We start from the raw sequence: 63,973 nt of genomic DNA, 5'->3' as shown, positions 1-63,973 counted from the left end.
ATTAGCAATTTACATTTGTCTCAGGTAGGCCTTCGCACAACCATATGAGACTCCTGTACCACCTACTGTAGACCACTAAAGAATCAGATTATGAAGCCTTGGCCCTATATTTTGGAAATGGAGAACACATTTGACAAGATAGAGTAGGACTATATGTTTCTAGCACTAAACAGAGCTGGAATGAAGCTAGACATTGTCAACAAAGTAAAATGGCTTTTCTAATCACCCACAGCATGGGGAATGGTCCTTTCAAACTTCTTCTGCTGTCAACATCAGGACAGTGCGCGCTCTACGGGTGACTAAAATGCAAAAACCCAGTCTTTATGCAAAAGCAGAATTCATGCATTGTGTTTATGTGTAGTTTGTTAACCTTTTGCATTACAGAGTTTTACCTTGAAATCACTATTAATATTGTTTGCAAATAATGTTCATTTGCAAGGTGTTGCTGCAGGCTTACAGAGTGTGTCAGGGTGTGGTCCCTTTCTAGGACCTTCTAAAAGCTTTCCCTGCAGCATGACTGGGTGTGGTTTGTGGGCTGGGCCAGACTCTATACAAGGGAGCCAGCCCAGCTCCACGTGCTCACTATTCAGAGGTCCCAGTGCAGAGCAGCAGCAACTTCCTGAGTTCCTGTTCCGGAGACGTACCTTGATGTTCCAGTCCTGCCCCGCATTATATTGGTGATCCTTGAGCAGGGCGGTAAGGCGGAGGTCAGGCTGGGCCCCTTACCCGGTTCTCAAAGACTCTCGAGTTTTGGGCCTACTGGTGAAACTTTCAGAGTGCGCGATTCATTGCTCTCATGTAAACCTTGGCATTCAGATCGGCAACAGCTTGCGCAATCGTTTCATGGCATTTGCATATTCTTGTTTGAATCAGCAGCGTGCGCGATTCATTTCCTGCATGTAAAACTTGATGTTCAGATCAGCAACAGCTTGCGCAATCATCTGATGGCATTTGCAAATTCTTGTTTGAATCGGCAGTGTGCGCAGTTCATTTGCCGCATTTAAACTTGATGTTCAGATCTGCAACATCTTGTGCGATCATTTCATGGCATTTGCATATTCTTGTTTGAATCGGCAGTGTGCGCGATTCATTTCCCACGTTTAAAACTTGATGTTCAGATCGCCAACAGTGTGCGCAATCATTTCATTTCATTTGCTTAATCTTGTTTGAATCGGCAGAGTGCGCGATTCATTTCCAGCATGTAAAACTTGACTTTTAGATCTGCAACTGTGAGCACATTCATTTCATGGCAATTAAAACGTTGGTGTGTTGTGTTTGTTGAGGTGCACACATTTATCCTGAGCTTTTGGATTTCCTGTGAAGAGGCTTAATTCAAAATGTGACATCCTTTGTGCATATTAAGTTCCTAGTACAATTCCTATTGTTTTCCTGGAATGTTTCAGATAACCTTTTGTCCTCATGTAAAAATGCAGTGTTTGTTCTGAAACATTATTCTAGAAGGTTCTTGTATTTCTAGACAGTATGTGATATTTCATGAAAAGCTCATATGAAACATTGTATTGACCCATCCTTGATTTTTCCAGGTACCTAGATTTTTTTAGGCCTAGTTGGAGTCTAGTACTAGGCCATTCATGTTTCTTCAGTACTGAGTGTTATTTCATATTCAGAGTATCATTGAACCCTATGTTGAACAGAGTGTTATTTCATGTTTCGAGTATCATTGAACCCTAGATTCAACAGAGTGTTATTGTTCCGAGTATCATTGAACCCTAGATTCAACAGAGTGTTATTTCATGTTCCAAGTATCATTGAACCCTAGATTCAACAGAGTGTTATTTCATGTTCTGAGTATCATTGGACCCTAGATTCAACAGAGAGTTTTTATGAAAATTAATGTGATTATATCTTGATATTGTGTTGTTTAACCTGTTGCTTCCTACAGTTCTCCTTCCCAACTGTTCCCTTCCTAATCCCCTTTTCCCCCACTTGGACTCTCTCAGGCTCTGTGATATTTCTATCGGAGCCTTGGAGCTGTCTGGTGGTGGACATGTTGGGAACGTGTGCAGGACCTGAGGATCTGGTCTCCCTGACATCTGCATCCAAAGTGGTACATGTCAAGGTTGTCCCTTATCTCCTCTATTATTCCTGTTAGCACAAGAACCATTGGCACAATCCATCCATCAGTAACTCAATAGCAAAAACTGACATGATTTGGAACATAAAGTTATTGCTTTATTCATATGACATTCTGCTTACAAACTCGAAACTAGATATATTGCTACTATCTCCTTTGTCTATAGTAGCGGGTTTCTCCGATATATCAGAGTAGAAAATAAACTTGGTCAAAAGCAAAGCACTACCAATGTCCACCAACCCAACTCTGGCTTCTATTTGAGCTATAACGTTTGATGGAAATTTAAATACCTTAGGATAATAGTGAATAGAGAGCTGGAAAATCTGGTTGAGGTACACCTTGCCCTGATCACTGCCAAAATGAATGATGACTCATCCAGGTGCAACCACCTGAACTTATTGGTTTGGGGCAGATACAAGCTGTTAAAGTGGTGGTGGCCCCGATTTTCATTACGAGATTAGCATGTTGCCTCTGCTGATACCTTTCAAAATGCTGCAAGCTGATGACAGTGGTTTAAGAAAGATCTTTTAGGAAATATCCCTACCTTGGTTGAATTGCCTGTAGAGTCTCTACAGGTCTGGGCTTCCCTAGATTAGAATGGGATTACTTAGCCTTACATTTATCCAATGTAATTCACAAGATCCCTGTTTGCTCCATGTAACGGTCCCATTGTCTTTGCCTTCCTTCTGGAGCTGGCAATGAGTGGCGGAACCTGCCATGTCCTAGTGGGTGGCAGATCATGCACTTTGGGGCCTCTTTGCAAACTTTGATGTGATGCATGATGAAATCCTTATCAAAAGAGTGGGCGATATTTCTTTATACTATACACTACGTCATCAAAGTTATTCCCCTTCAGCCACAGATGCACAGAAATCACAGAAATGCACCAAAATCTCTGAAATCCACAGAAATACATACCGATTTCAGACACTTCCTGCCACTTGTGTGCATACGATTAATGTTTGCAGACCTCACCATGTGCAGTAGACTACTACATTTGATTAGCTGCACACATGCAGGAGGAACTTTCTGGCACTGGAGTTTTCATTCGTTACTAATATGTTTGCAGTGCAGCAGCCGCGTTCTACGGTTTGCTTAATTCTGCTGTGCTCAAGTTCTACTTTGGATTGTGTTCTGGTGATGTATTCCAGGCCAATTTTTATCTTGCACCTCAGCTTCTTGAGTCCTGGTGTTTATATTCTGTTTTCATCCCATTCCCTCTTCCTGTGTGCTGCATTGCCTGGTTTGATAAATCTCTCCCTATTTTCCTTATCTTTTGGTCAAGTGTTGAAATGGACCCTTAGCTCTCTTCTTTGCCTGAATTGTGCTGCATCCAAAATAACTCCTGATCTACAGCCATGGTTTATGGACTTTTCTGAAAGAGATGTGGAAGTACCCCTGTGGCCTGACTTTGTTCCCTTCTGGAAGAGATGTGGACGTACCCCTGTGTCCTGACTTTGTTCAGCCAATTAAAGATAAAAAAAAGTTACTGTTGATTCTGCTGTACTTGTCCAACCCACACTAGCCAACCAGTCAGAACTCAAATTACCAAGGGCGGATCACCGCCTCACCTGATACAGAAGCAACACAGACCGGGCACAAGGGTTATTTATGATAATAGCCTGTTGAAGGTCATATAAAGTCTATTGGAGGCCATATACAGGTTATTCGAGACCATCTACATGCTATTGGGTGCTATCTGTAGGCCATTTGAGGTAACTGGATGTAGCATATAAGCCAAACAGTAATTTATGGTAACTTGAGGCTACGAGTCATCATGGTCTTCGCGTTTCTCAGTAATTATTAATAATTATTGTCTGGGAAAATATTCAAATTAAACTAGAGTACATGCGAGGTGTTTACTTATCATTTTATTAATCTGGTTACATAAGCATTTCCTGCTAACCCTTTCTCACTGTTCCCCACTCAAGCTCTCATTTTCTTCCTCCATTCAGTGCCTTTAGAATAAGAGTGGGTGTTTGCGAGATTCAGATGTCTCCCGTGAAATACAATCCATCTGCAGTCTGAACAATGGCGGCTTCACTTCCAGCAGCCATCGCCTCCCGCCGATTCATTGGTCCCTCAGTCGTTTACATTTCCAGATTAAAGATGGACTGGCGATGGCTTCTTTGGGCCCTCACTGTGGGCCAGCGTGGTTCAGGTTTTCCTTCTGCTGCTGGAGGTAGGTTTCCAGGCGGCACACGTGGAGTGGGAGTGGCCTGGGAAGGAAGAAATTAACACTTGAAAACAAAGCGATCCCCCAATGTGGAACTGTATTTTATAGGTAATGATTGTAGCAATACCCAGGCAAGGTAACACCTGGGAGAAGCGCCTGTAATGAATATATTAAAAAAACAGAAAACAAGCAAAACTGTAACAAATTATGAAATCCATTGAAAACATCCCAGATTAAATAAAACGGTTTCAGGGAAACAAATGAAAAAAACGCAGTTCTGTCCTATTTGTTCCTCTCTCCTACCACAACTTCTCCACCACCGTAGTAGGGAATGGGGGCAGCCGACAGCCCTTTGTTCCTGCGCTGACACTAGTGTGTATAAATATAGATAGATAGATAGATAGATAGATAGATAGATAGATAGATAGATAGATAGATAGATAGATAGATAAGATAGATAGATATCCCCACTTAATCGAAGCTGCCGATGCCTGCGTGCTCCTGAACGTCGGTGGTTCACTGCAGGAACAGACGCGCGTCCCTGCTTTTAATAAATAAAACCGGCACTCCAGTTGCTGAAATCCAAATTTAGTCCAGCTGAAAAAAATGGGTTTGCTCGACAGGCTTGGTTACGATATGGACGCTACTGTGTTTTGTATATTATATACTCTGTATCTCGATCTTACTATTACGTAAACACAAATGAAGGACAACTACGACATTAGGAGTCTGTTAATTCCATTTTAGTTGTCAGCCTTCCTAAAAGGGAGGTAGAGAGCACAGCCGAAATGCGTTGTGATATTATTTCTTCAGCCGAAATACATTTGGAATGCAGCGACTAGAGAGCTAGATTTACCTTTACAGAGAATGAGTATATATATATATATATATATATATATATATATATATGTTTTCTTAATTTGCAGAAACTCATCTTGCTATGATAAAATATTTTATTCTCAATCTGGAGATTTTAGGGTTAAGAAATTCTTCATCTTGCTCCATCCTCCTAAATTACCCAGTCTCGGAGTTGTGTCACTTACGGAATGCCTAATAATGACCTCTGGCGTTCAGGGGCTAACAAGATTGCCTGAACATTAAAATGGTACATTCATTTCACATACAACTGATATGAGGGATTTCGTTTAACTGTAGAGGGAACATCTGCAAATATAACAAACTGAAATAATGGTGCCCTAAAAATTGGCAACAAAGAGCTATACATCGAACAAGTTTTTAACGTATTCTACTACACTGTATTGTTTCTGACTTCAATTATTAGTTAGGAAGCTGTGGTTGGTGACATCATAGACAGACGGATCAAGATTTTGTGTGATGGTCAAGGCCTATAAGAAATATATGTCAGATATTGCATTTATAGGAATGACTCTCCAGAGGTTTTGAATACTCTTGATTTAACCGTAATTCCGTGGCACTGAGCATGATACAATGTGACAGGTTTATGGAGATTTAGTTCTGGCACTTAGAGGTAACCTTGCAGTAGAGGAGATTTACTGAAGACTGCTAGTTAATACTAATTAACCCCAGGGGTGTGGCCTTGGGGTCATGGACCCTAGTACAAGCAACGAAACTAGGCCCCTCAGCCTGCATTAAAATACTGCTATAAATGAAGTGCAGTGCACTGATCACTACCCTGGACCCCAGTGTCACTAGTCTTGGTACACTAATATAATTTATGGGTATCCAAGTTCCTCAGTCTACTCGCCTTTCCTTGTTGCTTCCCTATCTCTATCCCGTTTTTCTCTCATCTCTTTTATCCGTTTAATGCACTCTTTTCAATCCCCTTCTCCAGTATCAGTCTTCCACCTCTTCTGTTTCTCACTCATCCTCATCTCCTTTCTCCTTCTCTCCCTATTTGTGGGTTTTTCTCTTTCTTTCCTCTTGCCCACTTTGCTCATCCTTATCTGCATTCTCTTTCTCGCTCCACCACATTTCCTTCTTTCACTTTGTCACCTTTTCTGGCCTTCCTTCCCCTGTTTCCACCCTCTCCTTTTTTCATACCTTTCCTTTATTGTTTCCCTTCCTATATCTTCTTTATTGTTCCCATATCCTCTACTCCCTCTGTACCCCTGTTCACGAAAAGTAAACTCAGCCAAGTCCCTCACATGCAGTGTCTAAACAAAAAAGAATCAGAACAGGCAACATCTTAAAAAACATCTGCTGGTTCAAGGAAGACTGGGCTCCCTTCGTCCACTATGCACGGGCGCATTGCACTGGTTGCATCAATGATAGCTACGCCCCTAGTTAACACACTCTGTACCTGTATGTCTCCCTGTGGACAGTGGAGAAGTCCTGGTCCCCGAGTAGCTCAATAGAACCATGCTCAGGCTTGCAGTTCCTCACCCGCTCCCCCTTCTTGGGTTGATAGGTGCTCTTCGTGGTGGTTTCATGCTCAAGCTTGGGCTGTAAGAGGTGATTACAAAGTATTAATAGCAACAGGACTGATCTGCACAGTGCCAAAAAGTAGCAGAAAAGCCATGCATTGGCAAGATCTACTTGGTTCACTCTACGATGAGCAGAAACCAAGAGAAATCTTCAGTGCAATGCTAATTTTGCACTGAGATGCATAGGCTTGAAATACATGCAGATGATTGCTGAAGTGGAACCATTCTAAATCATGCACTACCTCCTTGTACACCACGAGGCAATACTTATGGGGAGATTACAGACAAATCATCAAGAGATGCCTAAAGAGTTGCTTCAACCAGAGAAGTCACATTTTGAACAGGTGAAGCGTAAAGTAACTCATCCACTGTACTATAAGGATAAACCAGGGAGGAGTTCGAAATCTCAGTCAGAGCACATACACAATAGACGGGGGAAGGGTGAGATACCTGAACCAGATCACTGAAAGTAAGAGTGTAAAGAGAGGTGAAGAAATGCAACCTGAGTGTCCACTTCATGAGCAAGGGAAGCCTGTAACAACTTAACCCACATCACGCACACAGTGAACAAGAGAAGTGTAAAACAAGCCAATCAGAGCAACAACCAGTGGGTTTCATAATATCACAACAGTGAGTCCTATGACTTTACAGAATCGAGTAGTCTGTCCTCAAAGCTAAAATATCACATTGCTGAGGTGGGTATCTTTATGTCATACAGCAACTGTATCAACTCTCAATGTCAAGATGAGAAACCACATCATTGTAAATTGATCGACATACCCAGAGAGATTTATATTGAAGCTAAAAAGTAAAATCTGTAAATCAGAAATCAGTTTTAATGACACATATGTGCACTTAGGCAACAACAACCCCACATGAGCACTAGTGCCCACAGATAGGTATGTTGGCTTCAGTCTTCTTATCCTTTGCTTTGGGCCCAGCCAGCTGCCATTGCAAGTATCCTCACCAGCGGGCGGAGAGAGATTCCATCTTGGCTATCCCCATATCGGATCCGGGGCTGAGCCCCCCAGTCTTGGAAAAAGAACTTGCTGGCGGTGGCATCATCAAACCTAACGTTGAGGGTCTTGAGGGTCGTTGGTGGGCGCTTGATAGGCTCTAAGAAAACCTTGTTTGGAGGTGGAGGGGGATAGGAAAGCTGAAGAAGAAGAGGCAGGCATGAAACATCAATGCAGTGAAAGGTACAGGATTTTAATTTACTTCAAGATCAAAACAAACAGTGCCACTCATTGTCTCTTTGCCTGATCCCAACCCATAACACAATGTGCATATCTATGTGTTTGGCTGTGTGTTGCTAGTTGTTTCTGTATCTCATGTGTGCGGTGTTTGTGTGTATAAATGTGATGTGCATATTTGCGTGTGTATGTATATCTATGTGTGAGATAGCAAGAAAGACAGTCTGCATGTGTTTGCCCGCTCTATATGTCTGTACATGTGTGTGTATTCATCTGGGGTTATGTGTGTTTTGCATATTTATATTTATTAATATTAATTTCATTGATGTGAAGGGGAATGGTGTTAAGCTATTAGTGAGTCTGAGTTAGCGTTATTGATAAGGATTGTCACGTTTGGGTGGTAGTGCTCTTGATTGAGCTTGTAGTTATTGTGAAGTAGCACAAGACTAAACTTGGTCATGGTTTTTTTTTGGTGTGGATTAGATTTATTGATAACTATTGTGGGGTTAGTGTTTGGAAGTATAGTGCTACTTATGAGGTTGTGCTGGTTTGAAGTCTGTCTTATTGGTGGCAGCAGCATGGTTGAAATCGTGTGATTGCTTAGCTTAGTTATATGTTGTAGGTGTTTTTTTTTATTTATTGTCCCTGTGGTGACAGTTATTGCTATTAATATGGAAAGTGTTACTGGTGAGCAGCGTAACATTTAGGGGGCAACATTATTGGTGGAGATCGTAGTGTTTGAGGATTAGTGTTTAATAAAGTTACTAGGAGATAGTTCTTTTTTTAAGTTACGGTGGTGATGTTTGGTATGGCAGAATCAGAGGCGGTGATCATGGTGACTGACACACACAGAATGGTACTCCCTTACCTTGGTGACTGTGTCCCCTTCAAACTTAACTCCCTTTTCCTTGTTCATGGTTGTCAGCTCCTCCTTCATGCGTATGAGATCAGGACGATGGTACTTGCTAGTGTCCCATCCATGGTACGTCTCATTCTGCACTGTCTGGTAATCAGTGCTGGACAAAACAAAGAAACAGAGTACATTCACTCCTCTAACCTAGTGTGAGGCTGAGAACATTCCGTCGGCACATATGAGCACAACTAGCACAGGGAACGCCCTTCCAAGTGCCCCATACTGTAGAGGCCTATATCCTTACCATTGTTAGGGGGCTTCATTGACTACTGGTCAAGAGAACTATACACAATACAGTAGCCTTTTTGTAGTAGGTACAACAATATATGCTTAGTTGTACCTACTGATCTATTTGTGTGTCTATTAAAATGAGATGCCTATCTCTCCGTACTTGTGGAAAACCTACTCAAACTGTTCCTATTTCCCTGCCACCCTGTGCTGGAAACTGGCCCCCGTCTTGCTTTCACATAAACAAAATAAATTCCAGGGTTTCTGAATGTTCTGTTTATGGCCACCTGGTGTCTCACTTCACCTCACATTTCTTTGATAAGTGTAGACTTTTGTTCCTGTAATTAACCTTTAGCCCAGAAATCCTCCAGTGAGCGATCTTCCTGCGAGGCAGCTGCCCCAAATCATGGCCTTTTTTTCGCTCGGAAGATGGTGCTCTGGTCTGAAAAACTGAAACTACAATCACTGCAGGTTGCCTGACCACTGCCGAGCCAGTTTTTGGGCCCACCATAGCTCAGGCAGAGATACACAACTTTTCCAAAAGTAATCTTAACGGTAATTATACTAGAAATCTGAATTTGCCAACTAATTGCAATTTTTATAACTAACAAAACTAAATGAAGGTGAATTATGAATTATTTTGTGTATTCCTTATCCAAGTAAAGAAAATGCAGATTTTATATATAAAACCCACTTTTTGCAATTAGAAACCTGATTTGGACTATGCAATAAAGACCACTTTTAAATTATGTTACTGCAGAGATATGCAAACTACATGTTGACATGTCTCACATTTATGCATTATGTACCTTGAAGTTGTGGGCTCCAAGTTATGCTTTCTAGGTGACCTAATTATTGTTCAAGTAGGCTTTTGAACATGTCCAACAAGTTTGTTTTGAAATGTGCTTACTACTGATTGTTCTTCAGCTGTAGTGGAAGTCGTGACGTCAGGTAATAAAGTATAGCATAGTATGGTATTGTAGTATATAGTAATATACATATATATATATATAGAGAGAGAGAGAGAGAGAAAGAGAGAGAGAGAGAGAGAGAGAGTGTATAGTAATATAGTATATAGTATATTTCTCTTTTATGTCAGTTTTACAACTATTTCTCGTTTTCTTTGTGGTTTTGCCTAAAAGTGAAATAAGTCACATGGAGTTACCCAATTACTTGCCATGTTTTGGTGGTCAGACTAGATGGTTTGGATGCTCATGAGTTGTATCCCAGTGTCTGCGGTCCAAATAAGTCAGCCAATCAATTAAAATTGAACAGTTCTAGAAGACCACATGAAAAAGTGAAGTTGATTGGAAAATTTATGCCACTCAACTTAAACACTTCTCCACCTTCTTAGTCAACCTTGAACTAAAAGGCCTAATCAAAAGGAAACTTGCATTCTCAAGTTTAAAAGAGATAAATGATATACAGAAATGCATATTCCAAACCACAGGAAAAAGTTCCTCCGAACTATGACCTCCGAAACAGAGCAGTCCTTAGGCCTCCAAGAATAATCTTACTTGTTTTGTGCCCTAGCATATGGCTACTGGAAAAATATTGTTTGAAGTGTTCTACAGTTCTTTGCTGAGAAAGCCTAAATGCATTTCCATAACATGGTAGGAAATCAGTCTTTTGCGTAGGGTTTTGCAAATCTTTGTAAAAATATATGCTCAATTTCATAAAACTGGAATCTTACATGAAAATTGAATACAAGAGCATACATCAAGGTCAATATCTTTGTGTGATACTGCCACGGAGACCCCCTCAAGGGGAAAAACACTTGTAAGGCATTTTCTACTCAAATCACTACTGGAACAAAAATGTGCAAAGTTTCACACCCACAAAATATAGGACCAACTACCTAACAATTAGGAGGATAATGAACGCCAAAAAAACCAAAGAGTTCATCATGCAGGCTATGTGACTGGAAAGTTTCAGCACTTTTGAGTTATTGTTAGGCGGCTTCCTTCCCCTTTCTGATGTCCATTAAAAAATGTTTGGGTAAATTGGTCTAATTATAGCAACGATACTATAATGATTTAAATAGAGGACTCTCCTCTACCTGTGGGTGTAGGATTTAGCGTGCTTGTTTTGCATCACATTGAGCTACACTGATAATGATGCATCATGGACTGACTTAACAAGGGAGTCCAGGGGCGATCCCTTGATATTGCATCGAATCCCACAAATCACTTTTGGTAAATGCACTCTATTTTGGAGGTCCCTGACCAGAGCATCTTTTAATTATTTGTTAAACTTTCAGAAATGGGGAACACAAAAAGATGAAAGCTCAAACTCCCCATTCTCCGCCAGCCAAATATTACCAAAAGAAAGCCTGAGAAAACGTTGACAAAGGTATTTTTTATTGTGCTCGGATCTAAATTTTCTGCATTGCAACAACAATATCTAATTTTAGAATTCAGTGTCTAACACAGCTGTACCTTTTACTGTAGGAAAGATACAGTAAGAGTAACTTGAAGGTTTTTGGTGAAGCAGCATATAATATTAAATTCAAACATTTGCACATATCACTTGCAATTGTACAGTGGTTTTCAATATTAAATTGGTTGAAATCTAATACATTTATTTGTAACTTTCTTTGCCACTCCTGCTTCGCTACTGTACTGTTCTTTCTATGTATATAACTCTCTGGCTAGTGGGTCAGAGGCAGGAGATAGGTTAAGAGTGTTAGACTTTTCATCCTTGGCGTGGTGTCCCTTAACTTTTTGCCTCTGTTCCCCAGGTTGTTGATGTGTGCTCGACTCTGATTTTACTGTTTTTGTTACTCTGGGCACTTTACCACTGCTAACCAGTGCTAAAGTGCAAGTGCTCCTGTTTAACATATGTACGTAATTGGTTCTCCATGATTGGCATCTTTGTTTTACTGTTAAGTCCCTAGTAAAGTGCACTAGAGGTGCCCAGGGCCTGTAAATCAAATGTTACTAGTGGGCCTGCAGCACTGGTTGTGCCACCCACACAAGTAACCCTGTAATCATGTCTCAGACCTGCCACTGCAGTGTCTGTGTGTGTATTTTTACACTGTAAATTCGTACCCACTTGCCAGGCCTAAACCTTCCCTTTTCTTACATGTAAGGCACCCCTAAGGTAGGCCCTAGGTAGCCCCAAGGGCAGGGTGCAGTGTATGGATAAGGTAGGACATATAGTAATGTGGTTTATATGTCCTGACAGTGAAATACTGCCAACTTCGTTTTTCACTGTTGCAAGGCCTGTCTCTCTCATAGTATAACATGGGGGCTACCTTTAAATATGATTAAAGTGTAGATTCCCCTAGAGAGTAGATGGACATGTGGAGTTTGGGGTCCCTGAACTCACAATTTAAAAATACATCTTTTAGTAAAGTTGATTTTAAGATTGTGCATTTGAAAATGCCACTTTTAGAAAGTGAGCATTTTCTTTCTTAAACCATTCTGTGACTCTGCCTTGTTTGTGGATTCCCTGTCTGGGTCAGTTTGACAGTTGGGTTGTTTTTCACCTCGCACTAGACAGTGACACAAAGGGAGCTGGGGTGTAACCTGCATTTCCTGATTAGCCATCTCTGCTAGGAGGGAGGGGTGGAGTGGTCACTCTCATCTGAAATGACTGTGCCTACCTCTGACAATGCAGGCTCCAACCCCCTGGTGTGTGTCTGAGGCCTTGCCTGGGCAAGGCAGGATTTCACAAGTAGGTGTGAGTCCCCTTTGAAGAAAGGTGACTTCAAAGACTAAAATGGGTATAAGAAGGGCACCCAAATCTACAGACTTTAGAAACGCTGCAGCCCCGCTGAAGTCCCAGCTCCGTTGAAGTCGCTGCACCCCGTCGTGACCGACGCCGCTCGAAGCGCGTGGATTCAACGTTTCGCACAGACGCCGCGATCCCCGACTTCACGCCTCGGCTTGTTTTCACTCTTCACCAAAGGTACTGTACTTGGGGGTCTACACGACTCCGTGTCCGGCGCCGCTGGTGTCGGCTTGTTGGGAACGACTCTGTCACGATGCCGTGTTAACATCTCATCGAAGCATTTTTGTTTCTAAGCGCTATTTTTGCGTTTAATCTTTAAAAATTCATAACTTGACTTGAGTATGTTGGATGTTTGTCGTTTTGGTCTTGCTTTGTTTAGATAAATATTTCCTATTTTGTAGTGTTTTCATTAAGTTACTGTGTGTGTTGGTACAAATACTTTACACCTAGCGCTGTGAAGTTAAGCCTACTGTTCTGCCAAGCTACCAAGGGGGTAAGCAGGGGTTAGTTGAGGGTGATTCTCTTTTACTCCAACTGATTAGGCATAAAGAAGAGGAGTATGGTTAATAGAGATAGAGAAGAGGTAGATAGGTGAGGCAGGGGGAGACATAAGGTAAAGAGAGAGGGCTGAGCCACCCAGAGTGATTGACCCATGTCTAACCTGTTGTGATTTCCTGCTCACACACCCTTCGGGAGCAGTCTGTTTTCATGGCAGAAGAAGAGAACAGAATCGTTAAGACCAGTGGCGGCTGGTGACATTTGAAAGTGGTGGGGCGTAATAGTCTGGGTACGACTTTTATGTAGCGAGCAAGCTCAGTGGACAAACGTGGGGTCCAGGGTGGGTCCTCCACCCAAGAGAAAATAGAAAAAAGATTGACAAGTGGTCCATTTGATAGGAAATAAATTTAGTGAGAAAGCAAGGTTTATAAAGCAGTGGGAATGTATAGTCTTGAAATATTAAACACATATCTTACTGCATTAATACGTTCACCCTTTACTTTAATGTGCAAATTGTACACTGCAACAACTTTAGGCCCTTTAAAGTGTGTGTTTACCCACTGTCTTGCACTCCATGCGGCATCAACTTTGGAAGAATATGTTCTAACCAGGCATCAGGAAGCATACACAACTGCTGGCTGCAACCAGTCATACAGAAATATGTGCAGAAAGGTCTTTAAGTGGGATGAAAAAAGTGGGGGCTCTCTAAAAGGGAAAATGCAAAATGAGATGTTATTGCATCCAGAAATATAACACAACAATTGACATCACGTAAAGCCTGTCAGTACAGTTGACTTTGTCAATGGTTGTTAGCTGTGCAAGATAAATGAGTAACAACAATGATTAGTTATAAATAATTAACATTGAAAATGTTTCAATTCTGAAATTGTGAGACTATGAATTAAATATTGTTGAGGCCTGCGGAAGGAGTAGGGCCTTCAGTTATTTGTTCTTTAATGTTAGATATGTTTGCCCTATTTCTCTTCACATCTCATCCATCTGCACATTTTCAACCTCCTCTCTCCTCTTCAGCACCCTCTTTTCACTCTCCCCTGAATGCACTCCCTGCATCTCCCTCATTTTACCACCCCAAACATACATTGCACTCATTCTCATATAAGCACTTTATTTCCTTTTGCTTTTGCCTTCTAAATATTATGACCTCTGTGCATCCTCTTCACACACATTTACACTAAGGGCCAGATGTATCAAGGTTTTTTGTATTCGCAAACCGTGCAAATGCCCGTTTGCGAATGCAAAAAGCCAGTTCAGAATGTAAGAAAGACATTCTGAACGCAATTTTAAGGAATCACTAAAATAGCGATTCCTTAAAATTGCGACCCTGTTTAGAGAGTCGCAAATTGCGACTCTCTAAATAAGAAATCACAAATGAGGATTCCTTATTTGCGATTTCTTAGCACATGTATGAAGCCATTCCTAAATGCGATTTGGGCATTTAGGAATTGCTATTTACCACCAGGTTGAACCTGGTGGTAACCATGTGCAAAATTTAAAAATGCATTTTAAATGCATTTTTAAAATGTACATGTAAAGCACACATGCCCTTTTGGCATGTGTGCACCTTGCATGTCCCCAAAAATAATTTTGGGGTGCAGGAGAGGGGCCTAAGGCCCCCAGCACCCTGGGGTTTTGCATTTCCAAAATTGCGATTTCTGGTTAAGAAATCACAATTTTGGAAATGCAAAAAATTCGCAGATATGGGCCCACAGGCCCATAGGTGCGAATGGGGCCGGTATCGCAATTTGCGATTCGGTGATAGCATTTGCGATTTTTAAGAAATCGCTATTACCGATTCGCAAATGTGACACATGCCATTTTGCGAGTCGGAAATAGCGATTTCTAATAAATCGCTATTTCTGAATCGCAAAAGGCCTTCGTGATACATCAGGCCCTAAATGTCAAATGTAACTGGAAAATGTGACCATTGTTCTGTGTGCTTTGTGAAGACGCCAACACACTGACAGGCACTTTGCTTTACCTTCAGCCTCAGCACCAGCACTCTCAATGAAAGCCTCTCATAAACACCTGGCACGAATCAAAGTGTGCACTAGGCAAGATAGAAACAGATCATGATGAAACATCTAACTCTCTTGGTGAAAGCAACATTAATTAAAACATGTGAAATAAGAGTAACTAAATCCCTTTTTAATATTCATTGTTTGCCTATCACTTCATGTTTTTGGCATTAATGCTAAGGACATGATGGTAGGGACAGTTTTAAGGCCATACAGCAGATAAATGCCTTTACTTTAAGCACATATTTCTCCCTTTGTGCTTGAATCCAATATTTGGATCAATTTTGCAAGGGAACAAGAACCATGCTCGTCTTTTGGATCAATTTCATGAGGGAACAAATGCAGCACCTCCACTTCTAAAGGAGCCAGCAATTTGTAGCCAGGGCCTGGGGCATCACAGTGGGGGAGGTTAGTGTGGCAAGGGGTCTTAGTACCATAAAGATAACATAAGATTATCGTTATAACACTTACCATTACCCAAGCCAAGACACCAAGTTACTCATGCTTGCATCCACTTCTACTGCGTGAGGAATGGGGGAAAGAGTGGGCTCTATGTCAGTGAATGTTAGACGGCTGGGATGAAGAAGTTTGTGATAAAAGGTATACGTTTATTTGAGCTGCGGATTACATGTTTAATATGACATATCACATCATTAGTCTGCAGAAGAAATAAAACGAGCATAACTAGCCATAATAAATTACTGGAACCATTACTGCCTTCGAGAGACGAAATCACCTACAGAGGCAGTGAAAGGAGAGGAGAGCTGAGAGAACAGATTTTTTTATTGTCTGTAAAAAAGATAGAGCTCCAACTTACTTGTGTGCAGGGTTGTCTTTGGCATATTTATGACTTGAGGTCTTCAGGTCACACTCCTGTCTCCCAGAGAGCCCTGGATGGAGTTATTCATTGTATTTATTCAATTTCTTTTGCCACAGACTGCTTTTAATGCAGGAAAAGGGGATTTTCTTTGCGCAATGCCACATTCTTTTAATATAATGTGACCTCTGGTACGTAGACCCTTCTGATCACACCCCACCATTTGAGTAAATAGGAAAGGGTGGATAATAATATCAGAGTGACATGAAGTTTTCAGAAACCCGGGCTGAACAAAAAACGCTCCAGGCTGTTTACTATCAGGGCTTCTGGTGGAGGAGGAGATAAGCCAGGGACGTCACGGCGTTCTGAGAAAACGTAAGGGCTTTGCTTGAGCAAGCCCTGTCAGCCCTACTGTGCAGCTTTCAGCCACATACTGACGCAGGCGCAGTGGGGCTTTTCAAAGTGCACAAGTTTCACTTGGAAAATGTTGTGCAGAAAATGTTTTACTTTCATCATGTAATTAAATATATGCTTCACTAGAGAGGCCAGAAAAGGCTAGGGGCGCAGGCCCTTAGCCCTTGAACACCAGCTGCCCCTGGTTAAGACATTCTCGATGTGTAATGGTTCTGCTTGCCTCTTCTGAGTGCCTTGTTCCTATAAGAATCGGGGCTTTCTTTTCACCATCTGAAGTCGAAGATGAATTCAATGCATAGTAGTAGTGGAGCTAGAAAGCAGCTTCTTCTTTGAGATGGCCTTCTGAGAGGATGATGCCGTGCATGTTTGCTGTGGCAACTTTGTGTTCAGAAACCGAGGAGAACGTGATGCAAGGAGCAAGCCCATTGTTGAAACTTGTGAAGTTGAGGAGGAAAAAGTACTGAGACTTGAGTTAGATAGACATCTGTGTCCAAGTGTGAGGAAGTGGGTTATTGGTTGAGGGAAGTGTAAAACCTTCTCAAGCAACAACCAAAATACTTGTCTAAGTGAACCATAAAATACACCAAATCAACCTGTGCTTAACCATCTGCTTTCTTGACCTAAAAGCAGTCTGCCTTAACTTAGGGGCAATGTGTGAAGTATTTATGCAGCGCACCAACAGTAACCAAGTGAAAACACAACAAAAGAAAAGTCCCAAACCAATTAGTAAAATAGCTTATGATTTAATTAACAATTTGAGACCCAAATGACAAAAAAACAATCAGTAGATCGGGAGATACTGAATTGTAAAGATTTAGATGAAAGTAGCATCACAAGGCCCAACTGAGGGTATATGGCTATGTTACGCTGGGACAAAGTTATAAGTTCAGGCTGACTATGATGCAGCACATGCCAGGCACAGGACCATGTTTGGCCCTCTAAGAATGAATCTTATATTCTTAGTGTGCTGTCTGTGTGGTGTTGCTTTATAAGGCTTTGCGTCGTGTAGTATAGGTTGTGATAAAGCTGGGTGGATCAGAAGCTCACTCCTGCAGAGGCCAACAGGCTCAGGCATGTCCAGTTGCAGGCCCAGACAGGTATACTGCAGTAAGGCAGTTGCAAGGAGGCATCTGGAGCTTGTTGTGTCCCTGTAGCTCAGAACAGGAGGTCAACCACCTGTCTCTCTTGGAGACACTCTGCCTGGGATGAAGGGGGCATTTCCAGTCTTCCAGTCTTCCTTTTCAAAGGGAAGGGCAGGTCTCAAGCAGCAGCTCAGTCCTCTGGCTGCAGGGCAATCCTTCTTCTGTAGTATCCACGGGTCTAAGAGTGTACCGAGGACTGAATCTGACCGCCCTATGTTTATACCTGGTGCTAGCTTTGAAGTGGAAGAAGCTTCTGGAGCCCACTCACAGATAGTTCCAGAATTTTGTTCCTCCCTGCCCTGGTCACAGGATGTCTGGTTTTGCCAAAAAGCTAATTTGAAGTTCTTTGTGAGTGTAAGAGGTAGCCCCTACTGAAGTGCAAGTGTGGTAAGTGACGGCTCTGCCCTCATTCATCTTGTCAGGATGGCTCATCCTTCCAACATCCAATCCCCTGTGTGACAATGTCTGGAAAGAATACACAAAGGAATACATAACAGCACTTAGTCATGTGACCAAGGATACAGGCACCAAATGATTAGGAAAAGAAAATGGCAACTTTCTAATAGTGGCATTTTTCAGAATTGTGACGTAAAATCCTACTTTACCATTAAAGAGGGTTATAAATTACAATTAATTTGAGAGTAAACATGTCATTCCAATCTGCTCTCAATCAATATCTATCACATCAAATGGAATAAAGTAAGCACATGTTATCTAGTGGGAGAGATAGGCCTTACAGTAATGAAAAATGAATTTTAAAGGACATGTAAAACTAAAAAATATATGACCTGCATTTTAAATACAGCTCATGGGCTGTTTAGGGCCTACCTTAGGGGTGACATATGTATTAAAAAGGAAGGTTTTGCCTGGCAAAAGGTTTATTTTCCTAAGTCGAAATAGCAGTTTAAAACTGCACTACAGGCTGCAGAGGCTGGCCTAAGACATGTTTAAAAGGCTACTTTAGTTAATGGCACAATGAGTGCTGAAGGCATTTAAATTACAGGATTTGAATACATGTAGTACCAATTTACTAAAGACTTATACATAAATTAAATAAATGTACCAATTGGGTGGAATTCAATTTTACCAAGCTTAGAGGAGAGAGCACAATCACTTTAGCACTATTTAGCAGTGGTAAAATGCACAGAGTCCAGAAAGCCAACACAAATAGGATCAGAAAACACGAAGGGCGAAGGCAAACTCTGCAGAGAGGGTAGAGTCCAATACCAAGTAATTAAGCTACACCGTGCTAGGCCTCTTCACAGGTATTGGTGATTTAGTGGCATTGGCTATAATGCACTTGTAATACTGTGGATGGGCTATCTGTCACCTTTGTGACTGAGTTAAGTGCCTGCTAAACTCTAAATCAGTCCCTAAAGCCTTGTTAATAGAAATGTTTGGTTAATTTCTTTCCTTGTCCTGTGACAGAGATCCATACTACATCAGTGCATGAACAACAGACATTTTGCCTGCATTAGAGGGCAATAACACTTACGTAATTACCTCATTTTTAGGTCACGCACGCAAGCGCTTTGACCTGTTGTAAGTATTGTGGCCTTGTAACCATGCCCATCTCACGCCCATCACTTTCATTTGCCCCCGGGCTTGCCTTTAAAAAATCACTTGATGTTATTGATAAATGCCGCCTTGAGGCTGTTTTTGTCACGCCTTGCAGACTGTCCCTGTTACATGGATTATTGCACGACTGCCGATATACTTCAGCGTGAGCGAACTGTTTTTATTTTTGCCTCTCCCCTTCATGCTGCATGGTGGCCATGGCGATCATAGCGCCAACAGGCACAACAGCGCGAACTCGATCGCCAGTGTTGAAGTGCTGGTCACATTGTTCACAGTTACCTAATCAGAGTTATTTCCTGTGGCTCTTCCCTTAAAACACTTAAAATTGGTAAATGCTTTATGTAAAACAGAAATCCCCAAAGTGAAAGTGGCTCTCCCAGCACAGCAGGAGAGCAGATACTACAATATTCATTGCACGCTGGAAAATCGCCCCATAATGCTTGGCAGGGCATTACTTTTACAAAAATGTTTTGCTCATAACTCAGCCTGTGGTGGTCCTAGGTTAGTGGGCCCACAACCCAAACACTCAGCACAACACATTCTTTCTGTCTAGGTAATTTTGGTTCCCCATACTAGGTTAATGTGGACCCCAAAATATTAACCCCCTCCCACCATTCAGTGTCTTTTTAAACATTCTCATGGTTAGAACTTTTGTTTTACAGCTGGGAATAGCATGTGTTTTAAGGGTCTTGTTTGTAATATCATTGCTATAGGCCTGCTACTCCTGAAAATGTGTAATGGACAGTGTTCTCTAGGACCTAAATATATGGTTACACTGCATTATTTATTGGTATTGTTGTGTGGGTTTATGCCCCCTAGGAGCTAACTATATAGTTACATGTCCATGGTTCTTACAAATGCTATTTCCATTGTGGTGACCTCTAGGGGTTGTTCTAAGCATTACAGTCATATCAACATAATAAAATATTTGTGGCATAGAAACTTGCCCCATAATGCTTTGAGGGCATTACTTTTACAAAAATTTTGCTCATAACTCAGCCTGTGATGGTCCTAGCGCAATTCACCACGGTGTGTTCTTTATGATGATATAGGCCCTCATTACGACCCTGGCGGTATAGAACCGCCAGGGCCGCGGGACGCGGTGGCACCGCCGACAGGCCGGCGGTGCCCCGCGGGGCATTCTGACCGCGGCGGCTTAGCCGCGGTCAGTAAAGGGAAACCGGCGGTCTCCCGCCGGTTTCCCGCTGCCCCCAGGAATCCTCCAAGCCGGCGCAGCTTGCTGCGCCGGCTTGGGGATTCCGACTCCCCCTCCCGCCATCCAGTTCCTGGCGGTTCTCCCGCCGGGAACCGGATGGCGGGAGGGGGAGTCTCGGGGCCCCTGGGGGCCCCTGCAGTGCCCATGCCAATGGCATGGGCACTGCAGGGGCCCCCGTAAGAGGGCCCCTACAAGTATTTCACTGTCTGCTTGGCAGACAGTGAAATACGCGACGGGTGCAAATGCACCCGTCGCACCTTCCCACTCCGCCGGCTCGATTACGAGCCGGCATCCTCGTGGGAAGGTCGTTTTCCCCTGGGCTGGCGGGCGGCCTTTTGGCGGCCGCCCGCCAGCCCAGGGGAAAACTTGAAATACCCGCCGCGGTCTTTTGACCGCGGCGCGGTATTTTGGAGGGCGGAATTCTGGCGGGCGGCCTCCGCCGCCCGCCAGAATCAGAATGAGGGCCATAATCTCTTGGTCCCCTCACTATGTTAGTGGGGTCTCCAAAACAATAACCCCTACCACCATTCATTATCTTTTTAAGTTCTCTTATGGTTGGAACTTCTGTTTTTCATCTGGGAGAAGTTGTTTTATGGGCCTTATTTGTCATATCATTGCAAGAGGCCCATGCTACATATATGATTACAGTGCATTATTTTCTCCCATATTTTTCATGTGGTGCTGCTCTCTAAGGGGTGACTGTACGATTACATCGCCATGTTTCTTCCATGTGCTATTTTTATTATGGTGTCTTCTAGGGGTAGTGCTGAGCACATTGCAGTCAACAAACTATAACATTAGCGGCACAATAACTCGCCCCATAATGTTTTGCAGGGCATTTTTTTGACAAAACATTTTTGCTCATAACTCAGCCTATGGTGGTCCTAGGACCAAGGGACAACCTTCGAAACATCTCAACTGTCTACATCATCTCTGGGTCCTCACACTAGTTTAGTGGGGACCCCAGAATAATAACCCCTCCCACCATTCAGTGTATTTTAAGCTTTTTCATGGCTTGAACTTTTGTTTTATAGCTGGGAGAAGTTTTGTTTTAAAGGCCTTGTTTGTATTATCATTGCACTAAGCCAGCTAGCCCTTAAAGCATCCTTGTTGGACTTGGCCCTTTTTTCAGGGTCATCCCCTAACTTTTTGCGTCCTTTGTCCTATTTTTTTGGACCTGTTTTTGTTGGCTTTAGGACACTGGGTACTTAACCCCTGCTAACCAGTGCTAAAGTGCATATGCTCTCTGTCTAAATTGTATTGGTGATTGGCTTATACATGATTGGCATATTTGATTTACTAGTAAACCCCTAGTAAAGTGCACTGGATTTGCCCAGGCCTGTAAACCAAATGCTACTAGTGGGCCTGGAGCAGTGATTGTGCGACCCACATTAGTAGCCCTGTAAACATGTCTCAGACCTGCCACTGCAGAGTCAGTGTGTGCAGTTTTGCAAACACTGACACTGCAGTGTACCCACTTTCCAGGCCCAACCCTTCCATTTTACTACATGTAAGTCACCCCTAAGGTATGCCATAGGTAGCTTCTTGGGCAGGGTGCACTGTTTTTTCAAGAGGTAGACATGTACTGGTGTGTTCTACCTGTCCTGATAGTGAAATACTGCCAAATTCGGTTTTCACTTTTGTTATCTCTCCCATAGGTTAACATGGGGACTGCATTTAAATGTCTTTTAAATGCAGTTTCCCATTAGGAGCAGGTAGAGTTATAGAGTTTGGGGTCTCTGGCTACACAATGTAAAAATACCTCTTTTGATAGACTTGGTGTTTAGATTGTCTGTTTGAAAATGCCACTTTTGGAAAGTGGACTTTTTCTTGCCTAAACCATTCCGTGACTCTGCCTGCCTGTGTATTCCCTGTCAGGGTCAGACTGACGTTGGGCTGTTTGTGAATTCCCTCTAGACACGACCACAAAGGAAGCCGAGGTGTGTCCTGCATATCCTGAGGAGTCTTCCTGGGCTAGAGTGGGGAGGGAGGAGCTGACACCTGCACCTGCACCTGCATCTGAAAGGACTGTGCCTGTCCTCACACAATGCAGTCTGCAACCCCCTAGGGTGTGTCTGGGGCCAGGCCTGGGCAAAGCAGGGTCTTGTGAACAACAGAGACTTTCATTTGATGTTTGCCTACTTCAAAGGCAGAAAGGGGTATAAGTAGTGGGCCCAAAACCCCAGATTTCTAAATGTCTTCTGGAACTAAGAGGAACCTCTGAAAAGAGAAGAGATGAAGAGCTGGAGGAAGAGTACTGCCCCTTTGCTGTGTGTGCTATGCTGGGTTGGCCTGCAGTTGCTGCTTCTTCCTTAAAGAGGACAAGGACTGGCTTTGCTGTGTATCTTGATTGTGAAGTTTCTCCAAGGGCTTGGACGGAGCTTGCTTCCTGTTAAGCAGTCTCAGGGACATCAAAGACTTCATCTGGCAGTGCCCGGGCTCTTCTGCTGAGAACCCCTGACTTGCCAAGTGTTGCCACATCCAGCCTTTGGGCCCCTGGAAGGAGAAGCTGGCAGAACCAGAGTAAAAATCCACACACCGGAGCCGACCAGCAGAAACATCGATGCAGCGCTTGCACTGCGGCTGAAAAAACATTGCAGCACCAGTGAAATTAACGCATCACCAGATCAGCGCAGTGTCCGGATTTTCCACGCATCATTCCTGGGCGTCAAAATCTTCAACACCACCGTATGGACTCAAGACTACTGGTCCTGAAACCGACACATCGCTTACCTGGCGGAGAAAGAATCGATGCACGTCCTCACTTGTGAGTGAGGAATTGACACATCGGTAGCTTTTTCGATGCACGCTCGTCTGTGCAGCTTTATTTTTTATGCATACCAGGTACGTTGTGCTAAAACAACTCATACATTGATTTAAATGGATTAAGACTCTTTCTACTTTAAAAATTCATATCTTTGCTTGTGTATGTTGGATGTTTGTAATTTTGGTCTTGTTCAATTTAGATTAATATTGGCTATTTTGCTAAACTGACGTGGAGTACATTTGTGGTATTTTCACTGTGTTATTTTGTGTGTTGGTGCAAATACTTTACACATTGCCTCTGAGATAACCCTGACTGCTTTTGTCAAGCTACCTAGAGGGTGAGCAGGGGTTATCTGAGCTGTATTTCTCCCTTACCCTGACTAGAGTGAGGGTCCCTACTTGGAAGGGGGTAAACTGACTGCCAACTAGAGTCCCCATTTCTAATAGTACTCTAGAGGCTAAGTATATGGTTACACTGCATTACTTTCTCCTGGGATTTTTCATGGGGTTATGCCCTCTAGGAGCTAACAATATGGTTACATGACCATGTTTCTTGCAAATTATATTTTTGTTATGGTGCTCTCTAGGGGATGTTTTAAGCATTACCGTCTAATTCCAAAAGTTTATTTCTGATAAAGCTTTATATGATAATTATATATTTTTAAATAATCTCTCCTTATTACCATGATTAAGGCCAACTTAACATCCTTATTACGCTATGACTGTTTGAACACACTTGATATGTTTGGGTGACCCTTCTAGTTTATTTCTCCTCTGTGGCTATCTTGTGTCTTTAGTAGGGGAATTGTGTTAGCTAGCCAGCACCGCTGATGATGAGTGGTGAAAGTGGTATTCTATTTGAATTAGCACAGCAGATTTAAATTAGGATGCTAAATGGCAACATTTTTTTTTTTTTCTGCAGATAGAGAATTAAGGTAAATGGAAGTGCTTTCGTTATATGCAGGGCCACTGGAATTATATGGCAGGAAAAGACAAATTATGAGGAGCGGTTGACCAATGTATGTGGCAAGAAATGTCCAGTTATGAATTTACAGTGCCAATAGCTCTAACTCATACAAATGTGAGACCTATTGCATTACACATGTTTGATGGTCCTCCTATTTGTTACTGCATCTGTCCTGTAAACTCTAACATTTTAATCTCTAACAAACCAACACTTCAACTTGCACACTAAATACAGGAAATGTGACCCTGACATAAATCCTTTCTGTACACTGCTACCCATTTTAGCTACATCATTTGCAGATAATGAATACCAAGCAGGATACAATAGCTACATTTTTTAGGTTATTTAAGGTTGTTTTGGGTTCTTATAGTCTTAGGAGGAAGAATTCAATTTAGTGGCAATATCGAAACACTGAGATGCCAGCGAGTATGAGGAAAATAATTAGACCATTCAGAACATGTGAGTGGGGTAATGCAGAAGCAGTTACTTTGTGAGATGCACTCTGATCTCTAGTCTGTTAACATAATTCCCAGCTGCTCACCTGAAACTCTGATCTATGGCTAGGTTGTCCAGCGGCGGGTAGGCAGGATGAATCCGCATGGGGAGTGACATGTATCCTGGAAAGTCGCTCTGGTACTTGGTCACAATCTCCACATGAGGGCGCTTTATAGCAGCATTGTCTGGTTTGGGCTGTGGTGGTCGGCGGCCTGGTGGTTTTCCCAGTGGCAGGAGGTGGTATGTGCTCTGATTGGTTGTTGTCATATCATGGTGACCTGGCAAGAAGAGGACAACTTTGTAAGGCTGACCATATATAAGCTTTCTGGAGTTGCAGGTCTGTCTCACTGTATCTACGGTTTTGCTCAGCCAGCCTCAAAGCTTACCTGCTACAAAAGGTCCATTAGATACATGTGTGCCGTGTGTAATGCTTTTCTTTATATTTGATATCAAGCTTTGATCTCACACAAAGGAGTACTTGTCTACGTCTGTTCTAGGCTTTATTAGATTATGATTTAGATTGCAGCATTAACTGATGTTATGCAAGCTGCCAATTTCAGCAAAAACAATATATATCAGACAGTCGGAATGAAGAGGATTGGTGTGACGATTTTAGCCGGTTTTGGCTTGGGAACACATCTAATTTGTCAAAATCTTGGTCACATCACTGGACTTTGTCTGTTTTTTCATCGTTTCTCGAAAGTATTGTGTACAATTCCATTTAAGATCGCTTTAGTTATCCTTTTTTAAAACATATAAACCCAGATTTTCTAAGTCGTGCAAAATGATGTAGTGAAATTGACTTTCAGAGCAAAATGTTTTTTGTCCTGAAAAGGTGCCTGTTTATCAAAGGGACATTAATGTGGTGTTACTTTAGCACATCAGATGTAACACCCATAGATTGTACTGCAGAGCCCATTCTACAAAATAGCCAGTTCAGGTTTTGCCTCGAAAGAGATGCATCCTTGAAGCAGGTGTAAACTGGAGTATATTTTTTATATCTCACACAAAATTATGCACTGAATGAAGTGCACAGTACACACACCCAATGCGTGGGTAGTTCTGAAATGTGTCTAGGCGTAGGATTTTGTCCCGGAAGGATATGCTTCTGATACAATCCTGTGCTAGACAGCACAAACTCGCCTCTGCACCGTAGTGTGCAACTAACTGGAGCGCCTCGGCAGGGGATGACAACAGCAGCAGGCCAATCTTAGTATTTATGACTCAGCTGTGTTTTCCCTCTTGGGTAATGGAATGTAGCAAATTTGGTTGCTGCACTGCATGACAGCAAATCTGCCCATGGTGGTGAATACAGATAAAAGATTTATGATTGCTGTTAGATTTTAGCACTGGATTATTTCTCGTTGAAATTACTAATTTTACATTACATATTTGTCCTTTTCAAAACTGTGGGTACTGTTTATTTAATAAAATTAAAAAAATATTGGAAGAAAAAGAGATAACTAATTGAAGTATGTAAGTATTACAAGACATTCGGAAGAATGAAAAAGTATGGAAAGTAGGCTTGAAGTGACTGGGAGCAGAAACACACATTCCCTCTAGTACCTTCAATGGTGATATTTGCTTGCACATTCTTTACCAGTTCCGGTTTGGACTGGCTTTTCTCCACAAAGTGCTCTTGTGTAATTGTTTTCATCTCACGACCTTGGCCTGGGAACAGAATGGACCCTGTTGGGCAAAGACATATAAGTGCGTGGCCATTATTACCATAAGAGAATATTACCGCTCATTGGAGGCATCATCCTTGCATACAAGGCATCACAAGCAATGTCTGTCTTGGGTTTTACCGCTCTTTCTAGGTTTCACACTGTCACATGCAAGACATGAGCACTAAAGCATACCTGCAACGGTTGGCAACTCTCCATATCGGGCCTGACGTCCTCCCTTCCAGTCCTTGAAGGAGTCCTTGCTGGTGGTGTGGTCTTCAAATCGGTCCTGACTGGGATGCAGATTACTGGGTGGGCGTCGAATGGTAGTCACCACCGGCTCTTTGGGTGGGAAGTGGAGATTGTAGAGAGTCTTGTTCTGCAGGGGTTCCTGCGGAGACTCATAGTACTCCTTCTTTAATGACAAAAGTATGCCAAGTGGTTATTAGCTGGGCACAAGCATTTCGTCAAGATTATGTAACACTATTTAAAAGCCAAAGGGACGCTAAAGTGTACAAGACCTCCTGACTCCAGTTTAGAAGACTACCTCCTAGTTACTGCCCTACAATTTAGATGGCATCCCTGACAATAATCAGAAGAGGATCAAAATATATGTGAATCTTTGTCCCATTCATCACTTATGTAACTTGAAAGATATGTTGGAGTCAGGCAGCCTACGCAGCACTGTAGCTCAAGGGGGTGTTCTGATGTCGCCTCCACGGCCTCCACAGAGAAGGTCTTCTTTCTTTCTGCGCAAAGCCCTTTTCCAATTTGAACCCCCTTAAAAGGATTAAAAGTTGCTCCAAACGTCAAAGTAATCACAGCTGAGCTCTCATCTGTTGATCAATTAAAGACTGACATAAATTGTGTGTATACGCATGTTTATGTATGTGATGTTTTGTTTGGTCCTGCATGCACCGAGGATGGCTAATACAAAACACCCTCCCCATACCTCGTATGAAATAGTCCCCAAAGAGCTCTGCGACGAGGAGTGTGGATCACCACAGATTTACTCCATGAGGTCCCAGAACCTTGAGTTGACTTCCTTTATTAGATAATTTAGCGGGTACTTTAGACCATATAACACATAACCACTGTCACATCTGATCCCATTTCACTCTCTCCTCCATGGCCTACATCTTAGAAGAACAGATGTCTAGAAATATAGGATCTACGATGTGGAAAGAAAAAGAAAGAAGCATGGATTTTTGTGACAAGAAAATATTGATACTAGTTTTTTTTTAACTCTTCAACTTACAAACATAAATAGATGTGGGTACTTTGTATATTGACTTTTGTAGAGTGTGACTTTAATGATAAACATAGCAATAAGAGCTCATTTCTGTGAACCCAAATAATGCTACACACATTTAGTGGAAAAAGACACTGACAGAAATCATGTTTGGTAGAAAATAACTGAAAAAAGTAGAAGCTGGGAAGAGGCTAGATGGGTAGCTATCTTGGAAACCGCTAAATCAAAAGATACCTCCAGGTTTTGGAAATTAATAGCAAAAAACTGTGGAGACTCTGCCTCTGTACCTGGCACATCAATTCTTCCTGCAACCTGGGTTGAGCATTTTGGCCAATTATACGCAGGTTCTCCCGAGGTATCTCTTAGGTCCCTCGATGCCCCAATATCCCAAGCCGCTACCCAGATCTCATTCACTTTAGCTGAAACTAACGCTGCTATTGATTCACTAAATTGGGGAAAGGCTCCCGGTCCAGATAAGATTCCGGGCGATTTATACAAGACAAGACCTGATATATAGGCTCCTTATCTTAATCGAATCTGCAACGCAATCGCAGCTGGAGCCCCCATCCCTCTCTCATGAAAAGGGGCCGAGATAGTTCCTATCTTTAAAAAAGGTTGCCCTAACATTCCAGCCAATTATCGTCCGATCAGTCTCCTGGATAATTTCCAAAAAATCTATGCCAAACATTTTGTGTCACCTTGATGATTGGATCATGGAATCCAATGCCCTATCTAATCTACAAGCAGGGTTTAGCCCTGCAGTGAGCACTATTGACCAAGTCTTAAGATTCCTGGCAATTAAGTGGAAGAATGTGGACTTAGGGGGGGGGAAATCTGTATGTGGTCTTTATAGACCTAAGAGCTGCATTTGATCTGATCCCCAGGAATATGCTATGGTCAACACTCTCCAATATGGGGGTTCCTGCCGGTCTCTTGAGTCTTATCACCCGGCTTCACGATAACACCTACGCCCGAATCAGATGTGGCAAGGAGGGTGAGCTGACAGATCCTGTGGCCATCAACAGAGGAGTCCGGCAGGGGTGTGTTCTGGCCCCTACCCTTTTTTTGCTTTATATCAATAACTGCATCTGTTATTTGGAGAATTGCACAAACGACTCGCCCAAATTGGCAGGGGAAAAAATCCCATGTTTATTATACACGGATGATACAATCTTGCTAGCCAAATCTCCTGTGGGGATTCAAAATGTGGTTAACCAATTTTGTGCTTACTGTAGGGATTTTGGGCTTGATGTCAATGCAAAAAAAACGAAATTTATGATATATAGCTCTTCAAGGAAACAACCTCGTGTTAAAATTGAAATGAATTCAATACCACTGGAGAAAGTGGAAGAGTTTGACTATTTGGGATTTAGATTATCAACCACTGGAAAATGGGAGGCAGCAATTGGTAAAGGGGCACTTATTTTAAGTCAAAGAGGTGGGGCCCTAGTTCGTAGGTCCAGAAAGGTCCTGAGTTCCCCTCTGATTATAATTGCTGAGATCTATAATGTCCAAATCCGTGCGGCGGCCTTATATGGAGCTGAACTCTGGGGACTACACAGAAGACTGGATATCCTACAAACAAAAGAAAACAACTTCCTTAGACAGGTTTCCCGGTTAGGGGCAGGTACCCCAATGATTCCTCCTAGGCTCGACTTAGGGTTAAACAGCATTACAACCATAGCGGCCTTGAGACCGCTCTCTATTGGATTCGCCTTTGGACAACTCCCGAACTAGAACCATATAGGGTGGCGGTGGGGGAACTTATAGCTACTCCACAGGGCCTGATTAGAATTCAATGGCTGTAGGAGATGAAATCCGCTTGGGCTAATATAGGTCTTTCCCATTACTGGGAATACCCGGAACTGATTCCCAATAATGCAAGACATCTTGTCAAAAGAAGATATTTTGAAAAAGTAAACGAAGATATACTGCGCCAAAATGGGTTGGGTAGGTTAACATCAGAATTTCTCCAAATTAAACACAAACCTTGGCCTGAGATTTTTATGAACCTCCCTATGCCATCCTATGCTTGTGCCCTTTATCTAAAGCTTAGATATGGTTCCCTGCCCATTAATATCTATACGGCCCACTGGTCATCCAGCGTCCCTTCAACAGATAGATGCATATCTTGTCCTCTTCATAAAGAAACAATCGAGCATATTCTGTTTTTCTGTCCCTCATACAAGAACCCTAGAGGAAAGTGGATTATCCCCCTCTGTAAAAATCTATTATTGTCGGATAGAGTCAATGCCACCAGAATATGCAAATATGAAACATCCACACTGGTTGCCTCCTCAGTTTCTAAATTTCTATCGGAGGCTTGGCGTGTTCGTCGCAGGCTCATTTCTGTAGAAAGGCCCCAAGAGCTTTAGGCTGAGACTTTGTCCGTTCAAAGAGGAAGATCCCAATCTGATTTTTATTTCTGCGTTCCTTCTTTTATCTCTTAATAATATATGATATGTATCCTGTCATTTTCCATGATATTATTAATTTATATGTGACATCTTTTTCCTATTTTAGCAAGAATTCTGGACCTTTTTAGGAGTAAATTGAGACCGCATAAGCGAATTTATAATTTTAGCTGTAAGGATTTTATTGAAATATTTTATACGTTAGCTGATTATCAGACTTTTATAGTATCTTGAATGATGTATTCCAATGGATTTATACAACCATGTAAAACTGTGTTTTTCTTTCAAATTTAATGGTCCAAATCTTTTGGACCGAATGTATTTAAATAAATAAATAAAATAACCGGAAAAAGATCAAATGATAATTACAAAAATTAGCATCCATGTATGGAAAAGCAAAAACAAAATTTTAAGAAAATGAATGTGGACCATATTGCAAATTCGGGGTTTAAAAACAAAACATAGATTATACTACTTAGTAGAAAAACATTACTGGAACCCTGGGACCCCACTGAATCATTATTGGAATCCGGGGACCCCCACTGAGTTATTATTGAAAGCTAGGGACCTAATCTATTAATATGTTTTAATTTTCTAAGCAGTCGCAGAGCCCCTGAGAAGGCTTTGCGGACACGCAGGGGTCCCCGGACTACAGGTTGGGAACCACTGCTATAATTATATCAACAGTGGCAGCAAACACTTGCAATGATACCTTGTCACTCGCACACAGACAATCGCTGTGCCCGTCTGTACATTGTGCCAAACCACAGCCTACCTCTATCAGCAAGGCTGAAGTTGTTCATAGCCTTGTCAAAGCTGCATTTAGAGTTTGTTAAGTCACACTTCATAAGGTGAACATGCATGGCTATGAAATAAGACTCTTAGTGGAGATAGACACGTTTACAATGCTAAGTAGCTGAAAGACTGAAAAACAGTGCCAGTGCAATCTTCAGTGTTGACCAAAAGAGCTGCCAATTTTTAGTTTGCTTATATGTGATACTTTGAGTTGTAATCTATTCCGACTGGAGAAACAGTTCACTTTTTTATTATTGTTAATTTTGCAGCTGACCCACTTTCAAAATAAGGCTGCACATATGCCTATAAAACATTTGCAGAACTGGAAATGCTTTCATTGCTACTGTTTGGAAGAATACATTGAATAGAATACCATGTCTAGTGTCCCGGAGAGTAGCCACCTAAAGCCAGTAGAAGCGATTCCTTGAATTGTTAATATCGACTGGGTGCGTCAGCCTGTAGTGTCTAGGGTTTAGCAGTCTCCAATGCCTGGAATATCAATGTAAATAATGTAAGTACTGCAGACGCGGCTCGCGAGAGGGAAAGGGGGAGGGGCGGTGCAGCGCGTGGCGAGGAGAGACAAAAATAAATAAATAAGTAAAACATACCTTTTTCCCGTGCCGTGCCACTCTATCCGCTCTGCTCTTCTCTGTTGTTGCAGGCACAGGTGCGCAGCCTGCCCTGCGGCCAATCCTGACGCTGCTGAAAGAAGCGTCAGGATTGGCTGGGAGTGCCCAGCCAGGGCAGTCCCAGGCAGACTGGGAGCCTCTGCCTGCTCTCTCCAACCCAGCAACGCAGTGCCGAGTTAGAGAGACCCTACTGCGCATGTATGTTTGGCCGGCCCGAGAAAGCCGGCCAAACATACATGCGCATTGAGGGGGAGTGCTATGCACTCCCCCTCCGTCCCCATCACGCTTGTTGCACCACCCACTTTTACAGTAAAAACATCATAAGTGCAGTTTATTATGTTTTTACTAAAAAAAAATTGGAGCTCCTGCTGCTGGTGGGGGGGGGGGGGGGGGGGGAGACGGTCCTCCGCCCTAGGACGGAGCCGCCCCTACACTACTGGCTGAGAGTACCTGCAATACCTGCCTAAAGTAGCCAACTGTATATAGTGCCTATAGTATCCAACAACTATATAGTGCCTACTAAAGTAGTACCTGGGAGTATGGCTGTTTCTAGTTCCTGAGAGTGCTGGCATCCACAGTGCTTTGATGTTCAGGCAGACATTTGTAGCATCTGCAAGTTATCCCTACTTTTGTAGTGTGAAGTCTTCTTTAGACCCTGGAAGGGCTGACACTCATTTCACTAGCAATGAGTGGGCATGGATAAGAGATGAGTAGGAGCCAAGGAAAACTAGAAGTGATGCTCCTTGGTGTCTGGAGAGAAGGAGTCCCAACGAGAAGTGCCATCTAGCCTCAGTTATTACCAAGAAGACGTGTGCCCATGTGGTGGGACTGAAGCAACATCTGCCCTAACTTTGGCATCTATAGGAAGCCAACACCACAAGTGAGTCTACATGCCATCAAGCATAAGGATACAGACCAGAGTGTGGCAGTCATTGTAAGGACACAACACAGTCATTGTGAATCAGAATCTGGTGGATGCACGGGGAATCGGCACACCATCTGGAACAGACCTGCATGCACATGTATGCATGCACAGAAAGAAAAGGGAACACAGGAATCATCCTGTACACTGAGCAAAAAGCCTGTAGTGGCATGTGGCAAAACAAAATATCTCTACGTTTTGGAGGAAAAGGTTACTTTAACAGTTCAGTGTTAGAACATGCAAGGGTACCGTTTGTACACAGAGTGTAAAGCTGTAAACACATCTTGTAGCATGGCTTGTCATTCCTATGGACTGTAAAATATGAGGACATCAGGAGTTAAATACACAACATGGCAAAGTGAGCATAAGGATAAAATATTGTACGGTGACATTGAGTTGAGCCTTTACTGCAGAGTGGGATGAAAGGAATGCATGCACCACCTTGTTTCCTAAATTCACCTAGTCAACCTACTGAAGAGTCAATTTGAAGAATATCTAGAGGTTGTGGGAGGCAATATATTCACTGGAAAGGGAAAAGTTGCCATTCTCAATCACTACTTGGGTTCAGAAGTAAGAAGAGTTTTTTTTATATTTACCACCACTCCAGCTGGATGAAGTTGAATATTCTTAGATGAGTATGAAGCAAGGATAAAGATTTTAGATAAAAATTACAGAGAGGAAAAGAACAAAGTAGGAGAGCGCATGCAATTACCTGGTGAAATTATGGATAGCTATGTTGGAGCTTTAGCTGCCTCACACAACTATAGGAGCTTCCATTATGAAATGATGTGGGACCAGTTGGTGCAACAAACCAGCAATAGAAAAATACAGGAAAGGCTCTTTTAGACAAATAATTTAACATTAGACACAGCTGTGAAGATTATGAGGCAAATAGTAGAAACATCACTGGACTTGTGGTATTGTCAGTTGGAGGGAATTGTGGCACTGGAATCACCACAGTAAAAAGAAATTAAATGTACCCATCAGAAAGGGCACAATAAACAATGAGTAAGTATAATAGCAAGGATCTCACGTAACCGATATGGTCACGAGGCCAATGACTATGGAATAGAACTGTCCAGGAATATTTCAAACATGCTGACATTGTAGCTAGATGGAACATTGCATGAGGATGTGCAAAGGAAAGAATGTGAAGGCAAACATCAGAGGAAATCATTCAGCTGAAAAATGAGTTAATAATGAAGATGATGCGTTCTTGTTGAAAGTATGTGGAGCAGATGAAGAAACAGATGCCCTGTTTTGTGACATGTTGGTGGGAAGAATTAATATAAGAATAATGGTGTATCCTGGTGCAAGATACACACTAAAAGGTGCAGATATAAGGCATTTATAAAGATAAGAAGTTGCAAGAATTTTACGTTCGTCTACTGGCGTACAGAAACAAACATATTGAAGTTGTGGGTTGTTACTATACTTGAAATTAAGGGAAGGCTTGTGGAAGCACGTGTGTATGTAGTTAAGGATAGATTATGCCTCTTAGGATAGCTACAACAAAAAGAACAAAACATCTTGTGAGTTTACAACTGTCCAGATTGTGTTATGTAAGAGTGAGAAGAGTCAACAAGATAAAGAAAAAGTTTGGGTAAAGAGGGCAAAAGAAAAACACAATAGCATCTTTGCTAAGTGGAAATAAAGGGTTTCCAATGTGTTGGAGATAGTGTATAAAATCAGGGATTTGAACATTGTATAATTTTGAAAGAAGTGGCCACGCCGAAGGTGTACAAGGTGCAGTTAGTGCCAATGATGTTCAGGGAAGAACCAGCATGTGAATTAAGCAGAAGGTATGATTGGGAAATAAATACAAAACAGAAGCATCAGAGTGGTTATCTCTAATAGTTTTAGTCCAGAAGGCCAACAGAAGAATCCATGTGTACAAATGTATACAATATTAATGGCAGCTTTTGGGTTGACAGGCACCATAAATGAGATGCTAGCCATGCTTAATCAATCTGTCTTCACCGTATCACCAGAATGCACTCCATACAGATTCCAAGCAGTTGAAATCATTCATAACGATGGATGGTGCATTTATATTCTGCTGCATGTCCTTTAGAGTAGTGTCAGCATAGGCAGTATTCTATAGTGTTATGTCTTTTAAGGAAAATAAAACTGTAGCATATTTTCAAGATTATATTTTGGTGTATGACTACAACTGGAAAGATCACTATGAAGTTGTGGAAAACGTTTTGAGTATATCTGAATAATGCGGGATGACCTTATGAGGAGAAAAGTGCAGTTTGAGAGCTAAACGTGTAGACTACTTGCAGCAACAAGTTGACCGTGAGGGTGTTTAGCCAAAAGAAAGTCTGCTCAAGGCAAATGTGGGTGTACCTTCACCAAAGGACAAAGAGCAACTATGCTAATTTTTGAGTTTATCAAAATGTTGCACAAAATGTATTGCAGGATCTGTGGAGAAGACTCTGAGATTACACGTAATGCTTTAAAAATAGGTTTGTGTAAAATGTTGATTGTACAACACTCTTTGCCCATTTTTGTAAAAACATAGCATACGTTTGCCACATTCTATTTTAGCTGATTCATCGGGGATGGCACAAACCCTGGGCACCATTACAACCCCCATTATATAGAGTAAAGGATGTAAATTCAGCCTGGATATCTTTTGTGGTGAATAGTTAATGAAGGCATAAGCACGAACTGATCAAATATGAAAAAAGGATTCAACATTTCGGGAGCTGCCCCAGTACTTAAAGCATCATGGGCCTGATTATGACTTCGGCGGAGGGTATTATTCTGTCTCAAATGTGACGGATATCCCGCCCGCTGAATTACGAGTCAATTATTTCCTATGGAATTCATAATACGGCGGGCGGGATATCCGTCACATTTGGGATGGAGTAATCCCCTCCGCCAAAGTCATAATCAGGCCCTTTATGAGAAGAGGTATTCAACCAATCTGTTTTTCTATGAAATCACATACAGTGGTAAAACGTTGGGAGAGTGTTGGGTTTAGGGTTGAGGTTCCTTGCTCTCCTGCCCAGAATCTCAGGCTATTTAAAAAAAAAAAAAAAAAGTTTTAAATGATAGTTATATAGCTGATAACTGCATCCCACCATCTCCACCTTACCGGAATGTATGGCCGAGTCCGCTCCCCCAACTCCCTGGGGACAAACTCTGCCCGCTGAGTGGTGCTGAACATCATCTCGGGGGGCTTAGGATGAGGTGGGGTGCGCAGAGGCCTCTTACTGCTTCGAGGCTGGGCATCTGTGAAAAGAGAAGTAAATTTGGAAAGGTAGCACCCATTGGAAGGGATGAGTTTAGCAAGACCCACATGGGTCACTTGAAAGTGATATGTTCTTGAGCTGCCTAAATACTGAAGAGGGATAAACAGAAATATAGGGGGTTGCATAATTTTCCCTGAACTCTAACATCAAGATAAATTTCTCTTGGAAATGGGCTGATTTATAGTTTGGATGATGGGTTTACTCTGTCACAAACGTGACGGACGGATACCCTCTCAAGCATATTACGCTTCCATTATATCCTATGGAAATCACAGTACGGCAGACAGGCTATCCAGACACGTTTGTGGCAGTGTAACATGTCCACCAAACTCTAAATCAGGCCCTAATTCTTTATCCAAGCAGCTACATTTGCCTCAGTGAGGCAGAGACATTAGGTAACACCTGGCAATGATGACCTTGACCGAAGCTGTCAGACACTAAAATTACTCAAAGGAGTAATGAATGTATCTTTATCTGATAATACTTGATGGCATAGTAAGGTCACGGTTAGAGGGCCAAGAAATATCTGGTACAATTTCAAAACCTGGCAAAATTATGTGGTATTTCGACTATAAGTAACAATATGTATAATAATAATGGGCACAAAACTGTTTTAATGCAGGAAATATGCCCTAACAATAGTGAAAATGATTGCATTGATGGCCAACCCACCCCAACACTATAATTTACTCACTTGGCGGGTTGATGAAAGTAGATTTGTAGTGAGAGATCCGGCACTCATCTGGCCCGGTGCGCCTCTGCACCGTTGTTTGCTTTGTGCAGTTCTTGTGGTGCTTGTGACGTCTGAAAAGAAAGAAATGAAATAAATATCATACTTAGCCAAACATATACGTTTCATTTGTCATTTGCCCACAACACAAACCCCAGTGTCTGCTGTGAGGCACAAAAATGGTCTGTGTTTCTCACTAGTTGCGTGCCATGAAGGATGTCTTCTGCCTATCCAGGGAGTGTTGAGGGAATATCACAATCTTGTTGTGAACCATTTTGTTTCCTAGAATGTGATACCTAAAACAGGAAAACCTGTGTTAGTTTTTTGCCAATACTTTGGCCTTGTCTAGAGTATGGAGAACAGGGTAGTTTGTAACAAGCATGGAAGAGTACTCTGTCTGCCAAACTGGTATTTTGCCCACTCTATATAGAGTCAAGCGTACTGCCATGTTTCTGCTGGTGGAACCCCTGCTTGCTCAATCGGCCAAAACCTTAAATCAATGGCAACACTTACAATAGGCCTTCGGTTTAAGTACCTCAGACCATCCACTTTATTTAGGTGGAGTCCTGACTTATTTTTTTCCCTGTTTCACCTTTGAAAAACTTCCAGGTTCATTACTTTTTGTTTTTCAAAAACAAACTCCTGACTTTGGGAGTTTGTTTTTGAAAAATTATTTTGGCAGTCACTTAATAAAGCAACAGTGCATCAAATCTAAAGGAGATGCAGTGAAGCAGCTCCTCTGAAGGCACAGAGATCTCTGCAGGGTGGAAATTGTAGACCATCCAGCTAACTCTAAATAAATCTGTTTCTACTCTTCTAACCCACTCCTCTATTCTTAAATTCTGTTTTTAAATAGTACATTCTACTATTGTAGTCATGTGGCCTGTTAGGTAACATTAACTTTAGATTAAGACCTAGAAATTGCACCAACTTGTCGCTCTGAGGTAAAGCTTACAGAATCAACAACACATATATATATATACATTTGGAGACCTCCATATTAGGCAAACAGATAAGGACAATTTCATTTCACTTATTAAGCCCAGGTCCCATTTTAGGGTGTTAATTCCTGGGTACTCCAACACATTCCACATAAATGATAAATTTTGTATATTGAAGAAAGTCAGCACACAGGAAAGTGAAGTTGGTTTACTTGTAACACCTCCCAGCTAAGCATTGGAAGCCTTAGAGGTCAACATGGTGCAAGCAGGAGCAGCATATGAAGACACTTGGCCTCATATGCCTCTAGCCCTGACCTACACCACTGAGCTCACTCGATACGCCAAACTGTTACGCCATGACTGGTACATCATTTCCTGTTCCACATATAACAGTAAACATCTTAATAGACTTCATTGCAGCTGTGCGAAACAGTCCAGATAACCCAACTATAGTAAGCTGGCTATCTATGTAGTGTACCAATGTAAGGGGACACTTTGCAAATAGCCAGGGCAACCCTTATTGGCTGACAGGGGTTAAAATAATATCCCAAAAAAGCTCTCTTTTGTGATAATGTGGGAGAGCAGTTAGGCTTTTCAGGGGATAGTGTTAAGCATTTATTGAACTCACAGAGCCAGTAAGCAAGGCACACACTCAAAAACGAAATCCGACACTAACTTATAAAAAATATAGTACTTTTCGAATTAAAGATTTTTAAGTCACAATTAAATACACTTTTCTTGACTTTAATGCAATCATTTTAACCTATATGAGAAACACATATGCTGCACTTATCAATGACTTACAGGACTAGTCTTCTGGAGTTAAGGTGAATATGGGGAAAGTTCTGAGGCAGCACCAAGAGGTCACTTCGGGAGGCACTGGAGAGGTCCGGGTGCAGAAGTGTCTTACAGCATAGGGTGTCCATTCACTTTAATAAGAAATGGTCCTGGGGAAGTGGGGTCTGGGTAACCAGTCCGGCTGAAATTAAAAAGGGTGTCAGGTCTTGAGGGTCTTGGACACAGTTGGTCCACTCAAACTTGCGCTGTGGGGCTCGTGTGCCCTGGGGCTTTGAGGCGTCGGGATGAGCTGCTGGAGATCCTTGCGCTTCTTGTTTCCTGCAGAAAGAGGATGGAAGTGGCAACTAGGAGACCAGTCTGGCCAAACCCAAAGGTGCATACTCAGCTTCTGAGGGTCTCAGGTCTCCGTTGGCACCATTGCCTCCCTCGCACTTGGGCTCTGGGGCTCAGGTGCAGTGGTAGTATAAGGCATCGGGTCGTGGTGATCATAGACATAGGGCCTCATTACAACCTTGAAGGGCGGCCACCGCCGACCGGGCGGGGATGTCAGCCGCAACATGGGAGCCGGCTCCTAATGGAGCTGGCGGGGTTGCGGCCGTACGACGGGTGCAGCTGCACCCGTCGCGCTTTTCACTGTCTGCTGTACAGACAGTGAAAAGCAGTGTGGGGCTGTGCCTGGGGGCCCCTGCACTGCCCATGTCAAGTGCGGTCTCTACCGCCATGAACAGGCTGGCGGGAAGATGACTAGTAATCCGCTGGGCAGCGCTGGTGGATTAAAATCGCCGGGACAACCATGGCGGTAAACCGCTGGTCCCGGCGGTGCGACTGTGGCGCTTCTGCTGCGGTCGTAATCCGCAAGATTGTACAGCCAGCCTGTTGGCGGTACAATCTCCAAAACAGTCCTGGCGGTCTTTGACCGCCAGGGTTGTAATGAGGCCCTTAGTGTCTTGGTTACCTGGTGAAGAGGGAAAACAGGGCAATGGGGCCACTCTTCTGACTTACCTTGTGGATCCTGATGTCCCTCAATGGTATGTCTGCTTTGGTGCTGTTGGAATCCGGGTGGGACCACAAACAAACCTTGGTTGCTGCCAGGGATCCAGTACCCCAGGTATAGGTGCAGGGAGACTCTGGGGAGTGAGCTTTTCGGGGCTCTGGTGAAGCGGCGTGGATGACCTACTGAGCTCCAAAAGGTCTTCTCCTGGCTTGTTGTTCCCTTGCTGGGTCCGATGGTCAAAGTGACAGAATACTGGACTTTGCAGCTGTGCTTGCAGATGCATTGAAGTAGCTCATCTGCTCCAGGGAGCTCTTTCCTGGTTGTTGAGTTGCTGGGCAGTCCACCAAGGGTTTCGGAAGGTTGCCCAACATTTGGTGAAGTTGGTCCAGCAATTGCCGAAGTTCAAGCATCATGGTGAAGTTTTGTGCCGATCTTTGGTGAAGGTCTTTAGTTCTCCCTCTCTTGGGGCCTTCTTCTTTCTTCTTTGGTTCCCAGTAGTAGAGTCTTGACTTGATCTGCTTTGCTGGTGTCAGAGGGTCCTCTAAATTCTCAATTTAGGGGTATTAAGGGGAGTGAAGGGTAGTAGCCAAAGGGCTAATTACCGTTGGGGTCACTAAAGCCCCTAGATGACCACTATCTCTGTGGGGAGTGGTCATCACCCTGCCTCATAGTTCCTAAGTTCACCACACACAAGATGGTGGCATTCTCCTTTCAGCGTTCACTTCAGCCTGCCCACCTTGGGGTGCGTCCAGCCTGCAAGTGCAACACTCCTCCTGACTATCTGATTTCCCAACTGTCTTGGTGCCAAATGGGCTTCAGAGAAGGGGGTTGCCTCTCCCAGGTCCGGGGGAAGATGGGAGTGTATATTAAAGGTAGATTTACTAGCCATCCTGCTGGCAGAGGTAATAATACCTCCTGCTAGAGCAGGCATTTTTTCTGACCTCTGAGAGCAGGGGCTTTCACCTCCAGGGTGTCAGAAACTAATCTGCGTTGGCAGGCTGGTTGATGTCAGTCAGCAAGCACACTAGAGGACTAGTAGGTTTCAGGCGGCACCTCTAAGGTGCCCTCTGGGTGCATGTCATAATAAATCTAATACTGGCATCAGTATTGATTTATTAAGAGGAGGTGTTTGATACCAAACACCACTATTTTCCGTGTAGCCATCATGTAGCTGGGTCACTTGTGATGACCTGGGTCCAATTCATGTTCTAAGATGGCTGTCTGGTCATTTGCAATATCTGGTAATAAAACCAGACATCACAGAGGTATATCTGCTTATGCAGACATGCCCTCATATGTATTATAATGCACCCTGCTTTAAGGCTCTTAAGGCCTGTTGTAGGGTTGACTTACATATAATGCATGCAATGACTTTGGCATGGTACACAATGTGTGTGCCATGTCATGTTTTCACTCAGGGCTTACACCCTGACATGCAGTCTGCAATGGCAGGCTGTATGCAATTTGTGTATGGGTCCCTTAGGGTGGCATGGGTTATGCTGCAGCCCTTAGGGACCCTCTTTAGTACCCATGCCCTGGGTACCAGGAATACCATTTATTAGGGATGTACAGGGCTGCTAAAGTCCTGTGCCAGTTGTAACAATCAGACATACCTTGAGGACACTGGCACTGAGGTCTGTTTACCAGGCATCAGTGTGCTGTCAGAGTCAAAAACCTGTATCTAGTAATTCTAAAGGAGGCAAATGGTGGGTGGACAGCTACGAAAAAGTCCAGTTTCCCACACCAGCATTTGGGTATCAGGGCTCTGCTGCCACACCCAGTACCTTCAGTTAATCCACACAAGCACACAGATCTGCCAGGCAGTGCACAATACAAATAGCTCAGATGGCACGTAAGCATCTTGGCACACCCCACAAACTTAAAATGCATCTTATATGCAACAACAAAACATCAACTATGTGTAAATAGGAACAATACATAACACAACACAAAATAACATAAGATCCAACCATTTTTTCTCTTTCATCATCCAGAAATTGACACTCAACAGTGAAGTATCAAGCCTCTTTAAACCTCTACAGCCAATCACTTTGTTCAGGAATTTCCCATCAATCCTTTGTGGTCATATCATTCAACCAGAAACTAACAGCAGACCCTTCTCAATCGCACATTCATTGCATTTTCTACCATCTCTTCTTTATGACACTTTTACATCAACACCGATTACATTTGTATTCCTCTGTTCTCCAGTTTCCAGCCACACCACCTTTACACAGGCATCTTTCTCACCTCATCTCAATCTTAATTCCCCTAGGCCAATCTGCAGCATTCTCACCTGACAACCTCCCAACCATACTTTCATCTTCTAACTCCGGGGGCCTCACCAGTACAGCACTGGACTGTTTCTTTTCATACCTCTGAATTCCCTCATTCACCATCTCTTGGGCAATTAGCCCCCATACCACACACTTACTGGTGGGCAGCCCTCAAGACTTATCCTGTACTTGTACTCTACCTGTCTCTAGGGCATTACATGTTCCTTCAGCTTCTTTCAACACCTGCACACCAATTACGTGCAGATCTTGACCCCCTCCCACCACAAACCCTCCTCTTTCTGACAGGATGGATACTCTGCTCTCTCAAGCTACCCTCTTCAGAGGCTGAAAAGATGTACTTTCCAGCACGCTTTGTCCCTGCCTCACTAACCATACCTGACTCCTTCCCTGATGCAGTAACAACCTCTTTATCTGCATACAGTTCAGCATATCACCACTAAAGTAGAGGCTTTAGGTCCCGGACTCTACAAATCAGAAATGTCTACCCCACCCTCTTGTTTACCAGTGAATCCCTGATTAACAACCTGGTCATGAGCAACCAGGATCATTGAAGGATCATTCAAGCTGCTTGAAAGTGCTCCTACAGTATTGCTTCTCCCTCTTCCAGTAAATCTTCAATTTGCCACACGCTGAAACATCTGTGTTTGAGGTGGTGCAAGGACTAATTTGAGGGACCCTTTAGTCTCAGATATTACTGTCAAATGCAGTAGACTTAATGCAATTAAACATTAACAATGAGCCTCACACCTGACAAATAAATCAAAGAGTACTGACAGAAAAAAAGCAGAGAGACAGGAAATAAAAACAGACGGAAACAGACAAAGCTAGAGACTGATTGAGGCTGAGAGGTAGAACTAAAGAGGGAAAAAACAAGAGAGAGCGGGTGAGACAGACATCAAAAGAAGGCGGGGAGAAAGAGAGAGGCAGATGGCGTTGGTATTGCACAGAAGAGAGAAAGAGGACGGTCAGATACGACTCCTCCCACTGCCACTACCCAAACACCGTAGTGTGATAAGCTCATGCTCCAGCTCCAAGACTCTTTTTTTCCCTACCACATTAACCCTTTAGCAGCCAAAGACGTAACGGTTACGTCCTTGGCTGCGGCGCTGAGGCGCCAAGGACATAACCGTTACATCCTGGGACCGGCTCGTGAAGGAAGCGCTAGTGCTCCCACCATGAGCCTGGCCGGCCTCGGCACCCCCACTGCAGGGATGGAAGGGGAATCACTTCCCCTTCTAACCCCACCCTCCCACCCCCTGTGGCGTCTGATGATGTCAGCGCGCGATCGCGCACTGACCTGATCAGAGGCCTGCCCCTCCGCACTGGAAGCTCAGGTTCCAGCGCCAATTGGAGGAGAAATGCTTTTGCATTTCTCCTCCGATCAGGTGGAGGGGCCGAGAAAGGCATCAAAGGAAAAGAAAGGCCTTTCCTTTGATGTCTTTCTCAGCATTTCTGCTCAGAAATGCCCACTAGACACCAGGGAGTTTTTTTTTCAGGTTATGAGGGGAGCAGCCCCTTGCGCAAGGGCCACTCCTCAGGGGGCCAAATTATTTTTAGGCCATTTCTGCACCCCCCGAGGCAGATCAGCCTAATGCAATTAGGCCGATCTGCCCCAAGGGGGAGGGGGGGCAGAAACCCCCTAGACACAGGGATATATATTTTTTTAGATGTGGGGAGCGACCCCTTAGGCAAGGGTCGCTCCCCGGCGGGCAAAATTACTTTTAGGCCATTTCTGCCCCTCCTTCGGGGCAGATCGGGCTATTTTTATTAGGCCAATCTGCCCCCAAGGAGGGCTGAAACCACTAGACACCAGGGAGTTTTGTTTTTTATTTATGTTTATACATAAGGGGAGCGGCCCCTTGGGCAAGGGCCGCTCCCCAGGGGGGCAAAATATTTTTAGGCCTTTTCTGTCCCCCCTGGGTGTAGATCATCCTATTATAATTAGTCTGATCTGCCCCCAGAGGGGGCAAAAACCCTAGACACCAGGGATATATATTTTTTCAAGTTTACTTTTTTTATATATATGGGGATCGACCCCTTAGGCAAGGGTTGCTTCCCTGGAGGGCAAATTGTATTTAGCCCATTTCTGGCCCCCTTGGGGGCAGATCGGCCTATTTTTATTCGGCCAATCTGCCCCCAAGGGGTGCAGAAACCACTAGACATCAAGGATTTTTTTTTGTCCGTTTCACGTGAGGAGAGTGACCCCTTAGGCAAGGGTCGCTCCTCTGGGGGGGCAAATTTGTTGTAGGCAATTTCTTCTCCCCTTGGGGTACATCGGCCTATTTCTATTAGGCCGATCCGCCCCCAGGGGGGGGGGGGCAGAAACAACTTAGGGACAGTGTGTATGTATTTGTGTGTTCTGTTTGGGGAAGCAGCCCCTTGGGCAAGGGTCGCTCCCCATGGGGGCATATTACTGTTGGCCATATATGCCCCCCTTGGGGGCAGATTGGTCTATTTTTGGGAGGTCCATCTGCCCCCCAGGTGGGCAGAAAACCCACCAGAGACCAGGGAAGTTTTTTTTCCAAAATAAGAGGGTGGGGGTATGGCCATACTCTCGCCCCAAATAAATGGGGCCAAAGTTGTTCTGCCCACTAGTGGAAAGATGGGGCAATTACCCCCAATCCACACCCTGGGGGTGGTGGGCAGAAAGTCTACTAGATGCCAGGGAATTTTAAAAAAATTGTGGGGTGTTGGCTACCAACCAGTATGGGCCCTGTTATGCCCCAACTGAAGGGGGTAACAGCCTTTCAGCTCTAGCCCCGCACACTAAAACATCTTATCCCACGGCCAGCAAGAGGACATTTGATTATTTTAGGTTTTAGTTTTACATTTGGGCCATGAGAGCTTGGTATACTCTCAAATTCATCCCACTTGGAATGGTGAGGGCTGCACTTTTTGGCATTTGGGACGCTGCCATGTAGAAAAATCCACAAGACCTATACACATCTGAAAAATAAACATCTGGGTGATTCCAGGGTTTTGTGCTTCACATGCACCCCGCACCATTTTCTTACCCACAATGTCCTGCAAACCTCCAACTTTGCTGGAAATCACACAATTTTCCCACATTTTTGTGATGGAACATTTCGGAATCTGCAAGAATCCACAAAATTGCCACCACCCAGCATTGTCTCCTCTATACCGATAAAAATTCTGCTGCACTTGTCAGCGTAAAATTATTATTTTTTTAAACTGCCCTTTTGGACCCTCTTTGGTTCTACCTCAATTTCGACATGTTTTTGGCTCCTCCCTGTCAGGCACTTGCCCCACCTACACAAGTGAGGTATCAGTTTACTGGGAGACTGAGCGGAACGTTGTCTGGTAGGAAATTTGTCCCAGTGCGGTGATCCCACACAGAAATGTGGGGAAATGTTTGTTTTTTAGTTAAATTTGAGGTTTGCTGAGGACTCTGGGTAAGAAAACATTGGGGGATCCATGCCAAGTCACACCTCCCTGGACTCCCTTGGGTGTCTAGATTTCAGAAATGTCTGGGTTTGGTAGGGCTCCCTAGATGGCTGCTGAGCCCAGGACCAAAAACACAGGTGCCACCCCCTCCCTACCCCCGCAAGAACAGGTAGTTTAGTATTTGATCATTATGATGTGTCCACATAGTGTTTTGGGGCATTTCCATTCACGGGCAATAGCCTACCCACACAAGTGAGGTACCATTTTTATCAGGAGACTTGGTGGAACGCTAGGTGGAAGGAAATTTGTGGCACCTCTCAGATTCCACAACTCTCTGTCACCGAAATGTGAGGAAAAAGTGTTTTTTTGGACAAATGTTGAGGTTTGCAAAGGATTCTGGGTAACAGAACCTGGTGAGAGCCCCACAAGTCACCCCATCTTGGATTGCCCTAGGTGTCTAGTTTTCAGAAATGCACAGGTTTGATAGGTTTCCCTAGGTGCCGGGTGAGCTAGCAGCCAAAATTTACAGCTTCTGCACTTTGCAAAAAACATGTCAGATTTCAATGTAAAAATGTGATGTGCCATGTTGCGTTTCCTGTCACGAGCATTAGGTCTACCCATGCAAGTGAGGTACCATTTTAATTGGGAGAATTGGAGGAACACAGAATAGCAAAACAAGTGTTATTGCCCCTAGTCTTTCTTTACATTTTTTCCTTCCAAATGTAAGACAGTGTGTAAAAAAAGATGTCTATTTGAGAAATGCCCTATAATTCACATGCTAGTATGGGCACCCCGGAACTCAGAGATGTGCAAATAACCACTGTTTCTCAACACCTTATCTTGTGCCCATTTTGGAAATACAAAGGTTTTCCTGATACCTATTTCGCACTCTTTATATTTCAGCAAATGAATTGCCGTATACCCGGTATAGAATGAAAACCCATTGCAAGCTGCAGTTCATTTATTGGCTCTGGGTACCTAGGGTTCTTGATGAACCTACAGGCCCTATATGTACCCGCAACCAGAAGAGTCCAGCAGATGTAACGGTATATTGCTTTAAAAAATCTGACATTGCAGGAAAAAGTTACAGAGTAAAACGTTGAGGAAAAATGGCTGTTTTTTTTACCTCAATTTCAATATTTTCTTATTTCAGCTGTTATTTTCTGTAGGAAACCCTTGTAGGCTCTACACAAATTACCCCTTGCTGAATTCAGAATTTCATCTACTTTTCAGAAATGTTTAGCTTTCTGGGATCCATCATTGGTTTCACACCGATTTCTGTCACAAACTGGAAGGAGGCTGAAAGCACAAAAAATAGTAAAAATGGGGCATGTCCCAGTAAAATGCAAAAATTGTGTTGAAAAATTGGGTTTTCTGATTTAAGTCTGCCTGTTCTTGAAAGCAGGTAAGCTATTGATTTTAGCACTTCAAACCCTTTGTTAATGCCATTTTCAGGTAAAAAAAAAACGCAAGCCTTCTTCTGCAGCCCTTTTCCCCATTTAAAAAAAAAGAAAATTTTCGCTGTATTTTGGCTAATTCCTTAGTCTCCTTCAGGGGAACCCACAAAGTCTGGGTACCTCTAGAATCCCTAGGATGTTAGGAAAAAAGGACGCAAATTTGGCCTGGGTAGCTCATGTGGACAAAATGTTATGAGGGCCTAAGCCCGAACTGCCCCAAACAGCCAAAAAAAGGGCTTGGCCCCTGAGGGGGAAAAGGCCTGGCAGCGAAGGGGTTAAACGGCTCATGAAGGATAAAAGTGTTTACACTTGAGTAAGGAAGTGAGATGACAGTCTTAGCGAGAAAGGACCAGAGACCCCACACAGGAGTGAGGGGTGAAAATGCACAGGCAGTGCCCCCAGAAGAGCAGAAGTACGTAGACGTCCGTAAGAAGAAGGCAGTGCGCAGTTTCAGGTAGGGAGACAGAGGTACATGGAAGTGAGTACTCACCCACAGTCGCACAGCTCACATATACAGGTGAACTCGGGCATCTCCCCTGTGCCCATCATGTTAGCTTCAGACAAAGTAGAGGTCGAAGATAGAGAGAGACCTACCCCGAGACTGACGACCGGGCACTGCTCTCTTTTTAGATTTTAAACGAAACCCTCTTAATTCTCGTGGGAGATGCACTCCGAAACTTGAGCGAGGCTTGTGCACACTGGCATCCTTGTATCTCCCACGCTGTGGGTCTATCCCTCTCTATAAGACGCTTCCTTAACGCACCCCTAAAACCACTTTTGTACTTCCCTCGCCCCTTTGTCTCCTCTTTACTCTCTGTGTGGTTCCCTTTCTGTACACCACTCTCTTCACTTGATGCACCCGCTCCTGCGCCTATCTGTACAACTTCCCTCTCTCCATGCACATTCCTTCCTAGCTACGCCTCCTCGTTTCTCTGTATGCTCTGCCAGACTATCAACCCTCTAGGTACCTCTCTTCCCTCTTAATGCCTCTCAGCCGCCTCCTATGCCCATCCACTGCCTCTATGCTGCCTCTATGCGCTCTTGCCTCTGTGCACGCACCTCACTATGTTCCTTCTTCGATGCACCTCTCTCCCTTCAGCCCCCCTTCTATCTATGTCTGCTCCCCTCTTTAAGACACCTCTGTCCTCTTTTTGAGGGCCGGTCTTTGCGCTGAACCCCTGCCTCAGTCTCTGCGTCCCCCGGGCTCCACACGGACCCAGACTGGCCTCTGCCCGCAGTCTCTGCGTCCCCCGGGCTCCACACGGACCCAGACTGGCCTCTGCCCGCCTTGTCGCAGTGTGTAGAGTTGCCATGGCTCTGCGCCTACATGGGCTCGGCCCTCCCCAAGAGGAGCATGCCGAAGTATTTGAATGTGAAAAGCTGCTCCCCTGCCCACTTCCCTCCCCCAAGTGACAGCCTAACAACCCCCGGCCTGTGCTAGGCAGCTGGCATTGGACGGGGCCCCAGGCTTGAGCTAATAACAGGGCCAGGCTGTGGGGCGCCCATGGCACTCCACATTGTGTACATGACAACCCGGTGCTCTGCAAACAATCACCTGTCGCTATGTCATTACTGCACAGGTGAGGCAAGTCGAAGAAGTCTCTTCCAGGGCTTACCTCTGCCGGACCCAGGTTTACGTTAAAAACAGCCGTTTACGGTCTTCTTTCAAGGCACTTCACAGTCTATGTATTTATAATGTCTAAAAGGAAGAATGTTCAGCCATATTAACACATCTCATGAATTCGGTGAAATACATGAATGCAAAGTGAACTCTTTTTTGTTGTGAAGAGAATGTTTAGAAGCTACAGTTTGACGCATGATGTTGGAATTCACGCCTGATAATTTCAAACCTGTTCCCCAACAAAATGCTCACATTTCTCTACCATAAATACAAGTACAAAACTGTGGTTCTCCACTAAAAAGCAGCAACTATATTAACATACACACGTAATAAACATGGCATATTACCACCACTTAAAATAGTGCAAACAGTAAAACATTTAAATATGATACTAATCCATTCTCTCTGCATCACGATTAACATAAAAGTCTCCTCTCAAACCCAGGGACCTGTAAATTAATTATTTATTGGACCTATAACACGGGGCAAAAACAGCAGTATACTGTTTTACTTTATATTTCTTGAAAATGGGTATTAGCCACCTTTTGCGAATGGATATAGTTTTAGAAGAGAAAATCAGAAATGCCCAATAATGTCATCGCCCCCGGAAGAAGTCCTAACGACCATTCTGGAGTGGTAAACTACTAGGCAGCATTTAGAAAATAATTTCGTGTAGGTATGTTTCCTAAAAGAAATTCGAGATACAGAGGCCCGTATTTATACTCCGTTTGCGCCGAATTAGCGTCGTTTTTTTCGACGCAAATTCGGCTCAAAACTAACGCCATATTTATACTTTGGCGTTAGACGCGTCTAGCGCCAAAGTATGGGCAAAGAGCGTCATTTTTTAGCGTGAACGCCTTCCTTGCGTTAATGAGATGCAAGGAAGGCGTTCCCGTCTAAAAAAATGACGGCGACGCAAATGCGTCGTATTTATACTCCCGGGCAAAAATCACGCCCGGGAGGTGGTGGGTCAAAAAACCCCGCATTTGCGCCACTTTTTAACGCCTGGGTCAGGGTAGGCGTTAAGGGGCCTGTGGGCTCAAAATGAGCCCACAGGTGCCCTCCCCTGCCCCCAGGGACGCCCCCTGCCACCCCAGCCCACCCCAGGAGGACACCCAAGGATGGAGGGACCCACCCCAGGGACATTCAGGTAAGTTCACGTAAGTATAATTTTTTATATTTTGCAATTTTTTTGGGGTGGCATAGGGGGGCCTTATTTGTGCCCTCCTACATGCCACTATGCCCAATGGCCATGCCCAGGGGACATAAGTCCCCTGGGCATGGCCATTGGGCAAGGGGGCATGACTCCTGTCTTTACTAAGACAGGAGTCATTTAAATGGCGTCTGGGCGTCGAAAAAATGGCGCAAATCGGGTTAAGACGATTTTTTTGCGTCAACCCGACTTGCGCCATTTTAAGACGCCCTAGCGCCATTTTCCCCCTACGCCGGCGCTGCCTGGTCTACGTGGTTTTTTTCCACGCACACCAGGCAGCGCCGGTCTGCTTGCGCCGGCTAACGCCATTCCATAAATACGGCGCCCGCATGGCGCTTCGGAATGGCGTTAGACGGCGCTAAATTTTTTGATGCTAAACTGCGTTAGCGCAGTTTAGCGTCAAAAAGTATAAATATGGGCCAGAGTGTGGTGAGCTTCTAGACAGGTGTTGTTTAAGTATGGCTCGCACCCCAAAATGTTTGTAGCAAGCCATATTTCTCCTTCAACAATTCAGTAAATACGATTTTGCTGTAGTGGAGTCAGTCCAAAGTTCTCCAGACTCATTCACCTCATTCCAGAAACCACGTTTTTCTAATATTGTTTTGAAGCTCAGCGATCTCAAGCATTGTCTTATTATAAATTTCACCACGCATGTTCTTACGCAGGCTCAGCCAGTAACGAATGGGACGCCATGCAATTACGTCAGCAATTGAGTTAATGCCGAGCTCGAGGCGAAGTGGAGTTAGGCGGGACCATGACCTCACCTGAGCAGTGTTCTTAGAAAATTATTCTCCACTCTGTCTAGTGATTTTTCTCTGCTCTTTATAGTGCTGCTGTGACAGCCTTCATTTTGTAGATTTACAATAAGGTGGTAATTGGGTGACCTCCAAGCCTAACCTTGCATCTTAATCAGGGCCATTTGAAATATGCCATTGTGCACCCACATCGTTTTTCGGATAATCATATATTTGCCACATGTGCCACATACTCCATAATCTGCTGCCTAATTTGCAGATTTTACCCAAAGCAATGTTTCTAGCTCAAACGGTTCAAAAGTTACTAAAAACACAAAGCCCTTTGCAAAGCTTGACTGGTCAACTTTCTGTTGTTTATTGCTATATTTGGGTAATAAACTGATACTAATGAAGTGCATCCACTGCCCAGACAGTGTTAGCAAATGTAAAAAATATAAAATAATGAAGTGATACTGTCATGAAATGTGCCACGTTATGGCGCATAATTGAATGTCAAAAGTTTTCATCAAATGAGACTTAGGTCTCAGAATCATGAAATTTGTTTTATAAACATGTATAATTAGATGTTTCATAGTGCAATAATTGACAAACCTAATCAACATATAGTGCATTGACTTTTCAGTTTTGGATAATAACACAGCATCATCATCAAAAAGTAGGAGGCTGCTTCTTTTCATGACAAGTCTTTGGGGTATCAAGATTTAGGGGAGTAAGAAAAGTGTGCACTTCATTTATCATACTCCTGTCATGATGGGAAATGTCTCTGTACATTCTCCTTGTTGTCCATAATACATTCTTTCCGTGGTACCACTGTGTAACTAACAGCCACTAGCCAATACTTTTTGCTTTTAGGGTATACCACAATTAGGGCCAGATGTAGCAACTTAAAAATTTGCGAGGTGCAAAGTGCGAGTCCATGCGACTCGCAATTTGCACCTCGCAAATTGGTATGCAGTACGGTGTCTCAGACACCGACTGCAACTCGCTATGGGGTCGCAATGACCCACCTCATGAATATTCATGAGGTGGGTCGCAAATTGCGGCCCCATAGCGAGTATAGGCACTCGCAAACATGGAGGCCTGCTGTCGTCAGCAGACCTCCATGTTCATGACTGCTTTCAATAAAGCAGTTTTTTTTTTTTTAAGTGTAGCCCGTTTTCCTTAAAGGAAAACGAGCTGCACTTAAAAAAAAAAACGAAACCTTTAGTTTCAGTATTTTTTTAGGGCAGGGAGTGGTCCCTGCCCTGAAAAAATATTTTTGGGTCCATTCACAAAGTGGAAGGGGTCCCATGGGGACCCCTTCCAATTTGCGAGTGGGTTACCATCCACTTGAAGTGGATGGTAACTGCGACACCATTTCGCGGTCGCAAATGGTATTGCATACCACTCAGACTCGCAAATAGGAAGGGAACACCCCTTCCTATTTGCGATTCCGAAATGCATATTGCGAGTCGGTACCGACTCGCAATATGCATTTCTGCATTGGGAAACGCGTTTAGCGACTCGCAAACGGCAATTTTTGCCGTTTGCGAGTCGCTAAACGTTTCCTGCATCTGGCCCCAAGTCTATATCCACCAGAGCGAAGGCAAATTTCAGATATATAATGGTCATGTATAATGGAACCTTTTCTCAGTGGAATGTATACGGTGCCAAAACTGCTCCAAAACTAGTTTAAAGTTTGGAGAAAACATCTCCTGCCTCTAGCCAGTCCTGGATACAATTCAGTGAAACACGACCATAGATTTTTCCTACAAATTTCAATAATGAGACAGTCCTGTAATTTGTGGTAATCAATCTACCACCTTTTTTGTGCAGGGGAGTAATTGTGGTATTACACCATGCTTTGGAACAACTTTAGTGGGCGTTACAGCTTTAAAAAGTCTGATGAGAACAGAAGCCTGTATATTTTCTTCAGTTTGATAGAAAATACACCAGAACCTCATCTGGTCTGACAGCCTTATTGGCTTTCAGGCACGTTATAGCCACTTCCTCTTCCGGTACATCAACACAAGTTTCATATAACTAACTCACCATTCTGCTCAACACCTCACTGGATTCAGCCACCTTCCCCGAAGACTGGAAGCACTCACAAGTCAAACCCCTTCTGAAGAACCCATAAGCAGACCCCAACTAACTCAGCAATTGCAAACTCATCTCCTTGCTCCCTTTGCAAGCCAAAGTCCTCGAAAAAGCTATGAACTGACAACTCGCCAGCCACTTCGAACACTGTCACCTCCTGGATGACTCCGCATCTGGATTCAACAGCAACCATAGCACCGAAACAGCCCTGATTGCAGCCTCTGACATTGAGTCCTCGCTCATTGCTAGACTACAACATAGACATCCAAGGAATCACCCTCAGATAAATCGCCTCCTTCCTGTCCGACAGAACGCAAAAAATTCACCTCCTGCTGGCTCATCCCTCAGCCCACCCCTCTTCAACATCTACATGACACCCCTGGCCATCATAGTCAAATCCTACAGGCTCAAGACTATATCTTACGCCATTGACAAACAATTCATCTTCCTCCCCCCTGAAAACATCACAGTTGCCAGAACCAACTTCCACCAATGCATGACCAGTGTCACTAACTGTGTGAAGGATAACTTCCTCAAGCTCAACACAGACAAGGCAGAAATCCTGATCTTCGACTGCAACAAGTCCTCCTGGGGTGGCCTACTGTATTAGGCCCTACTTCAACCTCTACTGAGCACACTAGAATCCTCGGCAGCATCTTGGACAGCAAACTCACCATGACATCCCAAGTTAAAGAAGTGTCATCCTCCTGCTTCTTCACCCTGTGTATTGTATGCAAGATCTTCAAGTGACTCCTCCAAAGCGCAAGTTGTGCCATCACAGAATGTCTCATCACCAGTTGACTGGACTACGGAAATACCTTCTATGTAGAAATTGAGGCCCACCTCATTCAAAGACTACACACCATCCAGAATGCTGCAGATTGACTAATCCTGGATCTCCCTCGTCACACCCATACTTCCTTGCACCCCAGGAAACTCCACTGGCTGCTGGTCAAGAAAAGATGCCAGTACAAGTTCCTCACCCACATGTGTTCAAGGCCCTCCATGACTCTCGAAGACCCCTATATCAACCACCGCCTGAGAGATTCCACACATCCTCCACACACCGCTTGCTTCACCTCCCTAGCACTGGCCTGTACCCCCGCATCAGACACAGCAGAGCAGGAGGACACTTCTCCTACTTTGCAGACAGAGCTTGGAAAGACCAGCCCTGCAACTCAAGACCTGCCTTACTCTTCAGGAGTTCCAGAGGAGGCTGAAGACCTGGCTGTTTGACTGAGACCCTGGACCCTGCCAGCGCCTCAATACTGTCATGCTGTGCTCTACAAGTCAACTGATTGATGGAACTGATACTTTGGGGTGGCTAGAACATTCTATTTTGTGTAGGGCATGTTGGTTAATATACATTCTCAAAATGTACAAGCCCTAATATATGCCTCTAGCACCATTTTATAATTTATCAAAAGTTTTTAGAATCTTTCTGCCACACGGTATACTTCAAATCGCTCCATATCATATATTACAGTTGGTGTTTATTATTCAATATTGTTTTTTAATAAACATTCCTCAGTTTATTTAATTAACATTCGCCATCTGTAGTACAATGCCTCTTTTGAAGGCTTATGTAAATTCCTGCATTCTTGATGTTGAGACATAAAAGTCCCTCACATAGTGACAGACGTGTAACCCTGCCCTCAGGGCGCCAGCTGCAATGTTGTCTGGAACCCTGGTGCTGACTTTTAGTGCCATGGGTGAACAAGTATCATGAGTATGTGCCATGGCAAGGCTTGTCTTATGGATTGTGGTCTTGTTGGACTGGGAGGGGTGCCCAATGTGCTACCAGGAGTTAAGTAGCACAAATGTGGTGGTCGCAGCATAGCATGCAGTGATCAGTAGAGGTGAACACTTCTTTTTACCTGTGTGAGGCCCATAGGGTTACTCATGTAAAGTTCTGATGCTGTGCGCTTAACTTATTCTTGGCCTACATCAAGTTAGTATGTAGTGCTATGTAGCACATGTGTTGTATTCATTTGCTGGGTGTATATGTGCCTGTGAATAGCACAGTACATTGAAGACTCTGGGTTCCATTTTAGTAGACCGGGGGCTAATTGGAGAAACATGAGATAGAGGAGTCCTCCCCAGGCAGATTTCCAGATTGCTGCATTCCTGTGAGATGGGTGGGACACACAAACTGGAGGAAAAGAGGAAGAAGAGCCATTCCGTTCAGTACACTTCAATGGATGCTGTAAGGAAATTACACTTTTTACATGTTCACCCCCACATTTATGGATTGATGCTGCTGGGTTTTCGACTCTGGGAGTGCACTGAGGCCTGCTAACCAGACCTTAGTGCCAGTGTCCTAAGCCCTTCAAAAGTATATGTTGAATTGGCTATATCCAATCAGCAAATGCTGACTTACTTAGAAGTCCCTAGTATATGGTACCCAGGGCATATAAGATAGAGTGTCCACCCAAGGCTGCAGCACTGTTTGTGCCACCATGAGTATGACAAAGGACAAAATGATTTCCACCTGCCAGTGCACACTGGAAGAGCAGTGTTTACACTGCTAGTTCGACTTTGCCATTTAAACTAATGACAAAGCCACGCTTCCCTTAACCCTATATTTAAGTCTCCCCTAAGTAAGGCTTAAGGAGCCCTATGGCAGAGAGCTATGTAAGTAAGTAAAGTAATTTTCATATGTCTTAACAGGAACATTTCCAAATGATTGTTTTGCTGGGGAAAAATTAGTAGCCCCATTGGCTAACACATGGTTAGCGATTGAAACCCCATCTCCTAAATAGGACTGTGTAACTGGGTATTGTATGTTATTAAATTAATCATGGCGTTAAACCTGATCTGATGCCGATGTTGAATTTAATGTCACAATTAGGGTTTTGCAACTTTTAGAAAGTTACCACTCTGTTCTCCAGTTAGCACCCCACAGAGGCCCCGGCCCACAGAAAGCTTTCTGCCCACCCGGGGAGACGAGTGACTCCCAGGCTTAAAAATAAAGGCAGTTACCACAGAGCGAGGTGTGACCACCTCTCCTAGGATGGCCACTCAGGGTTTTAGCCCAAAAGGAGAGCTTCAGAGGAGAAGCCGCTTTTGAAGGGGGAAATGGTGATAACACTTCCTAGCAGGCTGCCTTTTGGTCATGTAGACCAGTTGGGAACAGGGATGGAAATCCAGTGCTGAAACGGGTTTTCCAGTGGGCATGTAGCCCCCAGGTAGCCACACATCCAGGGGATTGCTACCAAGCCCCTGATGACCAAAGAGCGGTCCTGACATCTTGAGAGTGGCTAGAATAGTGCACTCTTTGATAGCCAGATGCCACATATTACAGGAAACATGTCACCAGAAGGGAGTGGACCAAGTAGCCCATTGGTTAGTGACTGAGTCATCTCCTCAGGGCACTTTCCTTGCATAAATATGGCACCCCTGACACCCTGCCCCTCATATCACATTGGATTTGGAGAAAGCACCTGATGAAGAACTGTAATGCTGCCTTTGAACCTGCATGAAGAGAGTCTGAACTGTTGGAAGGACAGCACCTGCTGCACTTTGGGCTAGTGAAGTTTGGACTGGACCTGTGGCTCCTGGCTCAGGGAAAGTTGATTACCAGCCCCAGGATCAGAACAGTGACTGCACAGATCAGTTCACTCATCCTCTGGAACCAGATTCAGGGACAAAAGAGCTGAAGAAGCCCAAATCCACAAATTGGTAGCCATCACAGAAGTTTTGCTGCTACTAGTGCCAGATACTCTAAGAGACTGTCAACACCAGGACAGTGCGCGCTCTACGGGCAACATAATGCAAAATGACAAACCTCATGCAATGTAATAATTCATGCATTGTGTGTTGATATTGCATATTAACTTTTTTCATTGCAGGTATTTATCTTGAAATGTCTTTAATGCTGTTTGTAATGTATTGTTCATTTTCAAGCCTTTCCTGCAGCCTGGCTGGATGTGGCATGTGGGCGGGGCTTGGGTCTATTTAAGGAACCCGGCCCAGCTCCATGTGCTCACTATTCAGAGGTCCCGGTGCAGAGCAGCAGCATTTTCCTGGGCTCCCATTCCGGAGGCCTACTTGGACATTTCCTGGCCCTGTCCTCATTATCTTGCTGATCTTCAAGCAGGGCAGTAAGATGGAGGTCGGGGTAGGCCCCCGACTCCGTTTCTAGAAACATTTGAGTTTTTGGCTTTATGATTTACAGTGTGCGTAATTTATTCTTGGCACTTAACCCTTGCAGTTCGGATCGGCAGAGTGCACAATCATTTCGAGGCATTTTAATCTTGATGGTTGAATCAGCAACAGTGTGCGCGATTCATTCTTAGAACTTAACCCTTGCAGTTCGGATCGGCAGAGTGCGTGATCATTTCGAGGCATTTGAGTCTTGATGGTTGAATCGGCTACAGTGTGCGCGATTCATTCTTGGCACTTAACCCTTGCAGTTCGGATCAGCAGAGTGCGCGATAATTTCGAGGCATTTGAATCTTGATGGTTGAATCGGCAACAGTGTGCGCGATTCATTCTTGGCAATTAACCCTTGCAGTTCGGTTCGGCAGAGTGCGCGATCATTTCGAGGCATTTGAATCTTGATGGTTGAATCAGCAATAGTGTGCGCGATTCATTCTTGGCAATTAACCCTTGCAGTTCTGATCAGCAGAGTGCGCGATCATTTCGAGGCATTTGAATCTTGATGGTTGAATCGGCAACAGTGAGCACGATTCATTCCTGGTAATTAACCCTTGCAGTTCGGATTGGCAGAGTGCTCAATCAGTTCGAGGCATTTGAATCTTGATGGTTGAATCGGCAACAGTGTGCGCGATTCATTCTTGGCAGTTAACCCTTGCAGTTCAGATCGACAGAGCGCGCAATCATTCCAGGTACTTGAGTCTTGATGCGCAGTCTGGCAATAAGGTGTGCAATACATTTTGGGCAATTGAATCTTGAAACTTAGATCAAACAGAGTGTGATCTTTCTAGACAAAACAAGTTTAGTCAGTTTGCATTTTCTACAGTATCATTCATGAATCCTATAGCAGTTAATTCTTTGGGAACAAATGTACTCATTGACTCTTGTTGTGATGTAATTGCTTTTCTAAGGATTAACTTGAGAGAGTTCAATGTTCAGAGCATATGAGTATAAAAAGATCACATTATTGAAAAGTTCTTGATCTCTCATGTTATTAGAGCATAAAGAATTAAAACAAAGTTCATGAAGATTAATGTGAATGACCTTGCTATTGTGTTTTTAACTCTTGCTTCCACAGGTCTCTTTCCCCGCTATTCCCAACCTAAACCCGTCCCCCGCTTGGCAATTCTTTAAGTGTGTGCTATGATAGCTAGTAGAGTTTGGAGCTGCCAAGAGGTGGACATATTGGGAACAGGCGCAAACCCAGAGGATCCGGTCTCGCTGACAGAGACAAATCTGAGATAGGCAGAAGTTTAACCTGTGTCTGCTGGACCCAGGAGTGTTACCAGAAACTTGATTTGTTGCTAGGACTCCTGCCTCCACCTAAGGATTTCACCCCAATAGTAGTGAAAGGAGACCAGTAGCCCAGCATTGACTGGCCAGCTAGTCCAACGTAGAGGACTTCAAGGGACCGAAGCCTTTGTGGCCAAAGTCACCCCACATCACATGTGTACCAAGGAATAACCACATAGGAACCCTCATTGAGCACACCTCAACCCGAGTACCCTTGAGCATCCTTTTGCCTCCATCCTCAGCATCAAGATCACTCCATTGAAGTCTATGGTGGCTGTCCTGTAAAGTTTGGAACTTGTCTTAAAAAAAAAGCTCTGTTGGCCATGTAACTGTCCAAAGTATCTTTTCTGGCCCACTAGACCCACATCCTGTCGGATTTGGTCACCCAAGCTGGGCCAGAGTAGCCCAGCTAACTCTTTCAAACTTTTAAAAAGTTTACAAAATTTTTGTTGACCAATGCTTGTTTGCGGTTGCATTTAAATGTAATAATATCTTCTAAAATCTGAATCTCCGGAACCCTCTGGTGGATTCTGCTCATCAAGGTCTATAAAAGTTCATAAAAATGTAGAAATATTTTCATAAATATAAATTGGTGTCCTGGGTTTTTCGTATTGTGTGGCTTTGGTACTTAGTTGTTTGGTACTGTTAAATGCTTAACACTATGGGGGTCATTACAACCCTGGCGGACGGTGTTAAAGCTGCGGTAATACTGCAAACAGGCCGGCGAAAAAAAAAAGGGAATTATGACCGTGGCGGAAACCTCCAACATAGACAGCCACTTTAACACTCCGACCGCCACGGCGGTACAGACAAGCAGCGCAGCGGTCACCGCCAACAGACAGGCGGAAGACAAAGTACCGCCCACAATATTACAACACACCAATCCGCCACCTTTTCCGGGGCGGATTCACGTGGATAAAAACATGGCGGAAACAGCTTTTGCAATGGGAAAACGCTCACCTGAACACACTCCACGAGGAAGCAGGCCACCATGGAGCCCGAACTCCAAATACTCCCTGCAATTGTGTTCCTGCTCCTCTATGAACACCAGCAACGGCGGCGCCAAAGACAACGGTGAGTACTGCACCTACGACATAGGGGAGGGGGAGGCAAAAGTCAGGGACACACACACGCAACACCCCCACCCCCACCCCGAACCTCACCCACTACAAAACACACACCAATGCATATCCAAACATCACAGTAACAACCCCCAACCCCCCCGGAAGAATGCAAAGACAAAAGCAAATGAGTGCAACCATTGTAATATATCAAAATACAGTAAGCTCATATATACAGAAATATATACACATAAAAAATATATACATCACGATTAGTAGTGCAGGTATGCACATTTCAATGTCCGTGGACCACTGGGCCCACAATGCATGGGCGAGGCCCACACTAGATACCTGTCCACAAACAGAGAGAACACTGCAGGGGCATCAGATAGAAATACAACAGGCACCTCAGGAGGAAGCGAAGGGGGGGGCACCTCAGCTGGATGAATGCACCACGCCAGATCCACGACGGGGCTCCATGCCCATTGATGTATTCCTGGGGAGTGCAAAGCCACAGTCTCTCAAGTCTCTACAGTGGGTGGGTTGCCCACTGTACCATCCTGGAGAGTGCAAAGCTACAGTCTCTCAAGTCTCTACAGTGGTTGGTTTGCCCACTGTACCATCCTGGGGAGGGCAAAGCCACAGTCTCTCAAGTCTCTACAGTGGTTGGTTTGCCCACTGTACCATCCTGGGGAGTGCAAAGCCACAGTCTCTCAAGTCTCTACAGTGGTTGGTTTGCCCACTGTACCATCCTGGGGAGTGCAAAGCCACTGTCTCTCAAGTCGATGCATGTCTCCACAGATTCTGGAGGGGGACTGGTGCCCAGAGTGCTTCATCCTGTGAAGGATTCAGGTAGTGGATGCAGTTCTCCACTGGTTCTGGAGGGGGACTGGTGCCCGGAGTGCTTCATCCTGTGAAGGATTCAGGTAGTGGATGCAGTTCTCCACTGGTTCTGGAGGGGGACTGGTGCCCAGAGTGTATCACGCTCCCCGTGACGGTCCCAGTTCCGTCACTGTCCCAGCTGCACATCGGCTAACGATGCTTGAGTTGGTGGTTTTTGCCCTGTTCAGCGGTGCTTGACTTTGCTGTCTCTGACCTGTTCAGCGGTGCTTGCCATGGCGGTCTGTGCCCTGTTCAGCGGTGCTTGACTTTGCTGTCTCTGACCTGTTCAGCGGTGCTTGCCATGGCGGTCTTTGCCCTGTTCAGCGTTTTTTTGCCATGGAGGTCTTTGCCCTGTTCAGCGGTGCTTGACTTTGCTGTCTCTGACCTGTTCAGCGGTGCTTGCCATGGCGGTCTGTGCCCTGTTCAGCGGTGCTTGCCATGGCGGTCTGTGCCCTGTTCAGCGGTGCTTGCCATGGTGGTCTGTGCCCTGTTCAGCGGTGCTTGACTTTGCTGTCTCTGACTTGTTCAGCGGTGCTTGCCATGATGGTCTTTGCCCTGTTCAGCGGTTTTTTGCCATGGCAGTCTTTGCCCTGTTCAGCGGTGCTTGACTTTGCGGTCTCTGGCCTGTGCAGCGGTGTGTGGCATGACGGTCCCTCAGTGCCCAGCGGGGCTGTGGCTGCCGGTGCCCTCCTGGGCACTGACTCTGGCGGTGGTCTCCTGACCAGTGACGATTGTGCTGCCCTCCTGGGCACTGATGCTGGCGGTGGTCTCCGGACCAGTGACGATTGTGCTGCCCTCCTGGGCACTGACTCTGGCGGTGGTCTCCGGACCAGTGACGATAGTGCTGCCCTCCTGGGCACTGACTCTGGCGGTGGTCTCCTGACCAGTGACGATAGTGCTGCCCTCCTGGGCACTGACTCTGGCGGTGGTCTCCGTACCAGTGACGATAGTGCTGCCCTCCTGGGCACTGACTCTGGCGGTGGTCTCGTGACCAGTGACGATAGTGCTGCCCTCCTGGGCACTGACTCTGGCGGTGGTCTCCGGACCAGTGACGATAGTGCTGCCCTCCTGGGCACTGACTCTGGCGGTGGTCTCCGGACCAGTGACGATAGTGCTGCCTTCCTGGGCACTGAATCTGGCGGTGGTCTCCGGACCAGTGACGATAGTGCTGCCCTCCTGGGCACTGACTCTGGCGGTGGTCTCCTGACCAGTGACGATAGTGCTGCCCTCCTGGGCACTGACTCTGGCGGTAGTCTCCGGACCAGTGACGATGGGGCTGGCGGTGGCATCCTGGCCAGCGGGGAGGATGGCGACCTTCTCCGCCGCGCTGCTCTTCCCAGACTTTGGAGACTTCTTCTGCCCCTTCACCACCTTGTGAGGAGTCACAGCTGACTCAGCACTCCCCCGGGACCCTTGTGAGCGGCTTTGCCGGCAGGAGTCTTCACCCTCTCCCGTCAGGCACTGTCCAACTTCTGGTGTTTTACAGGGGATGGACTGGCAGTGCTTTGGCTCCGTGTCACACTGGCTGCCCTTGTGCCCGGTGCACTCCATATACCTCTAACACGCACCACTGGAACCAGACTTTTTTTGGCTGAGGTGCTAGTACGGGACCTATGAATTGGAGGGGTGGGGGTGGTGGGAAAGAGGTCAACGTTGCTCAGGAAAAGTTTCTGACGAACACTGGGATGGGTAGCTGGAGGGGGTCTGGGAGTGGAGGAAGAGGAGGTGGTTGTAGGAGGTGTAACTTTAGATGATTTGGGTGCAGGTGAATGTTCTGGAGGCTGTCGTGAGGTGGATGGATGTTGGGTGTGTGGGTGCCCGCGTTTGTGTACTTTGGGAGGGGGCGTCACAGACACACTGGGAGAGGACACAGGGGATGTGTAAATGGTAGTGGGGGTGGTGAGTGCAGGTGAGCGGGTTGTGGTGCTGGGTGTTCTGGTGCGAGTCCTAGTGGCTGTAGATGTAGTGCATGCAGGTGAGAGTGTAGACGAGACTGGGAGGGAGGAGGGGGACACAGTGGAGGCAGTGGATGTTGCTGTGTCTGTATGTGGGTGATGCTTGTGTGAGTGCCTGTGGGATGTGTGGTGCCTATGTTTGCCTGAGCTGCCCTTGTGTGTTGAGGTGTGTGCATGCTGGTCTGATGTTGTGCTTGGATAGGCTGGGGTACAGGGGACTGGGTCTGGGTGGAGGAAGTTGGAGGGGGGAGGCTAGACACAGGGACAATGGCTGCCATCAGTGCTGAGGCCAGAGATTGCAGGGTTTGATGAAGGGCAGCCTGACCAAATGAATGCCCTCCAGGAATGCATTACTGTGTTGAAACTCCCTTTCTACACCCTGGATGGCATTCACAATGGTAGACTGCCCAACAGTGAGTGACCTGAGGAGGTCAATGGCCTCCTCACTGAGGGCAGCAGGGGTGACTGGGGCAGGAGCTGAGGTGCCTGGGGCGAAGGTGATGCCCACCCTCCTGGGTGAGCGGGCACGGAACGAAGGCGGAGGGGCTGCTGGGAGGGCGGTGCTGGTAGGGGGGTGGCGGCTGTACCTGTAGAAGTGGGGGGCACAGATGGTGCCACCACCACAAGGGAGCTCCCATTGGAGGACGAGTCCGTGTCGCTGTCTGCTGATCCGGTGACCGATGTGAAGCTCCCCTCGCCCTCCGTCCCACTGGTGTATTCGGAGTCTGTGGTGGGGCCCTCCATGGCCATGTGGGATGCAGCTCCCTCGTGCTTCGGTGCCACTGTACCTCCGCCTGATGATGCTGATGCACAAAAGAACAGGGAGAGCACAAAAAGGGGTGGGGGAAACAGAAGAAAGACAGGTTGAGTGCATGGCTTACCGCTACCGTTGGCGGACAATACAGACACAGCAGCCCCCTGCACTATGCCCTGCTCTTGGCCTCTACAGATGCAGTTCCTGGGATATGGCCTACATGGCTATGAGTGTCATCTGTCCACATAGATGACACAGGGGCATGTATACCTGTATTTGACACTCTACAGAGGTGGGGTGGAGTGGCACATGGCCTGCATTCCGGAGGGGCCTAGCCTACGGAACTCGCCCTGGCCTAGGGAAACCCACAGCCCTCCTCCCCCACCCAGACCCGTCCACTGCACGCAAAGTCATCAGAATGTGAGTGTACTCACCCCCTTGTGTCTGCTGTGATGCCCTCAAGCACCCATCCAGCTCAGGGTAATCCACCGCCAGGATACGGAACATCAGGGGGGTCATGGTGCGACGGGCACCCCTCCCACGTTGGGAGGCCATCCTCAGCTGAGCCTCTGCCTTCTTCTTGCTCCAGCGGTGAATGTCCTCCCATCTTTTACGGCAGTGGGTGCTCAGTCTCTGGTGGACCCCCAGGGTCCGTTCTTCCTTGGCGATGGCACGCCAAATATCCTTCTTCTGGTGGGCGCTGACCTACATGACATGTACAGGGGAAGAAGAGAAGTCATTAGCAACAGCACCGTCGAAGTGAGTGGCCCACATCCCTGCCCTTGCCATGTGGCGCATGCATTCACACTCCTTCATGCTCGCATAACTCTGCCCCCTTCCTACTTACATCCAGGCCTCTCCACCCAGGCATAGCCCATACAACTTGCACCCTATGTACTCACCTGTTGGTCTGGAGGACTGTAGAGTAGCGTGTACTGGGGGAGGACCCCGTCCACAAGCTTCTCCAACTCCTGTGCAGTGAAGGCAGGGGCCCTTTCCCCAGACGCACGAGCCATTGTCTCTTCCAGACCGAGGTCACAGCAGCACTTGCAGTGTAGGTCCTCTCCTGTCGAAGATCAGGTATCGAGTGATTCAACAGATAGAAAAGGGTGGTCACGTCCGCGGCGGTGACGTCCGCGGCGGTGTGTATCATCACCGCCGGCGCACTTCGTCATTGGTTCCTGGGACCCATAGGGTCCAATGTTAACCAATGCACCATTGCGCCGCGGTCTTCGACCGCCTACTGCGACGGTGTACAACGCCAGCGCGGTTACCTCACATCCAATTGTCCCAGTTTAGAGGTCAGGCAGCTGCCATTTCAGGGGCCCACATGGCTTCATTTACAACTGCGTCACACATACCTAGGCCTGGACTCAACACACTTACAGACAACTTTTTGGACTATGTTTCGTGTACTGTGTAGCTGTGGGTACATACCTCTGAGTTGCTTGACTCTGTGGTCGCTGTTGTCCTTCCTAGGCACCGTCAGCTGGGACATGTGAGGAGATGGCGGAATCCTCCGGTGTACCGACCGCTGATGGACCTGTTGACAATGGAGGAGCGACATTTAATCATCACCTATAGGTTTGACCGTGCCACAATCCAGGAACTGTGTACCCAGTTGGAGCCAGATCTGATATCACCAATCCGCCATCCCACAGGAATCCCCCTGAAGTGCAGGTGCTGTCAGTACTCCATTTCCTTGCAAGTGGGTCATTTCAAACAACAGTGGCCATGGCATCAGGGATGTCCCAGCCTATGTTTTCCAACGTGTTGTCCAGAGTGTTGTCTGCCCTGCTGAAACACGTGAGGAACAACATCGTTTTCCCTCAGGTGGAGGATTTGGCTACAGTTAAAGGTGACTTCTGTGCCCTGGGACATATCCCCAACATCATTGGTGCCATTGATGGGACCCATGTGGCTTTGGTCCCCCCCCCACAGGAGAGAACAGGTGTGCAGGAACC

At 44.9% G+C, this 63,973-nt stretch overlaps 1 protein-coding gene across 3 annotated transcripts; it reads right to left on the bottom strand.

The window, feature by feature from the left end:
- Positions 1–3,950: 3,950 nt before the first annotated feature.
- LOC138285250 (stabilizer of axonemal microtubules 1-like) lies at positions 3,951–47,579 on the bottom strand. Of its 3 annotated transcripts, none has more exons than XM_069224951.1 (11): positions 46,729–47,578; positions 45,908–46,080; positions 36,311–36,420; positions 35,460–35,596; positions 26,537–26,756; positions 26,241–26,363; positions 24,721–24,952; positions 8,738–8,885; positions 7,644–7,832; positions 6,553–6,695; positions 3,951–4,314 (listed from the first exon to the last, which is right to left on the bottom strand). In XM_069224951.1, exons 4-11 carry the CDS (start codon positions 35,532–35,534, stop codon positions 4,233–4,235), a joined length of 1,212 nt encoding a protein of 403 aa, XP_069081052.1. In that variant the 5' UTR covers positions 35,535–35,596; positions 36,311–36,420; positions 45,908–46,080; positions 46,729–47,578; the 3' UTR covers positions 3,951–4,232. The 3 variants fall into 3 exon arrangements, with proteins under 3 accessions (XP_069081052.1, XP_069081053.1, XP_069081050.1); XM_069224952.1 differs by having other exon boundaries at positions 47,377–47,578; XM_069224949.1 differs by lacking the exon at positions 45,908–46,080 and having other exon boundaries at positions 46,729–47,579.
- Positions 47,580–63,973: the final 16,394 nt, after the last annotated feature.

This window comes from Pleurodeles waltl, chromosome 3_1 (genome assembly GCF_031143425.1).
Source record: "Pleurodeles waltl isolate 20211129_DDA chromosome 3_1, aPleWal1.hap1.20221129, whole genome shotgun sequence".
Lineage (NCBI taxonomy): Eukaryota > Metazoa > Chordata > Amphibia > Caudata > Salamandridae > Pleurodeles > Pleurodeles waltl.
The sequence above is the reverse complement of the archived record's forward strand: the minus strand, read 5'-3'. Positions and strand labels throughout refer to the sequence as shown.

What these genes read in the sequence shown, in the direction of transcription:
- LOC138285250 (XM_069224949.1), bottom strand. Translation starts at nt 46,787, where the DNA reads ATGATGGGCACAGGGGAGATGCCCGAGTTCACCTGTATATGTGAGCTG. An exon ending in TACTTTCATCAACCCGCCAA is followed by an intron (nt 35,597 to 36,310) that starts GTGAGTAAATTA and finishes CTCTTTTCACAG; the next exon opens with ATGCCCAGCCTCGAAGCAGT. An exon ending in GCCATAGATCAGAGTTTCAG is followed by an intron (nt 8,886 to 24,720) that starts GTGAGCAGCTGG and finishes TGTTTTGTCCAG; the next exon opens with CACTGATTACCAGACAGTGC.